Source organism: Oryza glaberrima, chromosome 2 (assembly GCF_000147395.1).
Source record: "Oryza glaberrima chromosome 2, OglaRS2, whole genome shotgun sequence".
Lineage (NCBI taxonomy): Eukaryota > Viridiplantae > Streptophyta > Magnoliopsida > Poales > Poaceae > Oryza > Oryza glaberrima.
This window is the reverse complement of record NC_068327.1, coordinates 8,011,177-8,082,675: the sequence shown is the minus strand read 5'-3', so window position 1 is coordinate 8,082,675 and position 71,499 is coordinate 8,011,177. Positions and strand designations below refer to the sequence as shown.

General features: G+C 45.4%; 5 protein-coding genes and 2 pseudogenes across 5 annotated transcripts; 4 read left to right on the top strand and 3 right to left on the bottom strand.

The window, feature by feature from the left end:
* The first annotated feature begins 5,714 nt into the window (after positions 1-5,714).
* LOC127764450 (UDP-glycosyltransferase 72B1-like) lies at positions 5,715-11,806 on the top strand (annotated as a pseudogene).
* Positions 11,807-28,394: 16,588 nt separating this feature from the next.
* LOC127763852 (glutelin type-B 5-like) lies at positions 28,395-30,242 on the bottom strand. The gene is made up of 4 exons (XM_052288651.1): positions 29,915-30,242; positions 29,510-29,778; positions 28,926-29,393; positions 28,395-28,829 (listed from the first exon to the last, which is right to left on the bottom strand). The coding sequence occupies exons 1-4, from the start codon at positions 30,240-30,242 to the stop codon at positions 28,395-28,397; spliced, it is 1,500 nt and encodes a 499-aa protein (XP_052144611.1).
* A 4,155-nt stretch (positions 30,243-34,397) lies between these two features.
* LOC127761878 (UDP-glycosyltransferase 72B1-like) lies at positions 34,398-35,885 on the bottom strand. The gene has a single exon (XM_052286212.1). The coding sequence runs from the start codon at positions 35,883-35,885 to the stop codon at positions 34,398-34,400; it is 1,488 nt and encodes a 495-aa protein (XP_052142172.1).
* Positions 35,886-44,237: 8,352 nt separating this feature from the next.
* On the top strand, positions 44,238-44,795 carry LOC127761876 (probable BOI-related E3 ubiquitin-protein ligase 2; annotated as a pseudogene).
* Positions 44,796-50,393: 5,598 nt separating this feature from the next.
* LOC127763781 (hydroquinone glucosyltransferase-like) lies at positions 50,394-52,210 on the top strand. The gene has a single exon (XM_052288576.1). The coding sequence runs from the start codon at positions 50,472-50,474 to the stop codon at positions 51,924-51,926; it is 1,455 nt and encodes a 484-aa protein (XP_052144536.1). The 5' UTR covers positions 50,394-50,471; the 3' UTR covers positions 51,927-52,210.
* A 3,834-nt stretch (positions 52,211-56,044) lies between these two features.
* Positions 56,045-58,163, top strand: LOC127762470 (UDP-glycosyltransferase 72B1-like). The gene has a single exon (XM_052286996.1). The coding sequence runs from the start codon at positions 56,064-56,066 to the stop codon at positions 57,492-57,494; it is 1,431 nt and encodes a 476-aa protein (XP_052142956.1). The 5' UTR covers positions 56,045-56,063; the 3' UTR covers positions 57,495-58,163.
* Positions 58,164-58,284: 121 nt separating this feature from the next.
* Positions 58,285-70,694, bottom strand: LOC127762469 (serine/threonine-protein kinase EDR1-like). The gene is made up of 17 exons (XM_052286995.1): positions 70,467-70,694; positions 67,817-68,115; positions 67,515-67,718; positions 67,015-67,206; positions 66,667-66,905; positions 64,914-65,009; positions 64,707-64,799; positions 63,202-63,282; positions 62,245-62,331; positions 61,730-61,826; positions 61,243-61,537; positions 60,888-61,011; positions 60,786-60,805; positions 60,472-60,628; positions 60,052-60,340; positions 59,899-59,971; positions 58,285-58,718 (listed from the first exon to the last, which is right to left on the bottom strand). Exons 2-17 carry the CDS (start codon positions 68,057-68,059, stop codon positions 58,636-58,638), a joined length of 2,373 nt encoding a protein of 790 aa, XP_052142955.1. The 5' UTR covers positions 68,060-68,115; positions 70,467-70,694; the 3' UTR covers positions 58,285-58,635.
* Between the last annotated feature and the right edge of the window lie 805 nt (positions 70,695-71,499).

Sequence of the window (71,499 nt, the reverse complement as noted above, 5' to 3'; positions counted from 1 at the left end):
TCTCCGTCTCTTTTACCTCAATCTCGCGTATATCCTAGTACCAACGATCCCCATACTATACAAATACCGGAATCGTGACATGAAACATTGACAGTGGCGCGCAAGGTAGGGGGATTTTGGTGCTTCAGGATTTCGACGAGATGGGTTCAAGAGATGGATTCTCCAAAACTACTCGACGACTTCGCTGCGAGGAGATCTAACCCAACCAGAAGACGCGTGTAGCACAAACTCGGACTGCAGTTGTATTCGGCCTACAAGTCACAATATCGGGAAATCAGAACCGACAGGCAGGCTTGCTCTGATTGGTCAACTCATATTTTACCGATATCAGTGTGAACAGGCTAGTGATACAAGGCTCAGACGTACACATGCATCTACAGAAAGAAATCAACATGGTCGATGATGGCTCTGTAACACTTGCACGGCAGCACGTTCCCTGGAGAAAAATAGATGTGATGATCTAGAGTATGCTCCGGGAGAGCAGCGATACAGGTAATTGGTATATCAATTATTTTAATTGTTCTACTAATTTCGTAGATATATGTATATATCTACACAAGTACGCAGTAATTTATATGCAATTTATCGTACCTACCTTTCAGATCGTACAATACCTAGAGCATGTTTTTTATACAATATCTATTATGCAAGTGTCCCCGATGTTAAATCAACTATGGTTTAACGCTGGGGGCTCGCTCTGTCTTCTTCTGTATAAATCATGCTTGTTTACGGTTTACATAATACCTGATATTTACATCTGCTCGTTATATCCTGATAATGCTAAAAGATCCATGCAGTTTTTTGAGTACATACTTGATATTATCTGCTATATATCTTGTCTTCTAGAAAATATTTTTCAGGAACAATTGAGCACTTGAGTAGGTTGTGGTCGAGTACACCGTATTATCGAGAGCGATCTCGACAAATGCAGAGTCGTCGCGCCCAACCTGCCAACGAAGATCGACGACCTATCTCATAGCACCAGCCATGGCTGGACTACTCGAGAAAAGGTTGTTAATGGATAATTCCTCGCGAACGCCGTCGGCTTGATCACCCGACATGATTGCGAACGGACATCCGGATATGCTATAAGTTGGGTGTGTGAGTCATGCTGGCCACACATGTAATAAACCAACTTTAGCGCCTCCATTGGTGTTCGAGAGATGATTCTACACGTTCGCTGGTCCTCGAACCAGTACGTAGCAATTTCCCGCACTACAGACTTCCATTGGTGTTTGAGAGATGATTCTACTCGCTCGCTGGTTCTCGAACCAGTACGTAGCAATCTCCCGCACCGCAACTTCCATTGGTGTTCGAGAGATGATTCTACTCGCTCGCTGGTTCTCGAACCACTACGTAGCAATCTCCCGCACCGCAACTTCCATTAGTGTTCGAGAGATGATTCTAATCGCTCGCTGGTCCTCAAACCAGTGCGTAGCAATCTCTCGCACCCCAACCTCCATTGGTGTTTGAGAGATGATTCTACTCGCTCGCTGGTCCTCGAACCAGTACGTAGCAATCTCCCGCACCGCAAACTCAGATGGTCGAGGTACGACTACAGCAATAGCACAGCGGTCTTCACACCACGACTTCAAATGATCGAGAGACACCTACTCACTGGTTCTCAACCAGTCAATCGTAGCGATTTCTCGTACATTTACTTCTAGTGGTTGAGTTACGACTACTACCTGGTTCTCGACCAGAGGTGTAGCGATTCTCCCATTACCTGTACTCCAACAGAGTTGATATCAGGTGCACAATATCGCCAAGTGTTTTACCCAGAGATCCCTTACCACAAAGACACCTAGCGTTCAAACCTATCCTAATGTCTCTTTACACCGTCTTGACAAGGCCTCCTAGGAACCTAAGGGAAGTTCGGCTGGAGATGCCCAGAGCGGATAAGGCCTTGTCGGATCCTTTAGAGACGAAAGACCATGTAAGATCTAGTCGTGTAAGAGTTCTCACCATGCGTATTAACCAAACCGTGTAATCGGAAATGGATTTTCCAACTTCACGGCTGGGGACTAGGAGCCTAGGATCAGTGCTTGTTCAACCGAGGCAGGTCAAAGGTCCAAGAGCCTTATCCTCCGAGAACAATTCTCCGACGACAAGGCTGGGGGCTAGGGAGAGTGTATAACTCAACAAACTGACTGATCAAAGTCGGTAAAAGAGTAGACGCTCATATACAAAACATTGGTCTGAAAATTCTATTCGACATTATCGAAGACTCCATGTCTCTATGGTTCTACTCCAAGATCGACTAAAGCGAGTATGACAAATGTTGACAAGGATTCGTCGCAGATTCTACGCCTTCTCGATCGCTCGAGAACGGTTGGTGGATCTCGACAAGGAATACGGAATGAAGAAATGGTGTACCCGCCGAGATAAAATTTCTTGACTTCAATCCAAATTCTCGATTACAGCAAGACGGGAGACTTAGTCGTATGCTCTGTACTTTCTTGGTTGACGTCAGAGATTGACTCAGACAAACCCTTTAGGTGCCCGCACGAGGCTGATAAAGGAAGTCTAACGTTATCTTTGAACTCACCGAGAACGGTCACATGAGCTCGATAATAGTTACTCCAAGGTCTGCGGTTGAGAATATGAACTCATTCATTTGCATTGAAGTCGGGGGCAACTGTCAAGGTTATGGATACCACATACCTCATAGTAGTTGACTAAATCTCGGCAGGACCCACCACATACCATGTCCTATACGGAAACAACCCACGGATATAGGAGGAGTTCCAGATAAGGAAAGACAACCAGAGTTCTACATGGAAACGACAAGGACTACTCGGATTGTATCCATATTGGTTTCCCTAGTTCTACTTGGACAAGGGGACACCTATGGGTAGAAATACAAGGTCCCCTAGGAGGAGGGGGGACACGACCGCCTCAATGGACACACCCACCATAGAATACACGAAACAATAGATCAATACAGAAGATCGACATACAAGCCAACATACGCCAAGACAAGACGCCGGATATTGAATTCAGGGATAAGCACGGCTAGTCCCCTACGGTGTCTCCGGATACTGTCAGGAGAGACGAAAGCGTTATCTCTGATCTCGCTGGGCACAAACTCGAGGAGGAAGACTACCCTGTTGTCGACTACGAGTCAGAACTTCAGACCGCCATGTCGACAACAGTTAGATAGGCTACCCCAAATATTGTACTGGTGTGATTATGGTGAATAAGAGCAATACCTGCTTCGGCCAACAGGATGTAGGGCTATTACCTGACAATTCAGGGGCTCGAACCTATATAAAAATCCTCGCCTCCGTCTCTTTTACCTCAGTCTCGCGTATATCCTAGTACCAACGATCCCCATACTATGCAAATACCGGAATCGCGACATCAAACATCGACAGACCCACATGTCAGCGGGTGGCGGTTTAGAAAAGATCAAACAAATATGCAGGGCCCATATGTCATCACCCATCTTCTCCCCTTGCCTTCTTTATCTTCACATCTTCTCTCCCGAGCTCGTCGGTCTCCTGTCTAGGGTTGGTAACAGGGTGGGTCGGGCCCGGGTTGGACAGGAACAGCCCCGCCTCTGACTCCCGCCTTCTCCACCCGCCCTATCCCCGATGTTCAAAGCAGGGAAAAATCAGCCCCTGCCCTGCCTCGGGCCCTCTGGGGTCCCGCACCCAACCGGGGCACCGCATGGACGCAGCAAGCCGGCGGGAGGAGAGCAGCAGTGGGCGGTACACCGAGAAGCATACAGGAGGCGACGCTGGCGAGAATGGCATAGATAAGACACTGATAGGAGATGTCATGCTACAACACCGTGAGGAGGCAGCAAACGAAACTCCAGGTCACCAGCAGATGAATAGAAAGGAAAAGAAGATGGGAATTTATCTAGATGGAGGGAGAGCCGGAGAGGAGATCGAGGTGTTGAGAGGAGCCGTGGTGAAGTGCTGAACATAATTTCTCTTAATTTCAGGGCGGATTTCGGGTCATCCACAGGTCATTTTCTATCCATGGCCTCGGCACCGGAAATTGTCAGGGCCCCGACCCGCCCACCCCGCGGGTGAGAAAGCAGAGCCAACCCTGATCCATAGGGGCGGGTACCTGTCAGGTCGCCGCTTCCTATGGGAAATTGCCACCCCTACTCCTGTCTCCCCTCATCCATCCTGGCCACTTCGGCGTCTCCTCCCATTAGCGTAGCCACTACAGTGCAGCCAAAGCTAAAGCACTGTTGCCGCCGCCACCCCTAGCTCCCACGTCCTGTATCTCATGTCGATGGACGCAACACACTCGTCTCTCTCAGGGCCTTATACCGATGGGAGGCAACACCGAGGAAAGAATGAGGACCCCTTTGAATCGCAGGATTGAGAAAACGTAGGAATATGAAAATCATAGGATTTTGATAGGGATTACAAAACACAGGAAAAACACATGAATGATCGTTTGATTGAACCGCAGGAAAAACACAGGAATTGGATGAGGGCCCCTTTGAATCACAGGAATGGAAAAACGGAGGAATAGGAAAAACATAGGATTCTGATAGGAATACAAGTGTAAAACAGAGGATTGCAAAACATAGGAAAAACGTAGGAATGATCGTTTGATTGGACCACAGGAAAAACACAGGAATTTGAGGAGAGATAAAGACTCAAAGGATTTTTTCCATGAGGTTCTACCTCAAAATTCCTCCAAAACTTGTATGGGAAGATGCATTCCATAGGAATTTCAAATGATTCCATAGGGTTCATTCCTTTGATTCAAAGGTCTTTGTAGGAAAAATTCCTATAGGAATGAAATCCTCTAAAATTCCTATGAATTTCCTTTGAATCAAAGGGGGCCTGAGAGAGATAGACTCAAAGAAAAGTTACCAAGAGGTTGAAGCTCTTGCTAAATTTTCTACAAAATCTCTATAGGGTTGTCCATTCCATAGGAGTTTCAAAGGATTGGATATGATTCAATCCTTTATTTCAAAGGGCATCATAGGAAATTTTCCTATAGGATTGAAATCCTCCAAAATTCCTATGTTTTTCCTCCAATTTAAAGGGGCCCTGAGAGGAGGCTAGGAGAGCTCGGGAGAGAAGATGGGTAGGATAGAAGGGGATGAGAAGATGGGTATTGACATGTAGCCCCCACATATTTGTTTTAATTTTTTCTAATTGCCCACCTACTGACATATTGGTCGCATTGATAGTTTTAATTTTTTTCTTCTATTGCAACATATATATATATATATATATATATATATATATATATATATATATATATATATATATATATATATATATATATATATATATAAGCGTCACATAAGAGAAAGACCAAGTAAAAAAGACACTTAAGCGCTAGTACATCATTAAAAATCGGCTACAACCAAGGGACGTAATTTAATTTACACCAGTTTTAGAAATTGGGTGATACCTATACCCGGTTTTTCGGTTAAGAGATATGATTAAACTCAAGTATAGTTGAGGGACGTAAATTGGACTTTTTTTAGACACGCAAAAATGTGGTACTCATACTACTAGTAGTAACATCTTGTGAGGGAGGAATATACTTTCTCTAAGTGTACAATCTTCTTCCCGCTGAAGTAACATCAAAGGGAAGAAGTGTTCCTCTCTCTCTCTGTCTCTATCGCAACAAGTCAAACGTGCGTGAGCTCTATAGTTGTCACTTAGCGCCTCAAGTGAAATAGGAAACGAAACCGTCGCCAGCCAAGTAGCCAACTATACCACGAAATAATGGAGACGTTCACCGCCGACGACCAGCGGGACGCCGACGCGCCGCGGCCGCCGCGCGTCGTGCTGCTTGCCAGCCCCAGCGCCGGCCACCTCATCCCGCTGGCCGAGCTGGCGCGGTGGCTCGCCGACCACCACAGCGTCGCGCCCACGCTCGTCACCTTCGCCGACCTCGAACACCCCGACACGCGCTCCGCTGTGCTGTCCTCGCTCCCAGCCACCGTCGCCACCGCCACGCTGCCGGTGGTGCCCCTCGACGACCTCCCCGCCGACGCCGGACTGGAGAGGATGCTGTTCGAGGTGTTCATTTGCACTTAATAAAGGCCAGCTTCTGCCGTAGCGGAGGGTTCCACTATATATATACCTCTTGTAAGCCGCCGTGCGGCGATGTAACCTCACCTCAGATATAGTGAAGATATTTTGCTGGCTGGCGCCCGTGGTTTTTTCTCTCCTATTTTGGGAGGGTTTTCCACGTTAAATCTCGTGTCTTTTGTGATTGATCTATTGTTCTTTATCGTTTCCTAACAAGTGGTATCAGAGCTGGTTCCTAGATTAGGGTTTCACGATGGCGTCGATGAAGTATGATCTACTGCTGCTAGACTACAAGACGAGATTCTCGCTGTGGCAAGTCAAGATGCGGGCTGTTCTGGCACAAACTTCGGATCTTGATGAGGCGCTGGAAAGCTTCGGGAAGAAGAAAACGACTGAGTGGACCGCTGAGGAGAAGTGGAAAGATCGTAAGGCTCTGTCGCTAATCCAACTTCATCTATCTAATGATATTTTGCAAGAAGTGTTGCAGGAAAAGACTGCTGCAAAACTTTGGCTCAAACTGGAATCGATCTGCATGTCTAAAGATCTAACCAGTAAGATGCATATCAAGATGAAGTTGTTCTCGCACAAGTTGCAGGAGAGTGGTTCTGTGTTGAACCACATATCGGTCTTCAAGGCGATCGTTGCCGACCTAGTGTCGATGGAGGTACAGTTTGATGATGAAGATTTAGGTCTTTTACTGTTATGCTCACTGCCTAGTTCATATGCAAATTTTCGTGACACCATACTTTTAAGCCGTGATGAACTAACCCTAGCGGAAGTTTATGAGGCGCTCCAAAACAGGGAGAAGATGAAAGGTATGGTTCAGTCTGATGCGTCGTCCTCTAAGGGCGAAGCATTGCAGGTCAGAGGCAGATCTGAGCAGAGAACCTACAACGACAGCAATGATCGTGACAAGAGTCAGAGTAGAGGCCGTTCTAAATCCAGAGGTAAAAAGTTCTGTAAGTATTGCAAAAGGAAAAATCACTTCATTGAAGAATGTTGGAAGCTGCAGAATAAGGAGAAAAGGAAATCTGATGGTAAGGCCTCTGTTGTTACCAGTGCTGAAAACTCTGATTCAGGAGATTGTCTTGTTGTTTTGCTGGTTGTGTTGCTAGTCATGATGAATGGATACTTGATACTGCATGTTCGTTTCATATCTGCATTAACAGAGATTGGTTTAGTTCTTACAAGTCTGTGCAGAATGGAGATGTTGTGCGCATGGGAGATGATAACCCACGTGAGATTGTGGGCATTGGCTCCGTTCAGATCAAGACTCATGATGGCATGACACGCACGCTGAAAGATGTGAGACACATACCAGGGATGGCGAGAAATCTCATTTCTCTCAGCACACTTCATGCAGAAGGATACAAATACCCCGGTTCAGGTGGAGTTGTAAAGGTATCGAAAGGTTCTCTTGTTTACATGATTGGTGATATGAATTCTGCAAACTTATATGTCCTTAGAGGAAGTACATTACATGGTTCTGTTACCACTGCTGCTGTTACTAAAGATGAACCTAGTAAGACTAACCTGTGGCACATGCGTCTTGGACATATGAGTGAACTTGGTATGGCAGAATTGATGAAGAGGAACCTGCTGGATGGCTGCACTCAGGGTAACATGAAGTTCTGTGAGCACTGTGTTTTTGGTAAGCACAAGAGGGTAAAATTCAATACCTCAGTTCATCGCACCAAAGGTATACTTGATTATGTACATGCTGATTTGTGGGGGCCTTCTCGTAAGCCCTCTCTTGGTGGTGCTCGTTATATGCTTACCATTATTGATGATTACTCTAGAAAAGTGTGGCCTTATTTCCTGAAACATAAAGATGATACATTTGCTGCTTTTAAGGAGTGGAAAGTTATGATAGAAAGGCAAACTGAAAAGGAGGTAAAAGTACTTCGCACTAACAATGGTGGTGAATTTTGTTTGGATGCTTATGATGATTACTGCAGGAAGGAAGGCATCGTTAGGCATCACACCATCCCGTACACTCCACAGCAAAATGGTGTAGCTGAGCGCTTGAACAGAACCATCATCTCCAAGGCTCGTTGCATGCTGTCCAACGCTCGCATGAACAAGCGTTTTTGGGCAGAGGCTGCTAACACCGCCTGCTACTTGATCAACAGGTCGCCTTCTATCCCACTTAATAAGAAAACTCCCATTGAGGTATGGTCTGGTATGCCTGCTGATTATTCACAGTTGAGAGTTTTTGGATGCACTGCTTATGCTCATGTTGATAATGGAAAATTAGAGCCTAGAGCTATTAAGTGTCTATTTCTTGGTTATGGTTCAGGAGTAAAAGGATATAAGTTATGGAATCCTGAAACTAACAAGACCTTCATGAGCAGGAGTGTTGTTTTTAATGAATCTGTTATGTTTAATGACAGCTTGCCCACAGATGTCACACCAGGTGGTTCAGATGAGGAGCAGCAATATGTTAGCGTGCAGGTGGAGCACGTGAATGATCAGGAAACTGAAATTGTTGGTAATGATGTTAATGATACTGTTCAGCACTCACCTCCTGTTTTGTAGCCACAAGATGAACCTATTGCCCATCGCAGAACAAAGAGGAGTTGTGGAGCTCCAGTCCGTCTTATTGAGGAATGTGATATGGTTTATTATGCTTTTAGTTGTGCTGAACAGGTGGAGAATACTCTTGAGCCAGCCACATACACTGAAGCTGTTGTTTCTGGAGACCGTGAGAAGTGGATCTCAGCTATGCAGGAGGAGATGTAGTCTCTTGAGAAGAATGGCACATGGGAGCTTGTGCACTTGCCAAAACAGAAGAAGCCTGTTCGTTGTAAATGGATCTTCAAGAGAAAGGAGGGTTTATCTCCTAGCGAGCCTCCGAGGTTTAAGGCAAGGTTAGTAGCAAAAGGTTTCAGTCAAATTGCTGGTGTTGATTATAATGATGTGTTCTCTCCAGTTGTAAAGCATAATTCAATTCACACATTCTTCAGTATTGTTGCTATGCATGATCTTGAGCTTGAGCAGTTAGATGTGAAGACATCTTTTTTACATGGAGAGCTTGAGGAGGAGATATACATGGACCAGCCAGAAGGGTTCATAGTACCTGGTAAGGAGGATTATGTTTGCAAGTTGAAAAGATCTTTGTATGGTTTGAAACAGTCTCCTCGTCAATGGTATAAAATGTTTGATTCATTTATGTTGTCACATGGCTTTAAGAGGTCTGAATTTGATAGCTGTGTGTATATTAAATTTGTTAATGGATCACCTATATACTTGTTGTTATATGTTGATGATATACTGATTACTGCCAAGAGCAAGGAACAAATCACTACATTGAAGAAACAGTTGAGTAGTGAGTTTGATATGAAAGATCTTGGTGCTGCTAAGAAAATTCTAGATATGGAAATCACTAGAGACAGAAATTCTGGTTTGTTATTTCTTAGTCAGCAAAGCTACATTAAGAAGGTTCTTCAGCGTTTTAACATGCATGATGCAAAGCCTGTTAGCACTCCTATTGCACCTCATTTTAAATTATCAGCTTTACAATGTGCTAGTACTGATGAGGATGTAGAATACATGTCTAGAGTTCCATATTCTAGTGCTATTGGTTCTTTGATGTATGCCATGGTTTGCTCTCGGCCAGATTTATCTCATGCTATGAGTTTGGTTAGTAGATACATGGCTAATCCTGGTAAAGAACACTGGAAAGCTGTTCAGTGGATTTTCAGGTACCTCAGAGGCACAGCTGATGCTTGCTTGAAGTTTGGCAGGACTGATAAGGGGCTTGTTGGATATGTGGATTCTGATTTTGCTGCAGATTTGGATAAGAGAAGGTCACTCACAGGTTATGTGTTTACCATTGGTAGTTGTGCTGTGAGTTGGAAGGCAACATTGCAGCCTGTTGTTGCCCAGTCTACCACTGAAGCAGAATACATGGCTATTGCTGAAGCATGTAAAGAATCAGTTTGGCTGAAAGAATTGTTTGCTGAGCTTTGTGGAGTTGATTCTTGCATTAACTTGTTTTTTGACAGTCAAAGTGCTATATGCCTCACCAAAGATCAGATGTTTCATGAGAGGACAAAGCACATTGATATCAAGTACCATTATGTTCGCGATGTAGTCGCGCAAGGTAAGCTAAAGGTATGCGAGATAAGTACTCATGATAATCCTGCTAATATGATCACAAAGCCTGTTCCTGTTGCTAAGTTTGAGCTTTGCTCAAGCTTAGTTGGTATAGTGGTTTAGCCCGAGAGACTATTTGGCGCCGAAAGTGTTTTTTTGTCTTTGTTGTGTTCAGGGTGAAGGATTGATTCATGCTACAAGAAGGAATTTGTCTCAAGGTGGAGTTTGTTGAGTTGTGATCCAAATTCATTTGCACTTAATAAAGGCCAGCTTTTGCCGTTTAGGGTTCCACTATATATATACCTCTTGTAAGACGCCGTGCGGCGATGTAACCTCACCTCAGATATAGTGAAGATATTTTGCTGGCTGGCGCCCGTGGTTTTTTCTCTCCTGTTTTGGGAGGGTTTTCCACGTTAAATCTCGTGTCTTTTGTGATTGATCTATTGTTCTTTATCGTTTGTTCGCCTATCGTTTCTTAACACGAGGTCGTCCACCGCTCCCTCCCGAACCTCCGTGCGCTGCTCCGGTCCGCGGCGTCGCTAGCCGCGCTTGTCCCGGACATCTTCTGCGCCGCGGCGCTGCCCGTCGCCGCCGAGCTCGGGGTCCCGGGCTACGTCTTCGTACCCACTAGCCTCGCCGCGCTATCTTTGATGTGCCGGACCGTGGAGCTGCACGACGGTGCTGCCGCCGGCGAGCAACGCGCCCTCCCGGACCCTCTCGAGCTTCCCGGCGGCGTGTCGCTGCAGAACGCGGAGGTGCCCCGCGGTTTGAGGGACAACACCACGCCGGTGTACGGGCAGCTCCTCGCGACAGGCCGGCTGTACCGCCGCGCCGCCGGCTTCTTGGCGAACAGTTTCTACGAGCTGGAGCCGGCCGCCGTGGAGGAGTTCAAGAAGGCGGCGGAGAGAGGGACGTTCCCGCCGGCTTACCCGGTGGGCCCGTTCGTCCGGTCGAGCTCCGACGAGGCCGGCGAGTCGGCGTGCTTGGAGTGGCTGGATCTCTAGCCGGCAGGGTCGGTGGTGTTCGTCTCCTTCGGGAGCGCTGGCATGCTGTCCGTCGAGCAGACGCGCAAGCTCGCCGCCAAGCTGGAGATGAGCGGCCACAGGTTCCTCTGGGTCGTGCGCATGCCAAGCTTCAACGGCGAGTCTTTCGCCTTCGGGAAAGGCGCCGGCGACGAAGACGACCACCGTGTCCACGACGATCCACTGGCGTGGCTCCCCGACGGGTTCTTGGAGAGGACGAGCGGCCGGGGCCTCGCCGTCGCGGCGTGGGCGCCGCAGGTGCGCGTGCTGTCGCACCCCGCGACGGCGGCGTTCGTGTCACACTGCGGGTGGAACTCGACGCTGGAGAGCGTGGCCGCCGGCGTGCCGATGATCGCGTGGCCACTGCATGCGGAGCAGACGGTGAACGCCGTCGTCCTGGAAGAGTCCGTGGGGGTGGCCGTTTGGCCGCGCTCGTGGGAGGAGGATGATGTCGTCGGCGGCGCGGTTGTGACGCGTGAGGAGATCGCGGCGGCGGTGCAGGAGGTGATGGAGGGGGAGAAGGGGCGTGGCATGCGGCGGCGGGCGAGGGAGCTGCAGCAGGCGGGTGGTCGGGTGTGGTCGCCGGAGGGGTCGTCGCGGCGGGCGCTGGAGGAGGTCGCCGGCAAGTGGAAGGCGGCGGCGACGGCGACGGCGCACAAGTAAACGACCGTAGATGCAGGGGACTGTCGTGTCATCGTGCGTTGTTTCCGTGACGTTTTGACTTTTCAGTAGAGGAAACTATTTTAAACTAGATAGTAAAATATGCTACTGTTGTTTGCACGTTGTTTAAGTGATTATAAAAAAATAAATTAATATGTAATATATCACTCCATAACAATGGAGATAAAATTTAACTTTTATAAGTTAGAACGAAAGTATTAAATTTGACGATGAATATGTGTTATATTTTTTTTACTTATAAAAGATGATTTTAAAATTATATGTTTGTAGCGTGATCTATCACATATTAATATATATTTTTTTAAAAAATATAACAGGTAAATAACGAGAGAATCTCCCGTCCCTCAATAGTTTAACATAATATTTTTATACCATAATAGTTAACTCCACTCCTGCTTTTCAGTAGTATATATAATAATAAAGGTGGTGACCTGTCTTGTACACTGGCACTGAAACTGTGTTCAGAACGTAACCGGCCAGGCTAGGCTTGTTTGTTGACAACTTGACATGGCACACGATGACCTCTTCCTCGTGCACAGCCTGCAACCTGTTAATCAGTGATTAGTGTCCCCAATATATTCTCTTTGCTAGTTCCACTAATAAGGCCATGCGTTCATGCCCAATACACCACCATAAACAGTAATTATAAACATCTATGTTGGAGCCGAGTATAGATGGCCAAACAGGCGGCACGGCCCAGGCACGGCCTGCCGTGCCGAGGTTAGTCGAGCCGGCACGGTCCGACCTACACTCCGGATCATGCCGTGCCAGCCCATAGGCCACACACACGGCCCAGGCATGGCCCAACACGACTCGGGCCGTGTCGGGCCGGTCCGAAGGCACAGCGGTTCATCGTACTTTTCCATAGAATAAGTCTATTTTACATCCCTCAACTCTGTGGGCTGGGTCCATATGGCTAGAAAATAAGTCTATTTTGTATTCCTCTCATCTTTGAGCCCTGTCTGATATGGTTCATTAAGTCTATTTTGCGTCCCTCAACTTTTTTTATTCGGTCGTGCCGTGCCGGGCCGGCCCACCGTGCCGAGGGTGCGGCCCAGGCACAGCCCGGCTGTCGGGCCGGGCCGGCACGGGCATGACCCCAAGTCGGGCCGTGTCGTGCTTGGGCCGGGCCAAATTGGCGTGCCTTGGGCCGGGCCACGGGCCTCGGGCCATATGGCCATCTATAGAGCCGAGCGCCCGTTGCAGTGCAGTGGGAGCTAAGGGACTGCGGCGCCACTGCTTGGAGACATGAGTTGAGTGAGTCAAAAGAGGAAATAAAAGCTTCAATTAGAAAAGGTGGTCTGGAAGGGGAAAAAGAGAGGAAAGGAGAAAAGGTGGGTGCACCTGGAGGCTGGAGATCGACAGCCGCCGTGTAGCTCATTACCCTTTGATATGCTGGCCTCGTCACCGGCCGACTAGCTCACGACAGCCGGATCCTACGAGCTTGCATCTAGATCCGGTGACGAAGGGGAGCTCACTGTCCTCGCTCCCGTCATAGCCCTTCTCATCGGTGGTGGAGAGGGAAGGTTTTTGTCCTCACTTCTATCGTGGCACGTCTCGTCGGTAGAGAAAGGAACTCACTGTCCTCACTACCGCCGTGGATTCTCTCTTAGATGAAGGGGAGAGGTAGCTCGAGCTCGTCGAATACGATGGGGTAGAAAAATATACAGTGGGAGAGGCTAACAGTGGAACCATGTAAAGGTTGAGGGTACCCATGTACTTTTTTTTCATAAGGTCCAAAATGTAAATATTGATAATAAGTTATATTATAAGGGCTAACACACAAATAAGTAGGGATTATGTAGGATCGAATCACAATAACTAAGCCAACAAAAGGGGGAAGGGTGAATGGTTGGTATACCCAAAAACCGAAAACTTTTAGCGGAAATAAAAGTTACCCTCGAATTCGACGGATCACAATCTGAACTAAGTTGTCCTGCCGGTCGTCGGTCTGATCGAGATTAGATCTCCGGTCTGACCGCCGAGATCAGCTGCCGCTTGCTGTCGCCGCCGCCGGTCTGACCGTCTCGCCACCGTCGGTCTGACCGCCGCTTGCCGTCGGTTTGACCGCCGGTATATCGCACTCCTTACAAAAATTTCGACTAAACTCGAAACCCTAACGCAAAACTCAACTCTCAATTGCTTTCAAAAGCGATATGGGAAGCCTCACGCTCCCCCTCTATTTATACCCGAGGTAGGGAACCTAAAGCCACGAACCAAACTCATACTAAAAGTCCTAAACACCTTAGGAAACCCTCTAGTACAAGAAACAAACTTTACATAACCAATCATATTAAATTCGAACTCCTTTCAAATTCGACTCCGCATTCCATACGCACACAATACCTCCATCGTATGCCATATGGAATCTCCATCAACCACGTGCATCAACTCTAGCCTAAGTATCCTGCATGATCTCTGACCACCACGGACGTCGTCTTATCCCCAAGCCGACTCCCGGTCCATCACCGCAAATACTCTCCCGAGACATTGAGTCACCTACAAATGAAATAAACAAAGAAACCATATTCCGAAACCAAGCTATCTCCAACTTGACTCATTAGTAGCAAACAACAGTATTACATACATATAGTATCCATCTAGAAGCCATAATCATGAAACAATCACAGATATCCAAACAAACAACCCGAAATCGAAACCGACACAGAGTCGGCCGGTCAAACCGCGGGCTGGCCGGTCTGACCGGCACACACTGCCCGGTCTGACCGGTCACATGAAATAACAACGGTACCTGTATATTCACCTGTGAAATCCAATCATCTCCAAAAACCACTTCGAAACTAAATTCCAAATAATAAAACCGATAATCTCCGATGCTAATTGTTCATCACAGAATAATAATAAAAACAGCTTTGATTTTACAGATTGAAACATAAAATTTACTTTCGCGTGGTTTCCATTATGAGTGGTTTGACTTTTGTGTGATTCTATCCTATATGTCATGTTGATATAACTGATAGCATTGACCTTCGTCGTATATGGCCTAAGAAACTCGGTGCTCTAGCTCTGGATTGTTAGACAATATTTGTCTTGAGCGATGGAGCATGAGTTACTCAAACTTTAGAAAAGACAGAGTAATTTGTACTAATGGGAAAAAAAGATGGAAGTAATCCATAGTTCCATAAAAGGTGGGAAAGTACACAAAACGATTAAATAAAGATGATTTTATTTTTATTAATTTTGTTTACAAAGACAAATAATGCAAAACACAAAAAACATTATTATGGACGAAACTTTACTCTTTTGAGTAAAGTTCACTGCCGGTTTCTAAACTTGTTTGTTCGTGTCATCCAGGTTCTAAAACTCTCACAATGCATTTTTAAGTCATCGAACTTATCAAAGTGTGTTATTTTGGTCTCAAATTGCCGTTAAATATAAGATATCACCTGTGACGGGTCTATATGGACCAGTTAGAGATGTTCTTTGTCAGGTCTACAATGGACCTGTTTACAGATGAGGCCTTACCTGTGACGGGTCGTATCCTTGAGCCTCATCCAGAATGTATATCTTGTCAAAGATGAATTTCTTTAATATTTAGAGCAGTGGTTTTTACATGAAACTCACAATATCCTACGTGGTGCTCACGTGGCATATGATTGGCATGTTTTTTAAACTACTAAATTGTGCATTTCATGTAAAAACTATTGCTCTAAAATATTAAAGAAATTCATTTTCAAGTTTATAATAATTAAAACTCAGTTATTTTTGTGTTAACAGTTTTCTCGTTTTACTTGTTCTTACTTAACCATTAATCTTTATCTATCATAGTGCTAACTCAGTTTGGTCGCACTACACCATATCAGCCTATCAGTGACGACCCACCTGTCTGGGTCAAAGTGACCCGTCACTAGTGACCTCATCTCTAACAGGTTAAACTGGAGCCCATTCTGGATGAGGCTCAAGGATACGACCCGTCACAGGTAAGGCGTCATATGTAAACGGGTCCATTGTAGACCTGATAAAGAACATCACTAATGGGCCCATATATAGTCATGTGTGCTGACGGAAAACATGGCAGCCTGGGAGATTTGCTCCACTCCAATGTAGGTTCAAGGCTTGCATCGAGTATCAAGAGCGTGCCAGTTGGTTTGATCCTGCAACCAGTAAGAAAGACAAAAAAACATAATTAGATGAACGATAGCTGGTCGGCTGATATGGCTGATGATGTATCGTCAGGACCTAGCCGATACAGGTAAACCTAATCGGCTGTGGCAATATGATAGTCAATCAGATCAAAAACCCTAAATACACTCTATCGGTTGTAATACTATCTCTTTGGGTTTTATCAATTGTTTTAAGACATTATTATAGAAATAGCTGACATATCAGTATTTAGAGCAAAGATAGATAATGTACTAGCTAATACTCCAATACAAACTTAGATAAATAAATTAATCTATATAAACATACCAAACATCAATTGATCACCATGTATGAAGTTTCAAGCGAGATCAATCTAACTTGATGTATTTATATAAAGCAATCTATCTATATAAATGGAAAATATACATAAAAAGATCATAAAACATGTGCTATCATGTATATTAGGTAAGATCGGCTGAAACCCGGATACTATTCCTAATTATGATTAATTCTAGGTTAGTTTATATGATTCTAAGCATGGCTAGGCATGATGGATCGCAAAGTATGCAAAGAAGCATAAAGTCTAAACAATCGAGAAATTAACCACTTTTCAGGATGGTGGATAGCTTAGCTAATCTAATCTAGTAAAGCAATTTAGCCGATACCGACATAAACCCTAAATCGAGAAACAGTAGATATGACTAAATTGAGACACTAAGACTAGATTAACTAAGATATATGATAACAATGGTCACAATAGAAGGACTAATACATCTAAAACAACATAATAGACCCGATAGCACAAGTCATCGAGAGAGGTTACCTCTTGCCTAGAGATCATAGCCGATGCCTTGACTTGAAGCAAGAACTCGTCGAAAAGTAAAAGAAAAGGGTGGCGACATATTCCTGTTGTATTTTCCATGCTTCCGGGATCGTCTCATCCTTCGTTTGCTGAAAGCTAGAAATTCTTCTACGAAAGGCGTTGGTTTTGCCCGTCAGGAAGAATTTTGCGTGGAACGCGGTTGAGCATTGGTTCCAGGTATCAACTGTAGCATGGTTGGCATAAAACCACTGTTTCGCTCTCCCAAGGAGGGAGAACGGGAACATACGGAGTTGGATGGAATCTTGGCTGACTCCTTTAATCGTATATGTGCTACAGATCTCTAGGAATTGTTACAGATGAGCACTAGCGTCCTCGTTCGGCTTGCCACAAAACGGGCTAGCCTGCGCCATAGTGATTAGGCCTGTCTTGAGGTCGAAGTCCATGTTGACACGTGGTCCAATAGGCACGCTGTCAGCGGATGGAGCACCGAACTCGCGGAGTGTCTTCTCAGCCATTGTCTTGAAAGTTGTTGGCGCTGGGATGGCTGATTTCTCTACCGAAAGAGTCTTCTGCGGAGGGACAACACGAGATTTGATGCTCCCAAAGAATCCTTTGGGATTATCTTGGAAATTTTTCGACAAGTTGAAACCAGTCATGCACTATCCTGTTTTCACATAAGAGCGAAAACAATCAAGGTTAGCCTAGAAAGGACAGTGATCATACATTGGTGAATATAAAATTATTAGCATATAGTAAACTCTTAATCAAATATCTTTCCCAGCAACGGCGCCAAAAATGCTTGTTGATATTTCTTAACATCATTACTAGAAATATAATTCCTAGCAATGACGCTGAAATATTCTCGGTATATTTTACGGTCACAGATATGATCTGCAAGCGCACGGATATACCGTTGTAGCATTTCACCCGAAAGTATTTCAAGGTATCGTATTTATTTAATCCCAAGAGAAGATATGGTAAGAGAGTACTATGCTAATAATTTATATCACTTGTATAGATCAAAGTCTATTGAAAGGGTTAATTAATGTAGGGGTAGAATAAGTTGACACATAGAAGGAACAAACCAGAATACTCTCATTAAAATATAATCTAGTATACAATTATGCAACCAATATCCCCTAACTGTGCCCTTCTGGTGTATCGAGAGACCACCCTTGGTTGTCGAGTTTCTTACGACAACCCATCATGATCATCCAACCGATAATGAATACAGAGGAGTACCCACACTAGGAAATTGTCTTAGTATTATATACGCACGTGGAGGAATACCCGTACTGAGCTGTCACCATCAGTGGCCCACCTATATAGACCCGTGGCATATAAAACCATTTAACGATATCTAATAATCTAAGCACCACGCTTACATTAATAAATACTACTCTACATCTCTGCAGATGACATAGAGTAATCATGGAAATGAACATTAAACCCACATCATTGCATATCTCTGGTAAGCTAGCTACATAATTATATCGAAACAAGTATAAGCTAAAGTCAGTACTCGAATAATTATATAAGTGAAGTAAATGACTGAAACTATAAGAAGAATATTTCATTAATGAGTAAAGTTTTACAAAAGAAGGAAACGCTACTAGAGCCATACCCGAAATCTCCTGAAGACTTGAAGAACTAAGGAAACTATTCTATTCCTACTCCACTAGTACTAGAACAATGTAAATAAACTAGAGAGCTTCTTGGAATGATTACTTCTTGGAGTACTTTGGAATGGAGGAGGTGAGGTCCTTAAATAGGCTGCCAATGACGGTTGTTGCAGTTGGAAATGTTGGAAATGCCTCGCAACCGTCATTGGGGAGTGATCAGGAGCATCCACGTGGAAGGGGAGCATCAACGATGCAGCTGGGGGTTCGGCCGAACCCTGGCCTGGCCCAATCGGCCCACGTCTTCTCTGGTGCGTCGCTCGATGGATCCTCAGCCCAGTGGTATGGTGGTTGGGCCCATTTGCAGTTATTTTAATGGGTTTGTGAGCCCATCCATCCATAAGTCCGCCACTCGACGGACTTCGATTGATTGTTCTTTTATTTTCCGTCGATTCTCCTCCATTTATGTGAAGATCTTTGTATTCAAATAAAATTCCAAGTACAAGTGTAACTAGATTATTCTAATAAAATATGCATTGCTAGCATTGCTAGTTCTCTTTTATTCCGGATATATTGACGGTCGAAATTGGTCTATAACGACAGTCAACAAGGCTTGAGAGGAGTTGGCGGAGAATATTTCCTTAAGCATCTCCACTCTCTCAAGTCATCTCAAACTATATTTAGCTCCTCCACTCCTCTCTTCTATTTAGACCAACAAGTGGAGTACAACTCACTTATATACTTAGGCATTGCTCTAGTAGAGTATGAAGAGAGTGATGGGAAGCTCGGAAAGGATTGCCGCAAATGTCGGAGTTTTCTTTGGGAGTTATGAGGGAGTGCCGAAGATGTCGGCATTCTTCCAGGGGAGTTCCGAAGGAGTGCCGGAAATGTCGGCACTCTCTTCGATCTTGTACCTCAACAGATGCTTCTTTTATAAGTTAGTATTATTGATCTCCTTTGGTATTTACTTTTGTTATTTAAGTAAGATATATTCTCATCGTTGTGGGTTCATCGTTTTGCTTAGGTAGAGTACCTTAATCTTCTATATGACGTCGGTATTAGGGTAGTAATCAATAGCACAGGCGCGGTATCTAGGCTGGAGGTTACCTTTGCTTGTTGTGTGCTCCATGGGTTGTAGAGGTAGGCAGCAGGTGGTGATGGCTCTGTCCGTCCTTCGTAATCTTCCACGTTCGGGTATATCATAGAGTTGTAAGCTGGAATCTCCTTGGCAGACCAAGGGTATGCCGGTGCCCGAAGCAATTAATAGTGTTTTACCTTAATTAACATAATTAACCCATAGAAATCCCCTCCATCCTAAGCCGGGTGAAGGATACAACGTTATCTGTGCACTTGCAGATTATTCTGCGGTCGTAATAAATACCAACACTTCCCTCCCCTCCTCCCAAGAGCCTCTCCATTCTCATCCTTATCCCATTCCCCTCCTATATATATCCTGGCATGGCATGGCAAGGAAAACTGAGGGATGATCAAGAAGGCCAGGTCTCTGGATATGCCATGCCATATGCTACCACCAATCAGGATCATTCTTGGGAAGCTCCTCTCTCTCTCTCTCTCTCTCTCTCTCTCTCTCTCTCTCTCTCTCTCTCTTCCTTCTTCACACCACATCCTCACCTCCTCCACACCATACCGACGACCGTCGCCTCCTCTACCCCAACCGCCAACCGCCGCCGCCATCGCCTCGACTGTCGACAGCCGCCTCCTCCGCCCCCTACCAATGACCGCTGCCCCCTCCGCCCTACCGACGTCCGCCGCCTCCTTGTTGTATTTCTTAACGGCATTACTAGAAATATGAACTGAGTAACCGATGCCGCCTCCTTGTTACATCCCTCGAGATGACATAGAGCAACCGAGTAATCGGACATTAAACCCACACCACTGCACCTCTTTGGTGGCTAACTATACGACTGTAGCGATACAGATATAAAGTAAAGACAATAGTTAGATGAACTAAAGTGTCGAGGGAATACGAAGAAGAATATTTCATTAATTCTGAAAGTCTTACAAAAGAAAGAAGGAAAGCTATTACAACCATACCAAAATTTCTCCAAAGACTCCGAGGACTCCGAGATGCTATTCTATTCTACTCCACTTAGCACGTTCTACTCCACTTAGCACTAGAATACTAAACTAAAGTGTAGAAGAGATAATTGAGCTTGCTTGAGTGTGTGAAGGAGTGGAGGAGGTGAAGGCCTTTTATAGCTGAAGAATGACGGTTGTGGCGGTTGGCAAGGTCGGTAATACCCTCTAACCGCCATTGGGAGTGAATCCCCACCGTCCGATCAAAGCCCTGGATCAAACGGCGCCCAGAGAGGTTCGGCCGAACCCATGATTCGGCCGAACCATGGGCTGGGCCAACCTGGCCCAATTTTGGCAGGCTGACTCCCCAATTGTTCCTTAGTCCAGATTAGTGAATTATGGGCCCACTTGATCATGTCAATTCTGAGTTTCTGGCCCATTTGTCCATAAGTCTGATTCTCGACAGCATCTGATTAATTGTTCGGGTGTTTTGCTGCCGGTTCTCCTCCATTTTGTATCTCTTTACCTACAGATAGATATAATCCAAGTACAAGTGGAAATAGATTATTCTAAAACAAATATGGATTGCAAGCATAGCCAGTTCTCCTTTATTTTAGTTATATTGATGATCGAAATTGACCTATAACGACCGTCAACAAACCCCTCAAGCTTGAACCTTTGCTCGTCCCGAGTAAAGGACTCAGAACAATTAAACTTGGTTTGTTGATCAGGAGTTGCTACTATGTTATATATCTAGAATGTACAGGTGCAAAGTTTGAGTACTCTCTCTCGTATTAAGCAAGTAGGCACGGTGGCTTACCCTTACACCCAATCCCATGTCGGAACACATGCTTCTCTTCACCTTGGGTGGTTGAGGGATATAACAGATCATAGAGTACTATTATCTCATCCTTTGCCTAACTCTTATTCCGGAAGTTTTCAAATGATTTTGCAGATAAAACTAAGTTCCTCAGATAATTCTGTCTATTTGGGACAAGTTACATGGTATAACCCGTTAGAGGTGACTGTCACCTCAAATGGGCCGAGACCTTTCAAAGGTGAGTGGAGTCATCAATGACCACTCATTTCTGATCAGTGTCAAACCCGTTAGAGGTGATGATAAACCCTGAGCGCCACTCGATACGCTCACGGCTATGATTGGCCCGATCTTTCAGTGAGTTGATGATAACTATGATTTGGGAGAAACATTAACGATCTGACTACATCCATACAAGACGTTGTTGTGTTGCGCCTTAGTGCTGACGGAAAACACGACGGCGAAATTCTGCTGTTAACACTTAGCGATCGATACATCTCTCCGTGGGTTGTTGATATTGTTGATGGAAATCAATCTTATTCCTGCAAGCAAATCAAAGAAACAAGCAAGAACAAGATAAAGCAATCTAAATATTGCAAATAGAAATTGAATAAACATGATAAGTTGGGGTCCCGAAGACAAGCAGAGGGACGGTCTAGTTGACACGCGCGCTTCAAGCAAGTAGCAATGGCTAAACTTTAATCTAAACGAAATTCGAGAAACCCTGAAGGGGTACCTAGCTATTTAAGGAGTTGGGAGGATGACCTAGGGGTTCCTAGGGTCATGCTCCACTTGTTTGGGGGGCACCCCACATGGGTCCCACTTGGGCCGGGGTCCCAAACAAAGTTAGAAGTCCAAAGGCCCATGACAGTTGACGCAACACATTGTTTCTTCAATTGCAGATGACTGGAATGGAATTTGACAATGAGGCTTGATTCATTTGAAAGTGAACTCCGAAATCTTTCCATCAAGTACCCACAGGCCAAAAATGGAGCTCGCATGCAGATTTGACGGCCATTTGAAGTCATCAATATAGTAGGTGGCCAAATCGAGTTCCAATACTTGGAGGACTAGATTTTGATGTCTTCTTGTTGATCCAGCAATGATTATATCCATATTAGCCATGGTCACATCAAGCGAGAATTTCCATGCCTGATAGGCATACGAGAAGTTCAGGAACATGACCTGGTCAGGCGGCCTGAGGTTGTGCTTGTTTGGTTTGTCGCAGCTACCTGAGAAGAAAAACAAGTGATTTGCTCTAGATGATTACTGCTAAGTAAAGTGTTAAACATGAAGGTGTAAATCTCGGCAGCATCGTCCATCCAACTAAAATCCACATGTACCCAGCTTTCCATAAGCAAAATCAAATCAACCGCATACCAAAAAATAAGGGGAAAATAAATAAGAGAATAATACAAGGAAGACGAACCCCAAATCTAGCAATACCTATGTCACACCCCAATCCGGCACCGCCGTACAACGGCACCTGATAGGAGCGTGTCGTAGGAAAAAGGGCGCGAACCGCTTCCTATGAAACCGCGATCTCGGTACCAGTCCTAGGACATAGTGCTGGTAGCCACGGTGACAAATATGAATCATTGCAAATCCTTAAAATAAATAGAGGACTTATTTACCTTAACTTAGGTTGCAGCTCAGGACAGCCCGAGAATACAACCGACGACGCGGACGGGGAAACACCCTTAACTTAGGTTGCAGCTCAGGACAGCCCGAGAATACAACCGACGACGCGGACGGGGAAACACCAACAATAGCAGCAGCAGCGGAACCAACGGACTAACACCCAACACCACAGGCGACAGCTGGGAACCAGGATGAAATCCTATTCTTCATTTCACTTCATCTTCAGCTTCAGGACGGAGGAACTATATATATTTATATAGGGCAAGGGTAAGTACTTTCGTACTCAGCAAGTCACGGGAACTTAGGTGTTTAATGCAAGCTTGGAAGAGAGGCAAGGTTGTTTTGCAAATCCTTTGTTTTGAAATCGTTTTGAAATCAGTAAGTGATTTATTTCTTTCTAAGTTTGGGTCGAAAAGAGACTTGCGTCTCGATTCGACTTTAAGAGATGCTTTTCAACAACTCAAATGGTAATATACCGACCACCCGGGTCGGATCATTACTTCTCGGCTCCCAGAGCCATTTCACTTGATTAAGCGGCTCCCAGAGCCGTTTTTTCATTTTCTCGGACTCCCAGAGTCCAGCTGCCCAGCAGCACAACAATCCGCTTCCACTCGGGAAGCCTAGTCTATGATGCCCGCAGACATCCCAAATCACACAGATTCATTTCTGACCACTCAGGTCATCCATCTGCCACATAGGCTGATTCTGGTTACGATTCCCACACCACAACAACTTTTCACAAAACACTGGCAAACAAGTCTACGCAACGGGAACAACCTCACTTCCGCTCATGACCGTGGGCACGGCTGTTCGAACAGTTAGTTAACCTCTGCAGAGGGGGTACACTTTACCCACAAGACACGAACTTACTCCAGACACTGGCCAGTGTCAGAGGTTCGCGACAAAGCCTTTCCCAAGCCGACCCAGGGATACCTCATGCCACATAGAAGGATCAAATCCTCACAAAAATTTAGGCCATTTTAGTTTTCACAAATCAAACTCCAACCACCTCGATCGGTAAGTTAGGAAGCTTCTCGTTCTTGCCTTACCAGGAACCCGGTTTGGCTCCAACCGACCCCGCCCCGGCGTTCCCAACTATTGGCATGCGAGGTTTCCCTGAACCGACTAGTTACTTAGCCAGGGTGTCCCATTCCACCTTGTGGTTGCACTTTGATTATGTTCAATGAGTTTCCCACAGGAATCGGTCCTTATATGCGAATACGGGACAGTGCCACATAGGCACAACCCCCGCATCGCGAGTTTTCACAATTCATTTTATTTTCGAACACACCGACACCACATGTCGGGTTTTGAAGGCTTCACAAACCCATTTCCCAAGTTTTCGACAATCAACGGTGCATGTGGGATATTAGGTATACATGCTCAGAGAGCACGGATACCGAAGTACCACAAGGGTGGAGCGACAAGGAATCAGGGTAGTACAACCTACAGGAAATAGTGCGACTACTGGGTAGGTCCGTCGGTTTTGCGCGCAGACCGAGGCCAAGCAAGTTAAGTGTGTGATTCTAATAATGCGAGTTGCAAACAAAATAATAATGACTTTTCAATTATAGGAGCAATTGATCAAAGGGTGACTTGCCTTGCTCAAGGTCTTCACGAAGCTTCACCAATCTTCGAGAAAACCTGCGATCGACGAAAATCCGGTAACCGCAACTATACACAAACAATCGAAAACCTAAACAAAAGACCAAAAGAAAAACCCTATTTAGACTAATTAATAGTGCCATTAGATAGATCTCAAATTTTACGGAATTATTGGAAGTTGAACGTAGGCAATCGGAGCTACAGATTGAGAGATATGAATTTTGGAAGCTCGAATAGGATTTTCTGGACAAGGAAATGATTTATCGAAATTTTCTGGAATGCAAGGAATGGTTTATGGAATTTATAGAAATAATATTCTCAAGAATATTATTGACATTCACTGACGTGCGGGACCAAAGGAATTGATTTATGGAATTTTGGAATAATTAGGAATTGATTTTTGGAAAAGGAAATGGACGAGGGACGTATGTTAGACTTTCTCGGGCGGCAAGGGCGCGGCCCGAGGGTTGAAGGAGGCTCGGCCGAGCCATTTGGGCCGGCTCGGGTGCGGGGAAGGCGGCCCATTAGGGCGCGCGGAAGAGAGAGGGAGCGGTCCGGTGGACGCGGTCCACCACGCGGGTCCCGGGATGGGGCCCACATGTCGGCGGCTTGGCTCATGGTGGAAGGGGCGCACGCGGGTAGCGGCGCTAGGGTTCGGTGGGGTTGGTTCGGGGTTGGTGCACCGGGTGGACGGAGAGGAGGTGGGCCCACGTGCTGCCGCACGGCTTGTCGTGGACCGCGAGCATGGAAGGGAAAACGGAGGGAGGGGCCGACAGGATCGGCGTGACCTGGTCAAGCCGACGTGGCTGCCACGTTGGATGGAGGAAAGGGAGGGGAGGCCGGCCGGGATCCAACGGCTCACGGCGGCCGAGAGGCGCCGGCGAACGGCGGCGAACAGGAGTGAGGCGCGGATACCGGAAGCGAGAGGGGGTCGACGCGGTTCCATCCACCGGCTCGGATGATGGAGAGGCGGTGCGACAGCGGCTGGCGACGGCGGCCATGCGACGGCGGGATGGGTGGCACGGCGCGGGCGCGGCCGGCGAGGCGGCGGCCGCGGCGGCGCGCCGGGGAGGTTCGAGGGGGTTCGGGGGGTGGCGGCGGCGACGGGAATCAAGGAGAGGAGGGAGGCCGACGGCGGAACGCAACTGCGCACGGCGGCAGCGAAAAAGGCGGGTGGTGAGGGAGCGAGAGGAAGGGGGGGCGGCCATGGCGGCGCGGCGCGTAAGCGAGTGGGAAGGCTGGCGGCGGAAACAGAGCAACGGCGACGACCCAACTCCATAATCTCCCGTGTAAATGAGCATGCCCAGAGAATTTATGCCGTTTACAGGGGAGAAGGGAAGCAGAGCTCACTAGGAAGGAAGGAACGCGCCGGTGGCAGAGATGTCCTCGGCGGGTTCGACGCTGAGGCGGGGCGGATGGCGTTGTCCGCTCGTGGCGAGACGGTCGCCGCGACGGGAGCGGCACGGCGCCAAGACGGCGCGGCCGGGGAAGAAGAGGGGGGACGCGAGGATGGGGCGGTCGGCACCACGGAGTGCCTCGGCTTCTCGCGCTTGTCGGCAGAAGGAGCGGCGACGGCGGCGAGCAGCCGGGCGGCAACGGTGGAGAGTGAAGCGGGACGGATTTGAGAGGGGGCTCGGCTTTATAGTGGAGGCGATGTCGGTTTGGGAGGCGTGGGTGAGTTGGTTGGTGCTCGGCTGGCGATCACGGGCGACGCGAGAACGGCGGACGACGAGGATGCGTTGGGCGGCGAAGGCGGTGGATTGGACGGCGAAAATCGAATCCCGGGTACGGAAGGAGCTGCGCGGCATGGTCAAAGTGGAAAAGAAGGGGAAAAGGGAGCTCTGCTCCTTGCCGATTTGGGCGAGCAAAAGGGAGGAGAGAGGGCGCGTGAGAGAGGCGCTCTGCCTCTCGGTTTTGGAAGCACGCGGCGTGGTGCGACAGCGGTAGCAGGACGGTGGGGGTCGGCGGCAGCGCGGCGCATGCGTGGCAGGGTTGACGGCGGCGGCGACCGGGCGACGACCGCCACAAGGGCATGCACGCGCGGGAAACGGCGGAGGCGGTGGGGATTTGAGTGGCGGCGTCGGCGGGAAGCGACGCCGAGAAGGAGAGAAAAAAATCGAGAGGGGAGAGAGGAAGAAGGGAGAGAGAGGGGGGGGGGGGGGGGGGGGGGACGGACTGAGAGAGGGATGGGCCGAGGGAGAGGAATTCGGCCAACAAAAGCAGAGGGAGGCAAAATAGACTTTTTCAGAGGGATTGAATGGTTGAGGTTAGGGTTTGGATTCGAATTCAAAATTTGAATTTGGTTATTTTTGGAGTCGGGGCGAATATTTGGCAAGGATTCAAAGGTAGTTAGATAGATCAATAGATAGATAGACAGCTGGGTAGGTAGATCGATAGGTAGACAGAAAGGTGGATGGATAGATGGATTGATAGGTTAGATAAGTGGATAGATCAATCGATGGACAGGGAGGGATTCAAGGACGGATTTGACATTCTCGGAATCGGGAGAAATATTGGCAAGGAATTCAAGGACGGGATTGAATTCCGGTGTTTGATTTTGGAAGTTGAAATCTTGAGGTGGAGGATTTTTGATGGCGATGACAGGGAACAAGGGCGGATTTGAATTGAGATCCACGGCACAACTTAGACTCTCACACAGAGAACGGAATTTTCGCATATAGGATTTTTCCGAATTAGTTTTTAACGTCTCACGAAAAACGGAGCGTTACAACCTATAGCAAATTAGATCTTTATTGATCCTTTTTAGCAGTGAGCTTCAATCAACAAGTCTGCAGCTTTCTTCATGAAGCAAACACTCGGCAGCCTCGGCAGGCCACAGCAAACGACGGGATTTGACAGCCTCGCCGGAAGCTTTGCGGGAAGCTAGATCTGAAGGGACAGTAGCATCGCACGACGACGGCGACGGTGGCAAGGGCTTCGCCGGATGGGCGGAACAGCGACGACAACAGCCACGGTGCCCGGGATCCACGCGAGCCAGCTTTGTGCGACGGTGGGAGCTTCATATGGCAGTGACTTTCGTGTAGCTGAGAGAGATTACATTGTAATCCACAAACAGTGCTACGCTTGGAGCTCAGGCGACCTCGGTCGCCTGACTCAAGCTAATTACGTGCGTCAATGCGTCAGGCCAGGTGAGAGGGAGACGGTCTCAGGGTAGTAACCAAACAAGAAGTAAAATGAGTCAGGCTACTCTCAACCCAGGCAAATTCTCCTTAGGGCAACATCCAAACAGGCCCTGGGTCCGTGGTGCAGTGAAACTGACTTGAGAAGTGAAAAGATCGAACTAGCCGGGGTTTGTTGGCATCGCACATGACATGATCCGCTCCTCTCCCTTCCTCGTATGCTCTTGCGCTCTTGTAGTCTTGTCTGATCAATATATGACCCAGTAAATTACTGATGATCAACGAGAAACTTGGTGCCACGACACTGTTTGCCGTGAGGCAGTGATGGAACGCAAGTATGCAAATTACGTCTTTTCCGTTCTAAAATACAATACAAGGCAATTTTAACTTTTTGACATAGTCTCCGACACTATCTTTTTATCATTGACCTTTTGTTAATATGTTGTCAATAACCACTTAATTAGTATCATATAAAATTACTTTAAAACACGAATATAAGGTACATGTATGAGAGTATATAACACGTAACACATATATATTTTAGTTAAATTAGTAGTCAATTTTTAAATGTTGATTTTTGCTAAAAACAAAGGCGCCTTAGAGAGGCAAGAGTAATTTAATTTACTAAAGAAAAAAAATAAGATGGGATATAAAGGGAGTAAGTGCACAAATCGATTAAATGAAGGCAATTCTTTTTTTATTTAACTTACACATACGACAAAATACAAAACTCCACAAAGCTTTATGCATGTGGCTTTATTTTTTAGTATATAATGCCTTGGGTTTAAATCACCTCTTGAGTCTCACTTTCGTTTGGATTTGAGTACTCTTGGTGGATTTTTTGTTGTTGATATCTAGGAGTGAAAGCACCAATCTCTTCTCCCCTATTATTCTTCAAGCTACGAGCTTCCTGCCTTGAGATGCGATATGCATTAGCTATCACATCCACAGGCATTGCACGGAGAACTGAGTTCTTCCCCGCGATGTGGTTTACCATGGCATTTGGGTTTGTCTTAAACGCGATATATTGAAATCCTTCAAGCTCTGCTTTCTTCATAACCACATAATTTTGTGGTATGATTAGTAATTGCCCTGGATGAAGAACACCATTAAATACAGCCTTTCCATGGTTGCTAACAACCTGAACTCGAGCACGCCCTTGAATTGTATACACCAAACTGTGAGCATTAATATTCCAGAATGGTGAGAGAATAGCATTCTGCAACAAGTGTAAAGAACAAGGTTATATGAAATTTAATTATGATGTTAATCAGATTATGAATGTTAGAAGAATACTAATATTGTAAATATATACCTGGTATAGATTTACTCTTGTAGCACTCATTTGGACAAGGTTAAGAATGGAGAACTTCTGGCTATTGAGATTTGTAATCCTTCCAGCACGAGGGTTGTAAGTATCAGCATGATTAGGGTTTTCTATGTTTAACCTTGCCCTAATTGCACAGAAGTTCTCATCCAAGCCATTGTATTTGCTTGTTGATCGTTGCTCTCTATGATATTGAATTTGTTGGTATTGATCTTGTGTTTGTTCCTGTTGTTGTGTGATAGTTGGTTTTATCAATCGAAGGCCATTCTTCACTCGAATGATATCTCCTCTTCGGTCATTTTGACTTTGTAGCCTTCTGGTCACCCCTATGTTAACGCCTAAGGCCTCACTTAATAGCTCAGTGTTGAATCCATTGAATATGTTTTGCCCAGAATGTTTGTTGATTGAGGGGTTGGACACTTGTTGCTCTATATTGTTACCAGCTAACAAGAACTCCTAAATTTTTGCACAAAATAAATTGTTCAGCATATTGAATTTAATGCAAACCAATAGGGGATAAAATACGTAACATCTGCTAGCTAGATTGGATATATTAGTTTAGATAATAGTACCTTTTGTCTTGGTTCGAGTTGATTAGCATTGTTGTTTACATCAAAAACAAACAAAGCAACAACAGGGGTGTCACCCTCATTATAGAACCAGTGTGGTATACCAGAAGGAAGTGCAACAACATCTCCTTGCCTAAATTGGTGGATCTTTTGGTTTTCATCTCTTAATTTTTTTCCTTGCCTTTGGCTTCCTCCTTCAAGACCAAAATGCCTAAATTGCTTTTGGTAAGTTGCTGGGCAACCAGGAAAGGTCAATCCCAGTACACCAGTCCCTGCAAAAGAGGATGCACACATCAAATTTACTGAGCCCCAAATGTATATGTTTATGTCTTAATAGATAGATTATAGATACAGCTACCAAACATACACTATCAATAAAGTTTTTACTAACAAGAAAGTCACACGAACCTTGGATGATATATACTAGGCCAGGAGTGTTGGAGTATCGAGGTAAAAGAAGGCCCTGAGGCTCAATAATGCGACGAATTACTAATGTACCGGTGCACTGGAACTGCTCATTCTTCTCATCAAAGTACTCTGTAACCCCAGCTTCATGCCTCACTTTCCTAAGCGGCTCAAACGCTTGGAGCCTATCAAACCTACACTCCCTAGAACCCCCTTGTCGAGGATTTTGCCATGGATTTATGCCTAGACTAAATATCTGAGCCATAGAACCATGGCAAAGGAGAAGGACACAAAAGCATATAGAAAATCGAGAGAATGCAATAGTTGCCATGGCTATTTATTGAAAGGATAATGGAAACTCAACTGATGCGATTTCCCAAGACATGAGGTCCCTTTTATAGCCAAGAAAAAGCCACTTGGAATATAAGGCAGTTACAAAGTTACTTGGAGTATAAACAATAGACATCCTATAAAGTGTATTGAGTTGTGCAAAAAAAAAAGTATATATACACAAAGTCGGTTAACAAGACATCTATATGTATACTAGGCTTTTATTGTGTTTTGTAGAAAAATGCATATTCTTTTAGTTCAGAAATTTTCTATCCCTACACTTTAGATGTTTTTCCTTCTTGGCTTTATTTGTGCCTGCGTCATAAAGTTTCTGCATGGGATAAGTTTGTTTTTCTTTTACAACAAAAAAGTTGTATTTTTGTTGTCATTTTTGTCTAGCTTGTACACTCATGTTATACACCACATAAAGTAACGGAGATGAAATGTGTGAATATTTTAGTTTTGTTATATGTCGAGTACGGAACTACTTATAATTCTTTTCAAATTTATGTACTCTGCCACTAACTTTTCGCACCTTTTTGCCCATGATGTGTATTTAGAAATAGTCATGAATTAGATAATTTTGCACAGCTAAGCATAATTTTATATTTGTTGCTATAACCTATTATAATGCATTTACCCAATAGTTTGTGATGTCATGAATTATGAGATAAGCCATATGCTATCAACCATCACAATATATACGCTGCTCATCCCAAGCTTGGAGATTACAGTCCCATCTTGATAAACTATGCATATTTTTATAAACTAACAACCCACAAAAATTGAACATAGGGGGCAAAATGACAAATGCCTAATATCTTCCTGGATTTTTTTTTTCAAGTTTTAGTAATTATAGAAATGTCCAGGCCGGACAACAGCTTGACTATACATGCTCCGGGTATGCCGAGCATCTTCAAATTCGATTCATCATATCTCATATCTCTCCCTCTATATATACGTACATTGTCAAGCTACAAGTTTGATGAATGACATTATGATATACAAGAATAGAAAGCAAATATAGACTAAAATGATGATTTATGGAGGATATGTGTGCCATAATCTATATATGGTGGCATACTGAACAAGCTGGTTGGTAGATAAAGCGTGCTTCCATGCAAGTAGAGACTAGAGAGTGATGTGTAATAAGGCATATATTGGACCGTATGGGTTAGAGTATATACGCATGTGCATTCGTATTAATGAGTGTATGTGTGTGTATTTATATTATTACGTAAGTGTATGTGTATATGTGAGCGTGTGCATTATTGCTGTTTTTTATAAATATCCAAACTGATGAGAACATCACTAGCTCGTATATAACCATGCTTATGTTACACATCAACAAGCTAGAAGTACATATGTTTAGCTTTACTTATTATATGTTGAAACAAATGATACAAACTTAACCGCATGTCTACCAGTGCAGGTACTCTGGTGGATGGCGTTCCGGAGGCATGCTTATCCCAAATACTCATGCGTGCAAGTATTCAGGATCGAGGAACAACTGAATCAGCGCAAAAACAGAAGAACGGACACAAGTCTGCTCAGGGAAAACCAAAACCAAAGGAAGATGGAACACACAGAGAGAGCTCTTTGTCTACTCGAAGGTGAAAGAAAACATCTAACGCGAGATTAATTTGGGTCTTGAAATTAATTTGGAGCTCTCTTATCGTTATGTCACACCTGATAGATCCATCCCAAATTAAAAGTCACTTTCTAAAAGGAATAATAGAAATTAATAAAAGTCTCAAATAAATTTCAAATACTAAAATACATCCAAAAATTCAAAGTGGCTTGGTGTATTTTTCTTAAATTCTCCATGCTCTAAATTGGTCCCTCAATTTTTACTGAAATTTTCAGAGCAACCTATAATTTTAAATCAACAACAACCAATTTCAAGGTTAATTAAAATGATAAAACTAAAATTAATCATCTCCATTTTTTGGGGCGAATCCTGCCCAAAGCTCTCTCTTTCACTTTTGGCCCGCCATCGAAGTCCTCTTCTCTTCCCTCCCTCCTAGGCCTTCTTTGGAATAAGTTCACCAGCCGTCCCTCAACTTTACATCAAGTTCGTATGACATCCCTAATCCCCAATACTATAAATCTTCACCCCCTAAACTATACAAAACCATGCAATTTGGGTCCTATAGCAGTATGGATATCTGGCTACGCTGATGTGGCATCCTAGTCAGAAAAAAAAAGTTATGGAGCCCACATATAAGTGAGAAGGAAAAATGTGGGGTCAGCAAATCTTCTTTTCTCTTTTCTTTCTTCTCTTATCCTTTCTTCTCTTCTCTTCTTTAGTAAACTTGGGAGGCTACTAGCGGCAGAGGGCGCAGCGGCATAGGGCGAAGAAAGCCAGTAGAGCGGAGCTGGCGGTGAGCGGAGGAGGGGGCAGCAACAGCGGAGGTGGCTGCAGGAGGAGTGAAGCGGCGGCGGGTGAGCTCCGCCGGCCTACTCCATCCACCGAGAAGGTCGAGAAAGCTCGCCGGCCTCCTCACCCCCTCCCTCATCGGCGTCTCCCTCTCTTTCTGCACCGCCGTCGTCGCCTGCCGCCGCTGCTGTCACCTCTACCTGCGCTGACCGCTAGATCCGCCACCCCCATGCCTCCCCTCCACCGGATCTGCAAGGGGAGGGAGGGGAGCCGAAGGGAGAGGGAGGGAGGGGCCGCGCGCCACTGTCGTCGCCCGCCGCCAGATCCGCCGCCCCCATGCCTCCCCTCAGCCGGATTTGCAAGGGGAGGGAGGGGAGCCGAAGAGAGAGGGAGGGAGGGACCGCGAGGCGCCGTCGTCGCCTGCCGCCTCCACCTGCGCCTGCCGCCGGATCCGCCGTCCCCATGCCTTCCCTTCGCCGGATCTGCAAGCGGAGGGAGGAGAGGGGAAGGGAGCCGAAGGGAAAGGGAGGGAGGGGCCGCACGCCGCCGCTGTCGCTGCTGTGAAGAGAGGATGAGAGGCCGGGAGGAGAGAAGGAGTGGAGTGGGAGGAGAGAATGAGTGGGAGAGTTAAAGTGGCAGTCGTGTAGCAAGTTGGCATGAGGATTGTTTTCGCGTGCGGGGTGAGTAAAGAGGCCAGCACAACATTTTCGTGTGCGGTTGAGTAAAGTGGCCCGCACGGGATAATGTGTTTTTCCGTGCGGGCGACGGTCTGGCGCCGGTCCCCTGATTATCCCGTGCAGTGCCAATTATGGCCTGCCTGGAAACAAACAGGTCCGGCGTCTATAAAAATGTTTTGTGTAGTAGTGACAGTAAACATTTGCTAGTGACAGATTAATTAGGCTTAATAAATTCGTCTTGTGGTTTATAGGCGGAATATTTTGTTATTAGTCTACGTTTAATACTTTAATTGTGTCTCCGTATATCCAATGTGGCACGTCAAAACTTTTCACCGCTGGATCTAAACACGGCCTGAATCTAAACCTAAGAAAAATAGAATATGAACTAGACTGTACAAAATCTATAAATCCATGTGCACGTACTTCTAGGAGAAAAAAAACATGGCCTAGGGCCTTGTTTAGATCCAAAAAATTTTGGCCGAAAACGTCACATCAATTGTTTGGACACATGTATAGAGCATTAAATGTGGGGAAAAAAACCAATTACACAGTTTACATGTAAATTGTGAGATAAATCTTTTGAGCCTAATTAATTACACCATGATTTGACAATATGATGCTTACAGTAAATATTTGCTAATGACAGATTAATTAGGCTTAATAAATTCATCTCACAATTTATAGGCGTAATCTGTAATTTATTCTGTTATTAGTATATGTTTAATACCTCAAATGTGTGTCCGTATACTTTAAAGTTTTTACACCCTAGGCGATGAAAGAAAGTTGCACGCATAACACCAGCAAACAGTTTTGTATGTTGTGCAAGTTTGGGTACGTACATAAACTAGGTATAGGAGCAGGAGAATCAGCTTACATGAAATATGCTTACAATTCTTTAATCTGTGTTCAGGACGATGGGATCAGATTCCAAAAGAAATGAAGCATTTCCATTCAAAAAAAAAAAAGAAGAGAGAAATGAAGCATTTGAGGTTTCCTTTCGAGATAGCAATGCAGTGATCACCAAAAGTCAGTAGTGATCACCAACCAAATTTGAGCCGAATTCGTTTACGAACAACGAAATTTGCCAAACTAAACAGCATTATTCGTATGGAGCACGGTTTGTCTGCTTCCACTTGCCGGCCACCTCGTCGAGCTCGCGGTGCGACGCCCCGCCTGGTGACCGCGCCCTCGCCGCCGCCGCCTGCATCTCCCTCGCCCGGCGACGCGCAGCGCTCCCCTTCTCGCCTGGATCCATGAGCTCCTCCACCGCCGCCGCGACCTCCTCTCGTGTCACCACCCCGTCGACGCCGCCGCGCGCCGCCGCCGGGCGTAGCGCAACCCCGGCCACCTCCGTCAGGATGACCGCGTTCACCTTCTGCTCCGCGTACAGCGGCCACGCCACCATCGGCACGCCGGCGGACACGCTCTCCAGCGCCGAGTTCCACCCGCAGTGCGACACGAACGCCGCCGTCGCCGGGTGCGACAGCACGCGCACCTGCGGCGCCCACGACGCGACGGCGAGGCCCCGGCCGCTCGTCCTCTCCAAGAACCCGTCGGGAAGCCACGCCAGCGGGTCGTCGTCATGGCCGCCGCCGTCGCGGTCTTCCTCGTCGTCGTTGCGGTGGTCCGTTGCGAAGTCGTAGGACTCGCCGTCGTGGCTCGGCATGCGCACGACCCAGAGGAATCCGTGGCCGCTCATCTCCAGCCCGGCGGCGAGCTCGCGCGTCTGCTCAACGGACAGCATGCCGGCGCTCCCGAAGGAGACGAACACCACCGACCCTGCCGGCTGGCGATCCAGCCACTCCAAGCACGCCAACTCGCCGGCCTCGTCGGAGCATGGCCGGACGAACGGCCCCACCGGGTACACCGGCGGGAACGCGCCTTGCTCCGCCGCCGTCTTGAATTCTTCCACGATGGTTGACTCCATCTCGGCGAAGCTGTTCACCAAGAATCCATCTGCTCGCCGGTATCGCCGCACCTCTTCGAGGAGCTGCCAAAACACGGGGTTGGACCTGTCGAGGTATCCGTCCGGCATGTCGGCGACGCGGATCGTCACGTCCCCAGCGAGACGGAGGGGGTCCGGGAGGTCACGGTACTCGCCGGGGGCCGCGCCGTCGTGGACCTCGACGAAGCGGCGCATGAATGCCAACGACGCAGTATTAGAGGGGACGAAGACGTAGCCGGGGACGCCGAGCTCCACGGCGAGGTCGAGCACCACGCCGCAGAAGAAGTCCGGCACTAGCGCCGTGACGCCACCGCCGATGGAGCGCAGAAACTGCCGGAGGTTCGGCAGCGAGCGGCGGACGAGCTCGAAGATCAGGGTACCGAAGTTGGCGTCGGCGGGGACGTCGTCGAGCGTGACCTCCGGGAGGGTGACGGCGGCGACGGAGGACGCCGGGAGGGACGCGAGCACCGCGGCGGAGTGCGCGTCCAGGGACGCGGCGAGGCCGGAGAACGTGACGAGCGTGGCGGCGCAGCCGTGGAACGCGACGAGGCGCCGCGCCAGGTCGGCCATGGGCATGACGTGGCCGGCGCATGGGCTGGCTACGAGGACGACGTGCGGCGACGGCCGAGGTGACGGATCCATGGAGCACGGAGCTCGGAGCTCGCGGTGTGTGTGACTGTGATGCATGGAGGGAGAGATTAATTGCTCAGATCTCATATTTAAGTATCGCGGTTTCTTCTAGAAGTACTATTAATCTATTACTGTCACCATTTTTTACCAGTCTGGCGGTCTCTGCACTGATTTACTTGAGTAATAATCGTATAAAGTATATTTTGTCTCAACTATTTATCACATGGTGTTAAATATTATCCCCTCCATATTAAAGTTTGACGTCGTTAACATTTTTATAAACGTTTGACATTTCGTCTTATTCAAAAAATTTATGTAATTATCATTTATTTTATTGTGACTTGATTTATCATCAAATGTTCTTTAAGCATGACATAAATATTTTTATATTTGCACAAAAAATTTGAATAAGACGAATGGTCAAACGTTAGTCAAAAGGTCAACGGCGTCATACATTAAAATTTATAGGGAGTACACACGTATTTTAGTAAGATTAGAGATGTATTTTAGTAAGATTAGAGATGTATTGTTGTTCTCCGCCTATTCGAGTGTGTTGGGAGTATATTTATGGATGTGTGCATATGTTATATATATGTCGTCACGTGTATAATGATAAGTATCCATGTGCATCCGCGCCATAATAATAATAATAAGCTTTTAAGTATTCATTTGGAAGTTATAATTTTGTAGGAATAAGTTCACTTTAGGTCCCTTAATTTGTCATCTGAGTCTGAAATTCATCCATACACCAAAATACTAGGTATAGCCCATACACTAATTCATAATACCGTGTTAACTTTGGTCTGTCGACAGTGTAATGATCATTTTTCACTGATGTGGCAAGTGGGACCCACGTGAGCCCCACATGTTAGCGCTTGGCCTAGCCGACTGAGCAAACGTCTCGCTCCTTCCCCGTGGCACCATTGTCGCCGCGGTTCGTCATCATCACATCCCCTCTCCCCACTGTGCATCAAGCTCTTCGAGCTCTCCTCTCTCTGCCATGTCCAACCAATCCTTCTCGTCGGCTGATCTCCTCTGCTAGTACCCCTCTTCCCTCCTCTCATCGCATCACCGCCACAACCCACTTAATCCAATTTCCCCATCTCCCCTCTCTTATAGCCATTGCCACAGGCTACCACCACTATACTATTTGCTGCTGGAGCTGAGCTCTTTCCGTCGCCATTCGAGGCGTCTCCCTTACTCCCTTTGCCGGCTGCCACCCTACTCATGTGATCCATGCCTGCAAACATCCTCTGCTACTGCCATCGAGGCCTTCCATCCACTGGAGCACCGATGTCCCCTATCGCTCCTCTTCCTCTCCTATACCGCTTCACACACACAAAAGGTCACGAGGGGAAAAAAATAAAAGCAAAGCGTAGTCGAACTACCCTATGGTATCGTACTAATCCCGTCGTCTAAATGAAGCTGAGCTACTTTATTACATTTGTATAAAGGATAATTTTTTTTTGGATAAGCTCAAATATAACCAACTATTCAGCCCGGCACAACATTTTTATCAAGACAACCTGAGATTGCTTATATATATATATATATATATATATATATATATATATATATATATATATATATATCAGTAGTACCTCATTTGAAGTTACATGATCCAAGCGGCGGATAATAGATCAAGCTCCATCATCAAGGCCAACCATGTCCTTGCCCTTCCCTCCACCCTGTTGCTCCATCTCAACAATGCAGGAGTCTGCTGCGGTCTAATTAACATGGAGGCAGTGGCGGATCTGTCATGGGGACGACGGGGACTCGAGCCTTTGCTATCAGCGTTATAACCATGGAAGCCCCATTAAGTTTTCACTAAAATTTTCTATCATATATTTATTAGAAGAAGGAGCTATAGTTTTATATACTTTGTTCAGTCCTTTCTGTTAGTCCTGTCTGGTTCCACCCCTGCACTTGAGGCACCATTGTCCACCGCTGCTCCGTCTTCCGACGCCTCCACCTACAAGAGTAGCCGTGATGAGGATGCTACCGCCTCCTATTGAAGTCGAGCAACTTTGTCACTCACACTCTACCCAAAACCGTGCAATTGAGATCCCCTGCAGTACTGCTCACTGATATGTGGGCCCAAGTGGCTGTGGGATCCACATGTCAGTGAGCAGTATATGCAGTACTGTAGAAGACCTGCATCCAAGACCATGAGCTATAGCGTCGCCTCCACCCAACAACATCAGTTTTGGTCCCATCAATGTGGGATTTAATGTGCTAGTTTCTTTGCGTTGTGTTAGAACCCTAACTCAACTGCTCAAGAACTAGTAAGAACAAGCAAGAAACGAGATAGTTTCACCGAATCCAGAAGAATTGGTGCCGCCGCCGCCTTTGCCTCCAGTTCTTACTTCATCGATACGAAAGAAAGTCAACGTGCTCTGTTCTTATTACAATTCAACTCTCTCTCTTACTCCAGACTTACTCGTGGGCTCGGCCGATACTCATTTGGTCCAATCCGGCCCACACACACGCATGTTACACTTACGGACTCTTGCTCCTCTTCCAGCATAAGTCTGTTCTTCCTCCCTCGAGTTGTTAGCTTCCTGTAGCTCACCCGGCAACGTCAGGTTCCTGACAATCCCCTCTCCTTGAGATTGGGCTTGTCCCCAAGCCAACGCTGCTGGAAAGCGCTGACGCAAATCAACAAGATCTTTCCAAGTCTCCTGCCCTGCAACATCTCCAGACCAACGAACTAAAACTTGAGGTATTAATGACTTACCCCGTTGAACCTGACGAGTGTGCAGAATAACTTCAGGGACCTTAAGTTGACCCATTTCAGGAAGTTGAGGCTGCACCACTTTGGAGAACCCAGCAGCAGATTTTAGTTGAGAAACGTGAAAGACAGGATGTATAGAACTGTCACTAGGAAGTTGAAGATGATAAGCCACCTTGCCAACCTTGGCCAACACTTGATAGGGTCCAAAATAGCGAAAAGATAGCTTATGATTTGCCCTACGTGAAACAGATGATTGCACATAAGGTTGTAATTTGAGATAGACGAAATCACCCACTTCAAAAGCATGAACGCTTCTGTTCTTATCAGCATAACATTTCATTTGCTGCTGAGCTCTGTTGGGATGCTGTTTCAAGAGCTGAACCATAAGTTTTCTTTCTTGTAACCAATTATCCAGATCAGGAACAGAACAAGAATCATCACGGATGCCAAAATGTCCCGGAGGATAGCCATACAAGACTTCAAAAGGAGATTTCAGAAGTGTTGAATGATATGAAGTGTTAAACCAGAATTCAGCCAAATAAAGCCAGCTGCTCCATTTATGAGGCATAGAGTGCACAAAACAACGCAAAAAGATTTCCAAACGATTCACACGCTCAATTTGCCCATCGGTTTGAGGGTGATAGGCTGTGCTTAGGTGCAACTGAGTTCCAGACCTAGCAAACAGCTGTTGCCACAAATGACTTGTGAAGATTTTGTCCCTATGAGAGATAATGTAATGAGGAAGGCCATGGAGTTTGTAAATGTTGTGCATAAAAGATCAGCAACTTCAAGGGCAGTGAATGTGTGAGCCAGGGGAACAAAGTGGGAATACTTTGAAAATTTATCAACCACTACCATAATGCAATTAAATCTAGATGACTTAGGTAAACCCTCAATAAAATCCATAGTAATAACCTGCCAAGCTCCATCAGGAACTAGCAAAGGTTGCAAAAGACCAGGATATTTGCTTCTGTCAGGTTTCACTTGCAAACAAACTCCACAGCCCTTGAGTGCCCTTTGAACAGTCTGCTTCATTTTGGGCCAGGCAAAAAGGGATTTAATCCTCCTGTATGTGACAGGGAAACCAGAATGACCCCCCATTGGGCTGTCATGCAGAGTTGAGATAATTCTATGTTGCAATTCAGGATTGTGACCAATCCAGATCCTACCTTTGTATTTGATAATACTATTATGAAGAGAGAAAGGAGGTTTGGAATTGGCAGATAGGGACAGTTCTGCTAAAAGTTGCTTAGTTTGCTCATCTAGCAAGTACTCAGCAGCCACTTCTTGGAGCTAAACAGGGACACAACTAGAAACTGCCATGAGGTCAACAGGGTCCAGGTTGTATTTCCTTGAAAGTGCATCTGCAGCAGCATTGCTAGATCCCTTCCTATAACAGATTTTAAACTGTAAACCCCGCAACTTAGTATATGCTTTATGTTGCCAAGGGGTGTGTAACCTTTGCTCATTTAAATGCATCAAACTGTGATGATATGTGAGAATAATAAATTCAGCATGTTGGAGATAAGACCTCCAGTGATCCACAGCTAAAAGAATGGCCAAATATTCTTTTTCATAAGTTGATAATCCCCTGTTTTTAATTCCCAAAGCCTTGCTCACATATGCTATAGGATGACCTTCTTGGCATAAGACAGCTCCAATTCCCCCATTACTAGCATCTGTTTCTATAGTGAATGTTTTAGAAAAATCTGGCAAGGCTAAAACTGGAGCAGTAACTAAAGCCACCTTCAAGGACTGAAATGCCTGATCAGCTTCAGAGGACCAGACAAAAGGAACATCCTTCCTGAGTAACTGAGTTAATGGTTTACTGATGACTCCAAAATTTTTGACAAACTTTCTGTAATACCCAGCCAGTCCAAGAAACCCTCTTAGCTTTTTGACAATGTCAGGCACTTTCCAATTAACAACCTCTTCAATTTTTGATTGATCAGTAGCAACCCCTTTACCACTGATGATGTGTCCCAAGTAAGATAGTTGGGACTAACCAAAGGAACACTTACTGAGCTTCACTTTCCATTGGTGCTTGTGTAACAGGAGAAACACTTCCTTGAAACACTTCCTTGAGATGAGTGAGATGAGACTGTATGTCCTGACTATAAACCAAAATATCATCAAAAAAGACCATGGCAAATTTCCTTAAAACAGGTGCAAGAGTATCATTCATGGCCCCTTGGAATGTAGCTGGAGCACCAGTCAACCCAAATGACATTACCATGTACTCACAATGGCCAGTATGGGTTTGGAAGGCAGTTTTATGCTCTTCACCTTCCTGCAACCTAATCTGGTGATACCCTGCCCTTAAGTCTAATTTAGAAAAGACCTGAGCCCTAGATAACTCATCCAAAAGTTCATCAATGACTGGCATGGGAAATTTACCTTTGACAGTTATGGCATTAAGTTGTCTATAGTCAATACAAACCCTCCATGTACCATCTTTCTTTTTCACTAAAAGTGCAGGAGAAGAATATGCACTGCTGCTAGGTCTGATCACCCCAGAGGCCAACATCTCTTTCACCTGTCTCTCAATTTCGTCCTTCTGTGCTGGATTGTGCCTATACGGCCTGATGTACACAGGTTTGGAGTTAGGCAACAAAGGAATTCTGTGGTCACACGCTCTCTTAGGAGGTAAACCAGTAGGTTCAGCAAAAATATCCTGAAATTCAGATAAAAGAGGCCTGAATTGCAGGGGAACTTCAACAAGTTTATCTGGAGGTAGATGTTGCAGTTGAAAGACCTGCATGACTGAATCGAGATTTAGCATTTCCTGAAATTTTTCCACTGAAATGGGAGCACAGTGTTCAGTCTGAGCCTGAATTCCTTGAATTCCGATTGTTTTGTTCCCCAACTGATACTCCATCCATTTAGCAGCCCAATCAATATTCATTGTTCCCAAGGTTACTAGCCAGTCCATACCCAAAATAACATCATAAACTCCAAGACTCAATAGCTTAAAGTCTGAATGGAAACCTACTCCTTGAACCCACCAAGCACAATGAGGAATCAATTGAGAACATAACATGATACCTCCATTTGCTACCTTAACTGACATCACCTTCTGTAATGACTGAACACCTTGGAACTTGTGAGCTACTTGGGTGTCCAAGAAAGAATGAGAACTGCCTGAATCGATCAGCATTAGCACTTCAGTTCCTTGAATACACCCTTTTATCTTGAAAGAAGTAGCAGACTCAGTACCACTGATAGCTTGTAGGGATATAGCCATCAGGTTACCTTCTTCCATTTCCTGCTCATCTGAATCAACAGAATTAGGACTCAAGGTTTCCAATAGTTCCTGAACTACATGAAGTTGAACAGAGGTAGCACATTTGTGTTCCTTACTCCAGCGCTCCCCACAAGTAAAACACAGCCCCTTGGACCTTCTATAAGATCTCAGAGCGGCTAGCCTGTCATCTCTAGCCCTGGTACTGTCAGACCCTCTCCTGTCATCGGATGGGGCTGATGAAGTGCCCTTAACAACAGAATTAGAATAGCCTTGAGGAGAGAAGGACTTCAAAGTGTTCCTGACAAGAATAGGCTGATCAGACTTTTTGTGACTGATAGACTTGGAACCTTCCAAAATTTCTTCCTGCAAGAAAGCCAGTGAGCAAGCTGAATCCAGATCTTGTGGTTTCTGCATCAGAACTACAGACCTGATTTCCTGTTTCAGCCCCTCCACAAACTTGGTCACAAAATAATTGAGAGGAAGTGAATTGTTGTAAGCCAACAGTTGGTGCATAATGCTGTCAAATTTTTCTACATATTCAGACACAGTAGTATCTTGCACAAGATGAATCCACTGCCTAATAAGAATTTCCTGGTCATCTAGCAAATCTGACACAAACTTGTTCAGCAAAAACTAGCCAACTAACTCCCGACAGTATAGACCGCATAGAGTGAAGCCAAAAGGCTGCGTTACCCACAAAGTACAAACCAGCTATCCTGACCCAATTCTTAGCATGTACTCCATAGATGTCAAAGTATTCTTCACAATTCCACTTCCACATTTGAGGATTAACACCATCAAACTGAGGACAAGACATCGGTGAAACACTACCCCCCAAACCCATCACACCAACAGAATTTGCTACATCGGAAGGGGATCGATCCAAATCAGTCACATCAGGGAAGGGAATAGAGGTTTTTAGAGCACCTGTTTGATTCAGCGTAGAAGCAATAGCAGGTTGCTCTTGAGGAAATTGTTGTACATCCAACTGCAGCTGCTCCACCTTGCCTTGCAAATCCTTCACCGAACCTTGCAGATCATCCACCCTCTTCTCGACAGCTGGGAAACGAGATTCTACCACCGCCTTGAGCGCCATGAGCTCAGCCCTGCTCTTCTCCTCGGACTGCTCCCTCTTCTTCTCACTTTCCTCGCGCTTCTTCTCCGCCTCCTCCATCTTCTTGAGAAGAAGATACAGTTTCCCATCCTGATCCATGATCTTCGCGGCTTGCTTGGTGACGTAGCGAGGTTTCTCGTAAGTGCCCGTGGTTGACGTCTCGTTCTGGATCTCGCTAACCCAGTTGAGGGAGCCGAAGCTTTTGCGGAATTAGTCACCGAAGCAACAATTCCCACCTCTTCCGGGAAAAAATTTTGCAGCAAAATCCAGGAAATGAGAGAACGGCAAGGCTCTGATACCAGATTGTTAGAACCCTAACTCAACTGCTCAAGAACTAGTAAGAACAAGCAAGAAACGAGGTAGTTTCACCGAATCCAGCAGGATTGGTGTCACCGCCGCCTTCGCCTCCAGTTCTTACTTCATCGATACGAAAGAAAGTCAGGGTGCTGTGTTCTTATTACAATTCAACTCTCTCTCTCTCTCTCTCTCTCTCTCACTCCAGACTTACTCGTGGGCTCGGTTGGTACTCATTTGGTCCAATCCGGCCCACACACACGTGTGTTACACTTACAAACTCTTGCTCCTCTTCCAGCATAAGTCTGTTCTTCCTCCCTCACGTTGTCAGCTTCCTGTAGCTCACCCAGCAACGTCAGGTTCCTGACACGTTGCAATCCCGTAGATTCTTCTGTTGATTTCAATCAAAAGTTCTTCTATCCCCATCGTTCTCACGTTGGGAATTTGGAAAATGTCCCGTTACAGGCTCGGTCAGACACTCGGACTGGGCTCCTCTTCTCTCTGCGTTCATCGCACATATGTGACTAACGAAGGATGACAGATGGAAGAATATGGTAGAAACATTTTCTGAATCCCCATTTCAACACAAAGGTACTGTTTTTAATAACTATTTAAATTATATGTATTGAACGGGTGGACATCCACGTGATTAAAATAACTCTCCGCACTTGGGGCTCTCCCCGATTTTGGCCTACGTGACGACTAAGTCAGTGTGGGACTCATGTGGGCCCCACATGTTAGCGTGCCACGTCATCACCATCTCTCTTTCCTTTCGTCCTCTTTCTCTCTGTCTCACTTTTCCTCTCTCTGGGCTGGCGATAGGCGACGCGGCGGCGGCGGCGGCGACGCAGGAGCAGGGAAAGAGGAGGCCAGCAGGGTGACCTCCCCATCCCGACAGCCAACGCCTCGCTCTTCTTCACCTACGACGAGGCCACGCACCCGCTCACGCTGCTGGCCTCCTTTGTTTGTGTTTGGTGAATGGTGTTTGATCGGCGTCGGTGTTTGGTGGATGTCGTGCAGGCCGAGCAGATGCGCGCAGGGCTGGAGGAAGCGCAACGGCGACACGTCCGGGCGCTGGCGGCGGCCGTGGCGCGCCGGCGCGCCACGACGGGTAGGGTGCGCGCGGCGGAGGCCAAGCTGGATCGCGAGTGCTGCTACAACGCGGAGCTGGAGGAGAAGCTCCGCCGGATGAGCGCAGAGGAGCATGCGTGGATGGGTGTCACCGCCGGCCTCCGCACCACGCTCGACTAGCTCCTCCAGTCCCCTTGTGCCGTCACCGCCGCCGCGGGGGAGGGCAACGCCGAGGACGCGCAGTCGTGATGCTTTGAGACCCCAGGCGGCGCCGCCGCCGCCGCTGCCACCGACGCCGACGCGATGTCCGGGGCGACGTCGTGGAAGGCCTGCCGTGTCGCGGAGGCGTCCGTGCTGCTGCTCCCGTGCCGCCACCTGTGCCTGTGTGGCGCCTGCGAGGCTGCCGCCGACGCTTGCCCCGTCTGTGCCGCCACCAAGAACGCCTCCGTCCATGTCCTCTCCTGAAGTCACTCACACGTGCCACACCAGCCACTGCATGGAGTAGGAGATTTCGATAGCGCAACAGCTATGGCCAGACCGAAACCAGGCATCCGTCAGCCAACTCCAGCGTCAAGCAAGCTAACAACAATCATCATGTCCCAAGTTACATGGAAATTCACGCTAGGAAAGCCACGGTTCAGTGCATCAGTGATCTCCAGGCCATGCAAGTTTTGTCGGTGGAAACAACAGTGTTCGGTGCAGTGAATTTATAGATGGCCATCTGGGCCGCCCGGCACGGCACAGCCCAAGCCTGGCCGTGCCTGGGCCAAGGCTTGTCGGGCCGACACGGCCCGACCTATACACCGGGCCGTGCCGTGCCAGCCCATGGGTGGCATACAAGGCCCAGTCATGGCCCAATACTACTCGGGCCGTGCCGAAGTTACGATGGCCCATCGTGCTTCCTCACAGAAAAAGTCTATTTTTGGTCCCTCAACTCTGTCGGCTATGTTTAAATTGCTAGAACATAAGTCTATTTTGTGTACCTCTTGTCTTGGGCCTTGCCTTATACGATTATTTAAGTCTATTTTGCATCTCTATATTTTTTTTATTTGATCAGCCGTGCCGAGCTGGCCCACCATGCCAAGGGTGCAACCCAGGCATGGCCCGGTTGTCGGGCCGGGCCGGCATGGGCACGACCCCAGTCGGGTCGTGCCGTGCTTGGGCCGGGCCAAATTTGCGGGCTTTGGGCCGGGCCGTGGGCCTCGGGCCATATGGCCATCTTTAGGTGGATTGAATGGTTGATTGTCGATCTCATATGCGGCAGGTACTGTTGCTTCAAAGATTTGACAGCAAGATTTGGCAGCCCGGGTCGGCACACACGCCGCCTCGTCTCCCCGCCCGCTCGTCGGTCGTTCTCCCCATCGGCCACCACCCGTCCCAGCGCCTCTTCTCCCCGCCGATTGCCACTGTCGACGACATCCCGGCGCGTTCCCCATCCGTCGGTCGCCGCACGCTCGCTCGCCTGCCACCACCGCCGCTCCGCTTCGCCGGCCACCGCGTGCTAGCACGCCGCCTCCGCCGGCCGCCGCTCAGCCCCGCTCGCCGCCCGATCATCTGCTCCCTACCCGTCGGTCGGCCTGCGAGAGAAAAGTGCGAGAGAGAGAGAGAGGGGGGAGGAAGGGAGAGAAGAGGGGAAAGGGGAGTTGACGTGGCATGCTGACATGTGGGGCCCATGCACCACGTAGGCTAAAACCGGAGTCAAAACCACCGAAGGATCTCGAGTGACCGGTTTTGTATAGTTAAGGGACCCCGTATATCTGGTTGCGAGGACATTTTTTATCCCGATAACAAGTTGAGGGACCTTCGGTGTACTTTTTCCTACGGTGCTTGTGTGCTTTTATGGGCCACCTGGTCTTAGTCCATGGACTTGCAGATTAACGGGGAGGCCTGCATTATTGGATCAGCTGGTCTTAGCATTATTGAAACGATTTTGCTTATTGAAATTTTCATGCTCATTGATTTTAGAGTGTAATATTTGAAATTTTTGTAGTGGATGCATATGAGATTTCCGGAGCTACTTTTGGGTCTTGGTTTCATGAGCATATGATAAATATAAAGTTCTTTTTGTTTCTTCACTTTGTGCTACAATTAGTCCTATTAATACTAAGTGTTACAGAGATTCAAAAAATACTAACTGTTACATGGATTAAGGCCCAACAGACTCCCGTTGATGCAATGGAGCATTTTTTTTCTAGCCTAATATTAGGAGTAAAAAAAAGAGATATTCTTGAGAAAATATGTCCATACTGGTAGATACGCAGGAATGCAGTGTTTCAAATTTCGAAACTACGGTTTCTGCCGACGGGGGGTGAAAGAACCGAAATTTCAGAAAATTAGGATTTTTTTTTCTAACGAAATTTTTTGAAATTTTGACTGATTTTTAATGGATTTGAATAAAATTTGACCAAATTCACAAAAAATTGCAAAAAACCGAAAGTTTCGGACGAGATATGAGCATTTCGGTGGGAGCGAAATTCGGAAATTTCGAACCAAAATTTCAAACCCTGCAGGAATATGTGTCCTGCTGTGTCACTAAAATTGAGAAAAAAAATTCGTTTCGAAAAGAAAAACGAGTTGTTAAATCTTGGTTGTGACTTAATATCAGCAAAATATGGAATTCGTTAGCTTGCATAAAAAACAATCAGTTAGAGAACCACTAGGGTAGGGTAGTTATATATGGTCGTTGAATTGTTGGGTGGATCTGCCAATAGCATTCTTTCGTCCACCCCATGGTCCTAAATTAATTAAAACCAAGAGTAGATTCCGCTTAACACACATGATGTGTGACGTTTGACATTTCTGAATTTTCTGATACGTGTTGAAGTCTTCGATTGTAACCACCCATTAGAGATAAGATATTTATTTTTTCGCCGAACCCATACACCTAAGCATACATATGCGTGTGAATATCCTTTACAACCGACCGTCCATGAAAAATCTTCTGTAACTCCTTTTCTCTTTCAATCTTAATACCATTTGGATGACCATTTTTCGATCATCCGGCAAAATAGTACTACCTCCATATTTTAATATATGACGCTGTTGACTTTTTATCCAACGTTTGATCATTCGTATTATTCAAAAAATTTATGTAATTATCATTTATTTTATTGTGACTTGATTCATCATGAAATGTTCTTTAAGCATGATATAAATATTTTCATATTTGCACAAAAAATTTGAATAAAATGAATGGTCAAACGCTGGTTAAAAAGTCAACAGCGTTATACATTAAAATACGGACGAAGTATCCTTTACACATTAATATTATTATAGGCATCAAACATCAAGTGCATTGCCAAAACACGGACACACATATATATACCAAATTTGATCGATGATTTGACTTGACAGTTGAAATTGAATAGTCCCATATATAAACACACCATACAACTAACCATTAGGCTAAAGACAAGCTTCGAGAGCAAGAGATTTTGCTAACTATTTATATTTCATGTCTTTTGTATTCATACTAGTACGGTTTTTAAGGGTAACTAAGGAACGATATACCGTTTAGCCAACGAAACACTTTTAGGTGTTAATGTCAGCAGGATATTTTTAGGTACCAAATTTGATACTCGTAGATACCAAGTTTTTCGGTACCTAGATACCATGGTAAGCATGATACCTTAGATACCATTTTGATATTAGTACGTATTAGAGATACCAGACCTAGTATGCTAATGCTCAGAAAATAAACTAAAGGCCAGATTTGCCAAATGACACGCAAAAAACGTGTAATTGGCTGAGAGACACCGCGAAAACGTGACACGGCTGATGGACACTAAAAAAACGTGTAATTGGCCATAGGATACAAGTCGTATTATTTTATTATATTTCCGGGACAAAAGGGATGAGATATTTATCTAAATACATGGATTGCCCCTTCTCTTTCTTTCTTTAAACACCGGTGGGACCCACGTATCATGGACAGCGTATGTTTAATCTAATTTTTAATAGGCAAAATCTAATTCGCGCGTGCTCTCTGTTTTGCCTTATCGCGTGACACGCTCATCAGCTGTCCGATCCCACAAGTGCTGATGTGTCCGTACATGGTTTGATGATTCACGGACGTGGCATCATCCAGGAATCCAAATTAGAAGCCATGTGATGCTCTACGCTACGCCGGCTTCAAAAATAATTTTCTCTTAAACTAATCATCCGATCTACGATCCGATTACACCATTGTGTTCGTAAGAATTGAATCTTTATAATAAGATCTCACATGATTATATTTTGATGAAAAAATAGAAATTACTTTTAAAATATATTTAAATTACTTTTAGATTTTACTAAATTACTTCTTAGACCCATAAAAGTAAATTCAATAAAGCCTAAAAGTAATTTACATATATTATAGAAGTAACTTAAAAAAAGAAGAAAGTAACTTTATCACGACATTAAAAGTAAATCCGTTATGGAGGTAAAAACATGAGTCTATATAGAAATTAAATTTAATCAGCATAAATTATATAATTGACTAAAAATGATTATAAAATAAACAACTCACAACATGAATGTATAGATTTCTTTTAATGTTGTAACAAGTTACTTCACTTTTGTTTCAAGTTACTTCTATAATATAGCTAAATTACTTTCAGGCTTTATTGAATTACTTTTATAACTAAGAAGTAATTTAATAAAATCTAAAAGTAATTTAGATATATTATAAAAGTAATTTCTATTTTTTCATAAAAATATAGTCATGTGAGATTTTGTTATAAAGATTTAATTGTTATAAACACAATGGTGTAATCGGATCGTAAATCGGGTGTGTAATCTAAGAGAAAATTCCATAAGAAGAAAAAAAATACATTCACTTTTGAGTATACTAGTAGCAACTAGACATGAGATTGAGATATCTGGTTATGACCATAGAGAGAACGATCTCGTTATAGACAGTGTCCTTTTTAATAGGTTTTAACCACCTGGTCTCACGCGGCATGGGCCTACATCTCTCTCCTATCCTTCTTCCTCACGCACGTGGCGGAAAAAGCGGCGGCGCTCCTCCAGGTCTCACCGCCGGCGACGGCAAGGCGCGGCGGCTACCATACCTAAGGCGCAATGGCAAGCGGTGGCACCGAGCTCGAGAGCAACACGACGCTGCAGCCGACGAGGACGGCGAGGGAGATGTTGAGCAGGATGAGGAGCTGGCGGTTCTCGGCGAGTGAGAGGGCTGAGAGCGACCTCCCTTCCTCCTCCGGTCCCTGCCTCGTGAGCAGCCCATCTGCACTGCCTTCTGCAGCAGCACCGTGGCGGACAGGTGCGCAGCGGCGGCGGGCAGGTGCGGTGCGGCTGTGGCGTCGGTGGCACGGACGTGGCCGAGCTCTGCGCCGTGGCGGCGGCGGCGTTGCAGAGCGGCTGCAGCAGCGGGTGGTGGTGGTCGTAGGGCATCGTCGGCCACGGCGTTGCTGCTGCTAGCTGTTGTTGTTGGGCATCGTTCTGCACTAGCTACTGTTGCTGCTGCTACGCTAGCTGCTGTTGCTGTTGCTGTTGGTGTGGCGACGGCATGAAATCATGGTGCTGCTGCTCCTGCAGCGCGGCGAGCTCCTGGTGCACCATGACCGGCCGAGCCATCACCACCGCTGTCGCTTCCCAACGCCACAACCAGCCGAAGCCGCCGCCGCCGTCACCAGCCACCGTTGAAGCAGAAGCCGCTTGCCCACCACCGCCACCAGCCGTTGTCGAAGAAGAAGTCAGTCGCCTGCCGCCGCCGCCGCCGTCACCATCGATAGCCTAGAGTTAAGTTGGATGGAGATTTCGGGTACATGTTACTTAGGCCGAGGGCATTTATGTCCTTTTGAAATTTCTATCTCCTGTTTTTCACTGAAAATGATAAAATATTGTCTTAGATGTACTACAGCTAATTACATAAATTTTATGGTGCCTATTAGTAGTGTCGCGTTTTTTGAGTGTCTTCCAGCTAATTACATAGCTTAGCTTTTAGATGTCCGTGGCAAATTTTGCCTGCTGCTTCTTTTTATTTTTTACTAATTAGTTTCTTTATCTTCCTAAGTTCCAAGCTGGGCCTTAATTTTCATTGCACTTGGCATCTGCTTTCCATTCTCAAACTGCAAAGCGACGCGACGCGGCACGACACCAAAAATAAGTAGAAGCGTACTCCATACTCTGCACTCAACCATGGCGGAGGCGGCCACCGGTGCAACTGACACGTCACTGCCGCCGCCGCCGCCGCACGTCGTCCTGATGGCCAGCCCCGGCGCCGGCCACCTCATCCCGCTGGCCGAGTTGGCGAGGCGGCTCGTGTCCGACCACGGCTTCGCGGTCACCGTCGTCACGATCGCCAGCCTCTCCGACCCGGCCACCGACGCCGCCGAGCTCTCCTCGCTGCCGGCCTCCGTGGCCACCGCCGTGCTCCCGCCCGTCGCCCTCGACGACCTCCCGGCGGACATCGGCTTCGGCTCCGTGATGTTCGAGCTCGTCCGCCGCTCCGTCCCGCACCTCCGCCCGCTCGTCGTCGGCTCCCCCGCTGCCGCGATCGTGTGCGACTTCTTCGGCACGCCGGCCCTGGCGCTCGCCGCTGAGCTCGGCGTGCCCGGGTACGTGTTCTTCCCGACCAGCATCAGCTTCATCTCCGTCGTGCGCAGCGTCGTGGAGCTCCACGACGGCGCCGCCGCCGGCGAGTACCGTGACCTCCCGGACCCGCTCGTGCTCCCCGGATGCGCGCCGCTCCGCCACGGCGACATCCCCGACGGGTTCCGGGATTCTGCCGATCCGGTCTACGCCTACGTGCTCGAGGAGGGGCGGCGATACGGCGGCGCCGACGGCTTCTTGGTGAACAGTTTCCCGGAGATGGAGCCGGGCGCCGCGGAAGCGTTCAGGCGAGACGGGGAGAACGGCGCGTTCCCGCCGGTGTACCTCGTCGGGCCGTTCGTCCGGCCAAGGTCCGACGAGGACGCCGACGAGTCGGCGTGCTTGGAGTGGCTGGACCGCCAGCCGGCGGGGTCGGTGGTGTACGTCTCCTTCGGCTCCGGCGGCGCGCTGTCCGTGGAGCAGACGCGCGAGCTCGCCGCCGGGCTGGAGATGAGCGGCCACAGCTTCCTCTGGGTGGTGCGCATGCCAAGAACGGGCGGGCTCCTTTCCTCCATGGGCGCCAGCTACGGCAACCCGATGGACTTCCTCCCCGAGGGCTTCGTGGAGAGGACGAACGGGCGGGGCCTCGCCGTGGCGTCGTGGGCGCCGCAGGTGCGCGTGCTGGCGCACCCGGCGACGGCGGCGTTCGTGTCGCACTGCGGGTGGAACTCGGCGCTGGAGAGCGTGTCCTCCGGCGTGCCGATGATCGCGTGGCCGCTGCACGCCGAGCAGAAGATGAACGCGGCCATCCTGACGGAGGTAGCCGGGGTGGCGCTACCGCTACGTCCGGTGGCGCGCGGCGGCGTGGTGTCGCGGGAGGAGGTGGCGGCGGCGGTGAAGGAGCTCATGGATCCAGGGGAGAAGGGGAGCGCCGCGCGTCGCCGGGCGAGGGAGCTGCAAGCGGCGGTGGCGGCGAGGGCGTGGTCGCCGGACGGGGCGTCGCGCCGCGCGCTAGAGGAGGTGGCCGGCAAGTGGAAGAACGCCGTGCATGAGGATCGTTGAGTCAGTCTTAGCCGGTGTCACTTTCGTTCGGTGAAATTTGGTCAAAAACTTGAAAGGTGAGCACTCACTTTCGGAATTCGGGTGTCAGCCGAGCCGTTCTTTCTAAAAGACATGTCAGATGCTTCATTTATTTTGGAAGAAGATTGATCCCAACACTAAATAAAGAATTTGAAGCTATTCTCGTGTGAAGACTTACAATTCGTGGTTCTAATCTTAATCTATGGACCAACTTTCGGCATACTCAGTATATGATAACTAAAATGTTGATTTCTGTTGGTATCCGTGCGACTTTCTTTTATAACCACGCCGTGTAGATATTGTGGATTTATATGCGTAGCCAACACTATCATTTATTTAATCATAGAAAATGCTGAACAATGGAGCGCGCCCACAGCTGGTTGTGCTGTGGATCAGGAAGAAACTGTTGGATATACATGGTCGTCGCTGGCCATGTGAAAAATTGTATACAAAACGATGGGCGCGTTGCTGGTTCTTGATCGTAGCTACTACTAGTACCGTTTTATATGTAAAGTATATACTGTACGTAGTAAATTACCTAATTTGTAACGTGTGTTGGCATTCCTCTTTATCCTTTGTGTATGATAACAGAGCATAAGTATGTGAACGATGCAAACAAACTGAATCCACTATAATTCTAGAAACTCTATTGTATATCGCCGTGTTTCCTTTTTTCGAATTCGCTAGAAGAAACATTAGTTCGCCAGTTCTTTTGTCCCACAACTTCTAAATTTTTAACTGTAGGATCGAGTCAGATTCTTGCAATGGAAAGAAAATAACCTTATAATTTTGCATGTGACATCCTGGCCCAGGGCTTAATAGAATTAATAGAATACTCATACCAACAAGTTGCAACTTCTTTTCCAGAAGCCGATCTCCAATGAACTCTGAGGTTAAGCTGTTTGGCCTGAAGCAATTTTACTATTTCAGGATGGGTGAGTGAGCCCGGCCTAGGAGAGGCGGGACGTTACATAATGGTATCATAGTCTATGCCCAACAAAGACTGCCAGGTGTAAGTGGGCCTGGCCTCACCGACCGAGAAATCCTTGAAAAACTGCCAGATGTAAGTGGGCCTGGCCTCACCGATCGGGAAATCCTGGGAGAGGCAAGAAAAATTGCCAGATGTAAGTGGGCCTGGTCTCACCGACCGGGAAATTCTAGGAGAGGCGGGACGTTACATAATGGTAGGGCTGTCAAAGAAACTCGGGGCTCACGAGCAGCTCGAGCTTGACTTGTTAAAAACTCGACTTGAGCTCGACTCGTCTGAGAGTCAAACCGAGCTCAAGCCTGACCATGAGCTCGTGAACCTGCCGAGCCGAGATCGAGTAGTTCGACGAGCCTCGTCTGCTAGTGTACTCCTCAATCTCTCTCCTCGTTCAATGCCTAGCAAACTCTACCATTGCTGTTACTATTTTGCCACTTCCCAATAAAAAAGATGCATGGCTTGCAATAGGTGTCAGGTGTGCTATTGTGCTATGCATGCCTCAATGAGTCAACGTATAGTATTCCAACGTTATTTGAAAGATTTGGTAGTGCTTTTTCCCATCTAATCAGCACATTCTACCTTTTCTCTTAAATGGTGGTGACTTTTGCGATTTGTTTTCCATCTAAGGCCGAGTTTAGTTCCAAACTTTTTCTTCAAACTTTTAACTTTTCTATTACATTAAAACTTTCCTACACACACAAACTTCCAACTTTTCCATCACATCGTTCCAATTTCAACCAAACTTCTAACTTTGACGTAAACTAAGGTTGTGTTTAGTTCAGTGCAAAGTTTAGATTTTGGTTGAAATTGGAGATGATGTGACTGAAAAGTTGTGTATGTATGACAGGTTGATGTGATGGAAAAGGACTGAAGTTTGGATCCAAACTTTGGATCTAAACACAGCCTAAACACACCCTAAGCTTGATTGCTTGAGCTTAGGAAATTGTGATACGTGCATGCAATGGAGTAGTACTACTAGCATGTTTGGCAGTAAGCTCGAGAAAAGCTCGAGGCTGAACGAGCCGAGCTCGAACCCAGCTACAAGCTCGCACTGAAATTAAGCTTGGCTCGAGCTCGACTCGAGTTTGCACCGAGCTCGAGCCTAGATAGGGAGGCTCGCTCGAGCTTGGCTCGTTGACAGCCCTACATAATGGTATCACAGTCTATGTCCAAGAAAAGCTGCCAGATATAAGTGGGCCCGGCCTTACTGACCGGGAAATTCTTCTCGAGGTATGTGAGGGCAGTCTATATCCAAGAAAAGCTACCAGATATAAGTAGACCCGGCCTGGGAGAGGTGGGACGTTACAATTCTCCTCAGTCTATATCCAAGAAAAGCTGCTCATCATCGACCGAGAAATTCTTATCGGGTGCACACGAGTGAGGACAAAGTGTGCATAAGAGACTTGTGTTGATATGTGAGGGTGAGGGTAGTCTATATCCAAGAAAAGCTCGGGAAATTCTTCTCGGGTGCACACGAGTGAGGACAAAGTGTTTAGAAAAGATTTGTGTTGGTCTGTGAAGGCAATCTATATCTAAGAAAAGTTGCCAGATGTAAATGGGCCCGCCCGAGGTGGGACGTTACAATGGGCCCGGCCTGAAAGAGGCGGGACATTACAATTCTCCTCAGATATCACCTCTTTTTAGTGACAAATAGTTAAGCCCAAAGGGCATTTAGTTATAACCTAGTCACAATGACACATAGTTAAATTATATGATAGAAAGATAGATTTCCATCTCTCGAGGAGACATTCTCTCATTCTTTCATGCCACCTAAATAGTTATATTATGTTTTAACAAATATATTCACAACATAGATTAATATAAAAAATAGAGTAAATTTCATAAAACTATATATATTTTGACCAAACTAGCACGAAACTGTAGTTTTAAAAATGTGTATCACGAAACTACAGTTTTAGAGTGAAATTTATCACAAAACTACAAATTTATAGCATTGTATCACAAAACTACATATTTAGTAATGAAGTTATGAAAGAACTATATACAGATTTTAAAGTTTATATCCATAGCACTATTGAGGTTATAAAGTTATAGTTTTGTGATAAAATATGATATTAAATTTGTAGATTTATGATATAATACCTTAAATATATAGTTTTCTGAAAAATATGATTTTAAATTTGTAGTTCTAGGTTACACTTTCTTAAATATATAGTTTTAAGTAGATTGATCAAATTACATGTAGTTTTGTGAAAATTACTCTAAAATATATCACTCTACAAACATGCAAACCTAAATTCAACCTCTACAAATTACCAAAAAAAATAAAAATAAAAATAATTAAAGTATGTATATAATTATGTGTTATTGTATATAATTATGTGTTATTGTTGTTACAACCTGTAGAAGTTCAATTTGAATTTGCATATTTGTATAGTGATAGTATTTCATATTAATCTATATTATTTATTTTTTAAAAGAAAACGTTAGATAACATATAAAAAACTAAGGGTCCCTCGATAGGATGATAAAAAGATGCTACAAGTCCTTAAATGTCTTTTAACAAAAAACGGTTTTGCTCAAAAAACATTCAACTGATTTATTTCCTTAAAACTTTCAAATTTTCCACCGTCAGATGTTCTTTAAAATTCGTGATACCGAGATATAAAAAAAATAACCGCATGTGCCCAAGTAGGAATCGAACCCTAGACTTGTTGCTTGCAAGACCGCTGCGCTAGACACTTGCGATGCCATGTGGCTTTAAAAGTTACATATAAGTTACATATTAGTTACGTAATAGTTATATAACAGTTTCATACTAGATACGTTGTAATTAGTTACATGTGAAAGTTTTTTTCCTTAAAAAAACTGTCGAATATTCTATAAGTACTTAAAAAAAACAGGAGGAGCCATCGCCGCCGGCTGCTACACTATCACATAATCTTTCTTTCGTTTTAAGATTCGCCAGGTTCTGGGGCACACTGTTCACTAATAGCTACCGGTAGCTTTGTTGAAGAAAAGATATCGTCAACTGCCACAATTATAATTAGGGAATTGCTAATGACGCATATGTTTTCTCGAGCTGCATGCGTGGCCGTGGGCTATATATACGACTCGTATTGTCGTCTACACACAACACACAGTCGCACACTACACCGTCTTACAGACGACCGATGGAGCCGTTCGCAAGCACCACGGCGGAGGATCACCGGCCGCACGTCGTGCTGCTGGCGAGCCCCGGCGCCGGCCACCTCATCCCGATGGCCGAGCTGGCGCGGCGGCTCGCCGACCACCACGGCGTCGCGGCCACGCTCGTCACGCTCGCCGGCCTCTCCGACCCGGCCACCGACGCCGCCGTGCTCTCCTCGCTGCCGGCCTCCGTGGCCACCGCCGTTCTCCCGCCCCCGGCGGACGTCGGCGGCTGTTTTATGTACGAGGTCATGCGCCGCTTCGTCCCGCAGCTCCGCGCGCTCGTCGTCGGCATCGGCTCCACCACCGCGGCGATCGTGTGCGACTTCTTCGGCACGCCGGCCCTGGCGCTCGCCGCCGAGCTCGGCGTGCCCGGGTACGTGTTCTTCCCGACCAGCATCAGCTTCATCTCCGTCGTGCGCAGCGTCGTGGAGCTCCATGACGACGCCGCCGCCGGCGAGTACCGTGACCTCCCGGACCCGCTCGTGCTCCCCAGTTGCGCGCCGCTCCGCCACGACGAAATTCCTGACGGGTTCCAGGATTGCGCCGATCCGAACTACGCCTACGTGCTCGAGGAGGGGCGGCGATACGGCGGCGCCGATGGCTTCTTGGTGAACAGCTTCCCGGAGATGGAGCCGGGCGCCGCGGAAGCGTTCAGGCGAGACGCGGAGAACGGCGCGTTCCCGCCGGTGTACCTCGTCGGGCCGTTCGTCCGGCCGAACTCCAACGAGGACCCCGACGAGTCGGCGTGCTTGGAGTGGCTGGACCGCCAGCCGGCGGGGTCGGTGGTGTACGTCTCCTTCGGCTCCGGCGGCGCGCTGTCCGTGGAGCAGACGGCCGAGCTTGCTGCCGGGCTGGAGATGAGCGGCCACAGCTTCCTCTGGGTGGTGCGCATGCCGAGCACGGGCAGGCTGCCTTACTCCATGGGCGCCGGCCATGGCAACCCGATGGACTTCCTCCCCGAGGGCTTCGTGGAGAGGACGAGCGGGCGGGGCCTCGCCGTGGCGTCGTGGGCGCCGCAGGTGCGCGTGCTGGCGCACCCGGCGACGGCGGCGTTCGTGTCGCACTGCGGGTGGAACTCGACGCTGGAGAGCGTGTCCTCCGGCGTGCCGATGATCGCGTGGCCGCTGTACGCCGAGCAGAAGATGAACACGGTCATCCTGACGGAGGTAGCCGGGGTGGCGCTACGTCCGGTGGCACGCGGCGGCGACGGCGGCGTGGTGTCGCGGAAGGAGGTCGCGGCAGCGGTGAAGGAGCTCATGGATCCAGGGGAGAAGGGGAGCGCCGTGCGTCGCCGGGCGAGGGAGCTGCAGGCGACGGCGGCGGCGAGGGCGTGGTCGCCAGACGGGGCGTCGCGCCGCGCGCTCGAGGAGGTGGCCGGCAAGTGGAAGAACGCCGTGCGTGAGGATCGTTAAGTCGGTCTTAGCCGGTGTCACTTTCGTTCGGTGAAATTTGGTCAAAAACTTGAAATGTGATCACTTACTTTCGGAATTCGGATGTCAGCTGAGTCGTTCTTTCCAAAAGACACGTCAGATGCTCCATTTCTTTTGGAAGAAGATTGATCCCAACACTAAATAATGAATTTGAAGCTATTGTCGTGTGAAGACTAATTCGTGGTTCTAGTCCTAATCTATGGATTAACTTGCGGCATACTCAGTATATGATAGCTATAAAATGGTGATTTCTGTTGGTATCCGTGCGACTTTCTTTTGTTCAGGTGTCGGTATAACCACGCGGTGTAGATATTGTGGATTTATATGCGTAGCCAAGACTATCAATTATTTAATCCTAGAAAATGCTGAACAATGGAGCGTCCCATTCAGATTATTTGTAGGTGTTTCTAATTTTCTACCCGACTGCTAAACAAGTTCCAGTTGACCGACACGCAACAAATCCCTTGAGTTGAATATCGGAACTAGGGGGCTATTCACTTTGATGACATTTTCAATCATACCTTTTTTTTTTAAGTTACCTAAAAAAATATATGTTTAGTTTGTTACCAGATTTAGTAAATACATAAAAATCCTGCTAAAATTTTGGCAAAGTTTATTTTGGCTATAATCTAAACATGCCATGGAGCTTTTTAAAAAAATTAAAAAAAACTAGGAGGGTTAACATCTTATTTGATTGTATAGGAATGCCAGTACGACTTGCAGGAGTAATAACTAATAAACATGTATGACTAAAAATCGTAGAGAGGATACCTTGAAGAGAGCAGCCAATTCCAAGCACCATTTAAAGCAGTAACCTCGCAACATGTTCATGGAGAACAGTTACATTCACTTCGTAACTGGGAAAGGGACAAAACTCGGAGGTCCAATATTTGGTAAATGATGGCTGCGGGTAATGATGAAACGGAGGGAGTACCATGGAAAATGGTCACACGACCAATGGTGTAACATTAAAGATGCTTTGAGGCTTGCTTATTATAGTACAGGTTGCCAATTTACATCATCAACGATGTCAAAATGATGAGAAATGGGAAAAAGAAACGATGTATAAGCCGAACCAATTCGCTGCCTCTAAAACCGCTATACAGACCAGAGGCAGATTATCTCAACATAAGGTGTATTCGCAGTCAAGCAAGCGGGTGAGGATCTCCTGGCAACCTGGACGCTTATCCGGTTCCGCCCAGCAATCTATAAAACAAAATGCAACAGGTTTCAGAAAGGGCTCACACCAGGATTATACTTTCCAAATTTCATCTTTAATACCAGACTCGCAATTTTGCATTTTCTACCAATCTGTATGAATCTCCAAAATTTTTAACTCCGAACAGTACTCAAACACTTGTTATATAATGCAAAAACAGACATTGGGATTTTTGAACTTTTCCTTTACCACCCACCAAGAACCAAGCAGTTACTGCAGGCTGGTCTAACCCTTGTCAACATCAGGCTACTTGATTAGAGTGTAGGAAATCAGGAATATCAGTGTTCAGTGATCTTTTTTATTTATATAGAAAAAAATGGTATTTGCGAAAAGATTTATGCAGATTGTTAACTCGTATAGCTTTATAGTAGAGAAATTTCACAACAAGCACCATCCCAAAAGGAAAATGTCCATGCAAGTTCTAATTTTATAAACTAAGGCCCTGAATTCTGTTTGATTCAACTTAACATTATTGTAATCCAGATTATTGAGCCAGATTACTATAAGCTGGATTATAATAAGCTATAATAGAATAAGCTATGATTTGTTTGTTTCAATGGATTATAGTAGAATAAGGGTAGCGATCTTTAGCCACCCAATAATCTAAAAAAAGCACGTTTAGAGGAGATTATCAGATTATATTAATCTGGCTTATAGATTATAACAATCTATCATAATAATCTACCTGTTTGTTTCAGATTATTACTAATAATCCAGATTATAGTAATCCTAAGCTGAAACAAGCAGGGCCTAAATCATTCCAAATGTTGGTTTACTATACAGAAGAAACTAATACAAGTCTAGAAAATGACAGCAGGAGCACCAATAGATGCAACCAACCATTGATTGTAGGCTACAATATTTTTACTAAGTGATCCTTGAAATTGTTAATATTACACATTAGTCCTTCCACCAATTATTATTTTCTTATTATTGGGTTTCTACAACACGTTTCTAACGGAAAGGTCAACTATGGCTAATTTTAATATTAGAATTATGGAAAAACTGTTAAGTGATCCATGTAACAAAAGTATGAATGGTGTGTTCAACGAAAACAAAATACTGACATTTATTTTTCTGAAAAATATTATCACATATAAGAAGGTTCATGTTTACCCATTGCAAACGCATGGGCATTTATTTAGTAAGAAATAACTCAAATCATACCAGCTATCAGGCTTCCGAGAGGTCCATCTGGTATTTCCAACCGTGCCCCTTCATTCGCCACATTATAAACCACCTTGAGGAAGCACACAGCATATCCCGTTAGATGTATACTTCAAATGAAAAAAGTACAAAGAGATGAATAATGGTGGTTACCTGAACTGACGGTATTCCTTCCCAAGGCCTACTCAGAGTGCAAAGCTCCCACATGATAACTCCAAGGCTGAAGATATCACACTTCTCTGTAAATGGTTCATTACGAATAAGCTCAGGGGCCATCCACTCCGGAGTTCCTGCAGATGAATTATCATTCATTGCAGAATTTGACATCACTCGAGAGAGCCCAAAGTCACATAATTTGACTGCCCAGTGCTTGTTAACAAGGCAATTTGCACTCTTTAGATCACGGTGAACTATCTTCAAACGGTGCATGCACATAAGACCCCTTCAGGGAAAAAAAAATCAGATCAGTGTTAGACATGACAACAAGAACTCACAGAAACGTATCAGGAGCTAGACACTCAAGAAAATTATAACTGCCAACAAATATCAGTAAAGCATGTGTCATCTGCTCACCTACATATGTCACGAAGCATTTTTAGCCTCCTTCGCCAACTGAGCTTACCTTTCTGGCCACTTGCATGAATTAAATAGTACAACGAACCCATTTCCATATATTCAGTGACTAAGGATAAGTGAGGAGGCTTCATGCATGCACCAAGGAATAATATAACTGAAATTCAAAGCCAAACAACCATTCTTAGGTAACATCTCTAGTTATATTAAATTTCAAACAATAAGAACAATCTGATCATCAAAGAAAATGGAATCAAAACAAAAAAAAAGGAAAATGAAACTACAGTAATGAGGACTGTATGTGGAGGCAATACCATTGGGGTGTCGAAGACGGCTGGGAAAAAAAAAAGAGGGAATAACATTAGGACATAATATTGTAGATAACGGAAGTTATTGCAAAAGGCTATATGTAATACCTAAGTATGGAGATCTCGTTGCAGAAATCTTCCATATTCTCCGTTGTTAAATCTTGCTCCAGGAATAATTTTATAGCTACGTCTGTTCCATTCCAGATACCACGGAAAACTTCTCCAAAGAACCCTGGAAAACATTCAGATGAGTTAGCAGTTTTAAAATGACATTCTACAAAGAGGCTGTTTCTTGACTCTAAAAGGTCAACTTAAAACATCCTTATTTATATTGGGATAATTGATCATTCATTATGATTTTCTAAAAAGTTCAATAAAAGATAAAAACTAACGAAGTGGTGTATTTCATAATGCAGGGACTTCCTGAATGTAGCAGAATATAGATAGCGAACCATGTACTTGCCTATCCCAACTCGAGTGCCAACAGTAATCTCTGAGAACTCAATATGCCATTCCTCGAAAGGCAATAAAGGCTTGTTCAGAAATGGTGAAGATCGCAAAACCTTATTCCAAGTGGACATCAGATCTGCTGTCAGAAACTCAGCTGGTCCTCTGAGGCCAGAACCATCACTGCGCAATCGATGGGGCGATGAAGGTAATGACACAGCCTTCTGGTTACTAACTTGCCTTCTTGAGCCCTCTTGCTCATCTGGTAATCTTACATGTACTTCATTGTCATTGAAATCATCAGGTGATTCCTGTATAACATATGGAATCAATCACGAAATGTGAATACCAGACTAAATCATCATAAACCATTCCAACAAAATTTATGCATTGGATAATGAGCATACAACTGTCCTCCATAACAAGCAGGTCACGTAAAGATTATTGAAAATTGAACAGCAAAGCATGTCAACAAAATCAACTAAAAAGGGGCAAAACAATACATTTTTTTGTGAATCATTCAATTGTCCAGGACTACCATCATTTTGTCCCCTTGAAAGGCGATTCTCTCTCATCCTTTCACTCATTGCTCGAACTGCGCTGTAAACAAGCAAGTAAAAGTTCCTATCAGTCCTGACAGCAAAGAAACACAAACGGTTCAATGCAGAAAGCCAGAAATACAGGATGCAAGTTAAAAAGAAGAGAGAACTAAAACCACATAATTACTTGGAACAAAAAACAGTTCGCATACACACAACTTCGCTAAATGGAACAAAACTCACAAAGATTTATAAACCAGGTTGCATGATATGGATAAATTATACCTGGATTGTCCAAATAACCAATTTTTATAGTTCTATTATTTCTTTGAAAATGAAATTTTCTTCCATTGAGTATTTAGATGCAAGCAAGGATTTTACTATTGTTGTTAAGTTGTATTATTGGGCAAAACTATGAATGAACAATTCAATTAACCACATTGTATCATTGCTCAGGGTTAAAGGTCGGGTTTACCAACCTCACAATATCGTCACCAATTTCAGGGGTAAAACTTATACTTCTTCGCCGTCCTCTACGCATATTAGATGTTGATGCGCCATCTGACCTATAATCAAGCAATACATACAAAATCATGTCAAGAACTCAAGAAGATAACAGTTGTACTGGATTAGAAACTGTATTGACTGTACTTTGTTAAATCCTTCATGTATTCCAAAGATATGAGGCTAAGATAATAGAACACTGATTATATCTTCCATAAGTTTTCCATGACAGCACTGGACACTTTTAATGGTGGTATTACCTTTAAGTGCAACATAAAGGAGAAACCAGCTTATATTTGAAGTTCAAATTTCAAATCCTACATGTGAAAGATACCATGTATACCACAAATAAGAGAAGTATCAAAAGTAATGGCATTTTATTCCCTCGTGTCTAAAGAACTCCATTCAGATGGGTCTAAATTAATGACTGTGTTGCTTCTTCTGAATAGAATCGCAGGCCAGCACAAATTTCAACTGGGAACTCAAAAAAACTAGGGAATCTGACAATTACAACTAACAACAGTTGAATCAGTTAGAACTTATAAATTGGAACCATTCCGTTTTAAAATAACCAAGCAATCTTTCACGGCTTATACTGGATCCACATTAAGTTTTTGAAAATTTGAATTTAAGCATATATAAGCTGATTTGTCCCTTGGATCCTTGTAATCGCTCCTAAAAGTATTGATCCCAATATTAATTAATCCAGAATTGTTCATCGAGCGACTACATGCAGAACAAAGGATTCTTTAATACTCTATTAATGTATTTCACATTACTCGACATATTTGGACCATCATAGATACTGCACTTGATGCTTCATGCATTGCATTCAAATTTCAAATCAGAGGGTATAAACAGATCAGAATATGCTTGTTTCTTGATTCATGACTTCAAACAAATTTAAACAAAAGAGAAACTTACTGAGGTACCTTGAGACAGCTACACCATCTCCATGCTGTCTATCACCAAGCATAGAGCGTCCCCGTGTTCTAGACAATGGGTGCTCTGGACTACAAAAAGGAGAGAAATGCAATTTAAACTATATCAATATGAATCTTCAAAGCAAATGAAAATTCTCATGTTTGAATTTGATCTTGAAATTTTACATGATCGTATTATAGCATCTCCCCTGCATATGATATTATGGTAATGTTTCCTTTTTTAAATAAAAAAAAACTTCTATACATAATCAGTGGAGTAGTTTCCACGATTTTATTGAATTGATTGTTTCCCAAATTTTCATCCACATAAGTTGACTGCACATTTTAGGCCAGAGGGTGGAGTAATGGCTATGGAAAACAAGAATTCAGAATACAAACAAAAGAAACACAATAAAACCCCTTTTTTGCCAATTATGCAACAGAATATGCAAATAGAAGATGGGAAACATAAGGGTTTATGCAATGAAGCTTCCCTAATTAGCAAACTAGCGATCACTTGCTAATAACTGGAAGTGCCAAAAAGGGAAAAGTCAAGCATGCCGCCTCCCCTCCTGAGCTGGCTCGGTGAGGACAGGGTTAGGGTTCTGGGACAGGTTGGGGATGAGGAGAGAGAAGGGGATTCGGGTTTACAGGAATGGCAGGGGCACTTGTGATGCCACCCGCTATGATCTAGGAGAGGGTGGTGAGCAGGGTTAGCATCGGGCACGAGGGGGGACAGCATCTTACGGTGGACAAGCTGGAGAGCACCTGCGACCAGTGGTGGGAAGCAGGGGCAGGACAGAAAAGGAGGGGCGCGGAGGTTACCTTTGCTGAGCTTGAAGAACGGACTGGTGGTGGCGGCGAAGAGACAGATCTTGCCGGAGGGTATAATTTGTCGGTGGTGCCGGAGTTGAAGATGGGATGGATGGATGGTGGGGGGGAGGGGGGGCGGCAGCGACAGATCTCAGTTAGTGGTGACTGGGGAGCTCAAGTCGGCATGAGAGATACAGGGGGAAGGAGATCCAGATCTCGCCAGAGCTTGAAGAAGGGCGAGATCGAGTTGTGTGGAGGAGGAAGCGTGATGGGACAGAAGACTTGAAGGGATAAGGGTGGTTAAGGCTCTATATAGGGTGTGGGTGTTCACCTGTTACTTAACGGGTGAAACTTCATAATTCGAGAATATGTGGTGGTACAGGGTGTGATATTATGGTAAGGTTTTGGGAATTTTTTAGGACTATACATAGTTTGTAAAGCGGTTTCCACAATTTTATTTAATTGATGTTTCCACCAGATGCTTCCCAATTTTCATGTAGCCAGATATAGATATGTTTATTAATGGTCCAAATTTGCATAACTATTATCCTTATTAAGGGCCAGAGGGTGGAGAAATGGAGCAATGGCCATGGCAAACAAGAAATCTGAATAAAAATTGATAGAAACACAAGTGGGCCCCCTTTTTTGGCCAAATATGCAACAGATATTGTGCAAATAGATAGAAGGGTGAAAATAGGAACCTTGAGCTAGCAGTTCTTTGATGTTCCTCCACAACCTTCCTCCGGCTGCGACCACAGAAGGAATTGGCCACATTTGGTTCACTGTGTGATGAGCTGATAAAAGCATGAAATTAATAAATAGATAAGTACTTCACAATAAGTAAATAAAACATGAAAACAAGATAAAATAACATTACCGAGCAGCATATGTTATATCTTATGACTCACCATCGCAATTTACCCTCCATAGAGTTTGTCGATTTAAGCATGATATTTCTTAGAGATGGTACTTTGAAGGACCTATTGTTGTCATCTTGCTCTTGGCTGAAAGAAAAAAAACACGTAAGATGGCAATATGGCCCATCAGAACATATTAAAAATTTTGATTTCCTAAAATTAAAGCACACAAATGTTGTAAAAACTGTAGTCAACAGAGGAACACACAAATAATGATTCAGTTTTGGTAATAAAGATAAGAGTAAATTTCACAAAACTACAAGTTTTATGGTTCAAGTTGCATAAAACAACACATATTTTGACACTTAGCACTTAAGTACATTTATTTTGGTAGTTTAGTTCCACAAAACCACACTATCGATGAATGGATTCACCCGTGAGATGACATAGTTGTTCCATCTAGGATGAGGACGTTGCATCCTATTAATTTCATGTGATGGCTGGTAATAGGATGCCATGTCCTCGTCCTAGGTGAAACAATCACGTCATCTCGCGGGTGAATCCATTCACTGATAGTGTGGTTTTGTGAAACTACACTACCAAAATATATGTACTTAAGTGCCAAGTGTCAAAGTGTGTGTGGTTTTCTGCAACTTAGACCACAAAATGTGTAGTTTTGTGAAATTTACTCTAAAGATAATAGTGCCATAAAAAATTAGTTGGAAGACCACAAAGATCTTAACAAATATGTCAACATTCTATAGCAACAGAATTAAATTCTACTCTCTCCGTCCTAAAATATTAGCAACTTTTAGCATTCAAAATGTGTCCCAAAATATAGAAACTTCTCCACCTACATTCTCTTCTCAACCAATCAAAACATTCCCCCATTTAGTTTCTCCACCTACTTCATCTTCTCAACCAATCACAATCTTCCCCCTTTAATTCTACCTACTTCCTTAATAAGCGTGTCCAACCCAAAAATTCTTATATTTTGGGACGGAGGTAGTATTAAATGGGTAGAATTGATAAATTGGAACTCTCATAGCTACGATGTTAGGATCTGGGGAGGGCCCAAATGCCTCAGTTGTAGCTGTGCTCGACCGACAGAAGAGCGAGAAGAGAGAGGCCAGAGCCCTCACTTCCCAGGTGCCGTGGTGGAACATAGGAAACAGAGAGGGGGAGAGATTAGATTCTAACTTCTGCTTGCTCTATTCAATCGTGCCTTCACTCCTATATAAAAAGAAGCAGGCCAGACAAACTCCTAACAAAATCTTTAACAAGCAAATCTTTTGTGTAAATTTAAAAGGAAAATTAATCCTTGAAATCTAATCCTAGCGACAATACGATTATAATTTGGTGGTAATTGCTTCTTCTCATCTCACTCCTCATATACGAAAAACACCACATAACATACAGTAGTTGCTGTCCAACACCTACAATATTTGCAAGCAGTAAATGCTCCACATGCTACTGTACACCAAAAAAGAACAAAATGGAGGTAGATCATAAACCTAAAGAAATGGAAAAGACCAGTATTATCTCTACTCAATATGCTATAGCTTCATGAATGGAGATAGTATTTTTCACATGTTTGGATATCGTGTTTAAGCAGACACTGCAATTAGGGATGATCCCAGGCTCTGGTTCAAATTTGATACACATAGTTCAGGACCACATAGCATCTGGAACTGTATGAATTTTATACCAATACAATAATACTAGATATGTGTCAAGGGGCAAAATCGCCAAAAGGAACCATGACAAGACACACATGTCATTAAAACGGAATACACAAGCATACCGTTGGGAACACAGAGGACTATTAGGTTCAAGAGGAGAATCACAAGAATCATAATCAGCTGAGTCACTCTCTCCAGCTGCAGATATATGTGATGTAATTATAGCCTTGGATGAGAATGGAACTAGTTGTCCAGGAAAACGCATAAGATCAACTAGAAACTCCACAGATTTCAGCATAACCACAACAGACATATGTTTGGATGAGTCATCATATTCATGGTATTCTTCATTCGGAATGCCCTACAAACATTAAAATGCCACACTGATGTAATTATACGGAATTTCACAAGTACATGAAGAATCCCACTACAAAGTTCAGACATACTAATGAGAAGGCAATAAATCTTACCACCAGCAACTTACAATCCATACCAACAGCATCTGCAAGAACTTTGAATAATATTGCTCTGGGCCTACAAGATCCATGTCTAATTTGCCCCAGCAATTGAACTCCACGGTTTTCCATGAAATGAGAAATTTCCTCAGAGGAAGTTCTTGCAGGACTGAGTTGCGGATTTGGCCGTTTATAGAAGTCAGAAACCTACAATTACAATTAGAAATTTTTAAATGTATAATAAAAGTAACTAAAAAGAATATAATCAATGCTATCAATAGAGTTATTGTAATTTCTATTTTCAAGAAAACATATAATCCACTACATACTTAAAAGAATCAAGTAGTACTCAAAAGGTTGCAGCACAATAAAATGGAATAGTTTCAAGCAAGAAGTTTTTGTAAACCATTTGCAAAGCAATTGTCAAGTGATTGCAGCTTGTGGTATTCTGAAGGTTAGCAGTGAAGATGTCACAATTGTCTTCAATTGCATAGAGAATCTTAGGAAGAACTTACCAACCCTGCAATCTTTTTTATCATTGCAGCAGGGTTCGATTTCAATCCTTTTACCAATGCTGCACATAGCTGCTTTATAGCAGATAGTTTTTTATCCTTCTCTAAATCCACAAGAATTATCTCAGCTTTGAATCCCTCTATTCCAAGGGAATAAAGATCATCTGGAGACGGGATGGTGTCAAAACGCTCCTTCAGTTTCTTATCCTACAAATTTTAAAATGAGGATTAAAATTAAAATGTACAGATGAGTCACTTATATTTTTATTTAACAATTCAACGCCTCGTATGAAATTCACACTTACAGGAATAATTGAATAAAAACCATTGGGTATTGGACTTGATAAACACCCAGTACACCATAATGTCTGGGCAGCCCATAATGAATGGTCACCTTCCCCACAATGAGAAGATCCTGGCGAACCCGAATTCCTTTCATGTTTAGTCAGAGAAATTGATCCGAGCTTGTGCTCCGCATGTGAGGACCACCAATTTGGATCTGAAGGGTGTGCGTCGGATTGTCCTTGATCATCCGGCAGATCATCCATCTCCAATATATGTTGAAATAAAGAATCATTTTATGGATTCATTCTACAAGGTCAACCTGCATAATGGAGCAAAACAACCAATTGAATCAAGCATGAGATCACTTATAATTTAGGAATGCAGAAGCTCAAAAGATCTAATGTAAATATAATTTATACAATAGCACCTATTCTAGAACTAGAACACAATAATGGAATAGAGAAAACTTCTGCATATTGATGCCAAACTGCAGTAGATAGTATATATTCAACAGCAAGTAGAATTTAGTCAAAAGCCAATGACATGTTACGTTCTAAACGCCAGCTGCATTGAAGTGCCATTAATAAAAAAAAGGATCATGAGTCCAGCAAAAGAATATAGCCCTACACTCATTCACAAAAAAGTGATTCAATTATTATGTTGAGTATTTCGCTGGGCATAGTAAGTGGCTAAGTGCACAGTTATGACAACCAAAATCGACTCATCAACCATGCAGCTACACTAACAATACAGACTGTAATACTGTATACAGATATTTCTTGACCAGAGAAGAATCCAACCACTAGCCCAGCTGAAAGATATAATCTCCACATTATCATGGTTGAATAGCGCATGCACGCTTAGGTGCTTATAGGTTATAACCATTTCCATTACCTTTCCTAGAAATATCACATCAACAGCTATATTGTACAGATATATCATATATCCTTGTTCACACATGAGCAATTGCTATCCATGCTTTTTCGCATGGTAGAAACACCCTTATTGAAATTTGTGCCAAAACAAGTTAATGTAAAATATCTTCTTGGTTTTGGCTTCTTGCTATGGACAGGGGCAGACCAAGGGGGTGCCGGATAGGGAAAACAAATGAAATTTTCCTAGGATCAGCTCGCATTCAGTTGTTGCAACTTCCTGTTTTTCTTCATAAAATATATGGAAATGCTGAATCTTTTGTTTAAGAACAATATTTGAAATCCTTATTTGCATTTTTGCGTACTAATTGCATAATGATAACTTGCCATGCATAGTTTGATGACAGTGATGCACTTTATTTAAGTTTTGTTCTGCGTGAGACTTGCATGCACACACAACATAATTTTCTTGGGTCCGCCACTGTATGGATTACTGGTTTTTGTATTTGACTTGTACAATATGAACAACAGATTTGTTTCTTATTTTTGTAATAAAAACTTGGATTCCTACTCTTTGGTACTAAAAAGTAACAACGGCACGATACTTACACTGTATAAGTTTAAATAGTTTGTTACAAAGGAGTGGAACAATAAAAAAGTTGTTCTGAGCTCAAACTTCAAACATACTTACACAGAGTGACAAACATCATTGAGAACAGTCTTTCACCAAAAAGCAATATAGTATATGCAGCATGATATGATGATAGGGTGAGCTGTGGAAACAAGCCGATAAGTATACTAAGCACACTATTAACACCATTTCAACGATTCAAATTATCACTTAAACAAGAACATGATATGACATATCTACAGCAGTTCCATGTCAACAATAACCACAGCGGGATCCACTAGCCTGAATTTCAAAGTTTCCAGTCTCCCTTCAATCTAAGATTTTCAAGGCAATCACTATCAAACACCAGACTCCAGTCACTGTCAAACTCCACACTAACTTCCATTTCAAACAAAAGGATAAGAAAGAGACATAAAAGGTGAAGATCTGATCACACTTCAATGTTTGACGAACATGTACACTAATCCAATGTTTGAAAACTGGTATCGAGCCCCTTGGCGCCAAAACTCTAAATCCAAGTTCCAGCCATTAATCATATTAATCATAGTACCTATCACCCCAACATTCGGTGGAAGAGGCCATATAGCAAATGTTAAAATGCCACCATAGCCTTTATGAACAGGTCAAAACTCAAAACTAACTAGTTTCGTCTCAAATAGACCAATTAGGCTGGTGACATACGCTAAGCAATGATGTAACAGACGGGCCATGACCAATGAAATCCATCAATAAACTAGAGCCAGTCTCCTCCTTATAATATTAAATCCAGCAAAGCTGGGTGTTCTCGGAGGAAAAAAAAATTAACCTAGAAGTCAGCCACTCGACTGCCGCCCGCCGCAACCTAAAACCCCTAACCCGATCGAGGGGTTGACCAACTAGCGTTGACGCCATCGCAAAGCATGGCCACCCCATCCGCGCCCTCGCCCTGCCCTAATCCAAGCAAACCCTCCGTCGACGCGACGCGACGTCGAACCCTCGCCCCCCCACGTTGACCAACGCCCCCCGCGGACGCGCCATCGCCACCATTCCTCCTCCTTCCCCACGCCCCAACCGCGGCGGTGTCCCCCCGGATCGGGGCCCCCACGCCGCGAGCGCAAGCAGAGACCAGCATTCGACAGGACGCGAAGAGAGAGATGAAGAGAACGAGAGGGCGAGGCGGCGGCTGACCTGGGTGGCGCGGAGACGAGAGGGGGGGCCTCCCGCGTCTCCCCTCCGATAGCAACCTGCGCGCGGCGGCGGCGGCGGCGGAGGAGGAGGAGGAGGAGGCGGGCGGTGGGAGGAGGAAGGAGAAGGGGGATCTCGTCTCGTGGCGTGATTAATTAGTGCAGGTGGGGGGAGGAGGAGAGGAGAGGAGAGGAGGGGAGAGAGTGAGGAGGAAGGAGGAGGAGAGGGGAGACGAGGGGATTAAATTGGATTAAGCGGTTTTAATTAGGGATTTCGTTTCGCTCACGAGGCGCGCGAGATGCGAGAGAGCGACCCGGGCAAACGGATTGGAACGGGCGAATCGGTGGGCACGGATGGGAGAGGGTGACAGGTGGGGCCCGCACGTCGGGGGGAGGGATTTGAGACCGTGGGCCGCCGCCGCGTGTGAGTTCGTTGTGAGGAGGAAGACAATGCCTAAATGGGCCTGAATGTGTGTGCTTTCATCTGTTGCTATAAGTCTATTCTGCCTTCCTAATCTCTTGCTCTTGATTGAATTTCCTCCCTCAAACATAAAACCGAGTGTGACGTCCATCTTTGGTTCAGGAAGCAGTTTTTGTTGACTTGGTAAGTTGACCGTGGTTAACTTGCTAAGTTAGGGATTGGAGGAAGGAATTCCTCTCTCCTCTTCTGTTCTTCGCTCATCTTCTTCTTCACACAAATGCAACAAGGCGGAGCTCTCCGTAGCTAAACGAGTGCCACGGTGACGGTGGGCAGGGGGGAATGGTCATTGCGGGGCCGGCAACTGGCAATAGAAAGGAGGCACACGCAGGCGCTTGCGATGGAGGTCCATGGCTTGGGCGAAGGCAGCTTCCTTCAGGTCGAAGGAGGCGACGGCTCTCCAGTGTGTTTTGTTAGCGAGCAAAGGCTCTCCAATGTGGTTTGGGGACGAGCAAGCGTGACTAAATCAAGCCCGTGGTTGTGGGAGCTACGGTAGGTGAGGGAGATGCTAGTGTCGATGATAATGATGACAAGATTGGCACCAAAGTTGGAGTCTACG

Excerpts from the sequence above, each read along its gene's own strand:
- LOC127763852 (XM_052288651.1), bottom strand. The coding sequence starts at position 30,242 with ATGGCAACTATTGCATTCTCTCGATTTTCTATATGCTTTTGTGTCCTT. Across the intron at positions 29,779-29,914 it reads CCTAGTATATATCATCCAAG|GGACTGGTGTACTGGGATTG; the intron begins GTTCGTGTGACT and ends CCTCTTTTGCAG. Across the intron at positions 29,394-29,509 it reads AACTCGAACCAAGACAAAAG|GAGTTCTTGTTAGCTGGTAA; the intron begins GTACTATTATCT and ends GCAAAAATTTAG.
- LOC127761878 (XM_052286212.1), bottom strand. The coding sequence starts at position 35,885 with ATGGATCCGTCACCTCGGCCGTCGCCGCACGTCGTCCTCGTAGCCAGC.
- LOC127763781 (XM_052288576.1), top strand. The coding sequence starts at position 50,472 with ATGGCGGAGGCGGCCACCGGTGCAACTGACACGTCACTGCCGCCGCCG.
- LOC127762470 (XM_052286996.1), top strand. The coding sequence starts at position 56,064 with ATGGAGCCGTTCGCAAGCACCACGGCGGAGGATCACCGGCCGCACGTC.
- LOC127762469 (XM_052286995.1), bottom strand. The coding sequence starts at position 68,059 with ATGGATGATCTGCCGGATGATCAAGGACAATCCGACGCACACCCTTCA. Across the intron at positions 64,800-64,913 it reads ATGGAGGGTAAATTGCGATG|CTCATCACACAGTGAACCAA; the intron begins GTGAGTCATAAG and ends TGCTTTTATCAG. Across the intron at positions 63,283-64,706 it reads CAAAGAACTGCTAGCTCAAG|TCCAGAGCACCCATTGTCTA; the intron begins GTTCCTATTTTC and ends TCCTTTTTGTAG.